Raw genomic sequence first — 72,089 nt, forward strand, 5'->3', positions numbered from 1 at the left:
TACATTTGGGTGGCCCGTGAACCGGATTAATTGAGTGATCAAGCCGTTGGTTCGAACGATTACGATTCCAAGCCGACTCTGGTTCGAACCTAGCTCCGGGGCATTTGGTTCTAGATAATAGGACAAAAACTAAAAAGGATATTTTTATTTTTTATTAATTTAAAAAAAATGCATCCTGTTCTATTTTTTATTTAAAAATATTATTATTATTGTAATAATTTTATCTCAAATTAATATAAATATATAGAGTATTTTTGGCTAAAATTATAGCAATTTTGCTAAAGCTGCTGTAATATAGAATGTAGAATGTGTACTTAATATTGTTCAAGTACTTTTGATTAAATTATTTCAACATTAGCTACAATTTTTCTAATACTAAATAGTTTTGATCAAACTGTTAAAATATGAAGAAACTTGGGTCAAAATTGTTCGAGATAATTTTAAATAATTGTCCTAAGTTGTAATAATTTTTAATTAAAATTACTATAATAATATTTAATAAATTTTAATTGAATTAGAATCATTTTAATAAATTAAAATAATTTTAATCAATATTTATGCAGATTGAATAATAGTAAAAGTGTTTTAACTGAAATTAAATAAATTATTTTCAAATATATGACTTATTATAACAATACTAGAATAAGAATATAAGAAAATAAAATAATATTAGAATAAAAATAAAATGAGACACTCTAAATTAGTATATTCTTTGATGATAACAAAGATAAAGAATTTTTTTAAAAATATTTTATCTTAAATTATAAAATTGTGGCCACAATCTTAAATTATAAAATGCTATTATATTTGGACGAGGCATAACTTTTGGTCTCTGAAATTTCACGTGTTTGGAATTAGCACGAAGAGAACCGGGTGAGGCGGCGCCGACCAGTCAAAGGCGGGCCCCACCTGTATATTCAAAAGAGAATTTTGGTTTTTGTAATGCCACGCCGTCAATCCATCAGTGGATTGACGGAATATATCCATCAGAAACGTGCGTTTTAAGGTGTATTTTGAAACGTGGTGGCAGGTTTGAGGAATAGAGTGCCACTGCGTGAGCTGCGGTCAATGAAAGGCAAAGGAAAGGGGTGGGTCAATGAAAGAGTTTGGATGCCACCTACTTACCGACAGTAAATCTTGCATTAATATTTGACTTCTGTTCCAATTACCAGACCATGGTGAAGAAATAAAGTTTTCCTTAGGGTTATTTTGTGACTGCAAAATTAACGATTTACACTTCTATTATGACTTAAGATAATTTGTAAATTCTCATCTTTAAGGCTACAATAGAAGACAGTTCATATGTAAATATTATTATTGCCTTTTATGTTTTCTTTTCCAGGCTATTTCATATATATTCAGAGCTACATAAATTATCAGAAACTAGTATGCTTTCTTTTCTGCTCGGAAGAGTGAGTCGGGTGTGCCTTCCCTGGCTGGTGTAGGTTGGGGGAAGGTGTGGCAATTGGAGACATCCGTTTCGGAGGAAATTGTGGTGGTATAGTATGGATGAGTTAGCGCCTTTTGCATCTCACCTTCTGTAGCTGACACTTCGCTTGTATTACTCGTCCTATTGTTGGACGCTTTTTTAGAGGATCGGTCGGTTGATGCTCCCGCTCGGTCAAAAGGAGTTGTTCTTATCGATTCAACTAATCTCCTCTAACTAAAGATATTCGAAAGCTAGACCTAAGAGAAAGGTGTCCATTGTATAAAGGAAAAGAGACCTTAGTTAGTGATAACACGGATGTTAAGTTACTAATCCTTACCAAAGGAAGAGGGAAGCGTCATTCTGATTGAGCTCAACCCAAACAAGTAGAGGAGGCTCTTATGCAGCAGTTGGATACTATTGAATTGTAGGTCATTCATCCTCTCCAAAGCAAAAACAAAAACGAGATCATATTTGTAATCTCCTAGATCGGGAATAAGAGGAAGGTCCGACTCAGTTAGCCAAGATACAAGATTAGACATTTGAATGTAAAAAAGAAATGAAATTTTTATCCCTTATTAGAAAATGTAGTTTCTTAAAGGAAACTATGTCGGGGCGTAATTAAAACAAAAAGATTCCGGATTCGATTTCTTAGAGTAAGAGAAATAATGAAAGTTGCGTGGGGGTTAGGAGGATGCTATATAAGTGAAACAGAATGGTCATTCTGTGCACATGAAGTGTAATGACAATAATAGAAAATAATCTCGAATTGATTTTAATCAATTAAGATTTATTATATTTGACATTATAGTCAAAATCAACATCACAATCAAAATTGACACGAATCAAATAGCAAAAATAATATATCTAAATCTATTATATTTATTACTATGCTTATAATTGTATGTCATATTTAATTTTTTCATTATTGTTTGGATAATTTGTATAAATAAATCTATTGGCTTTAGTACATTACAGATCAAAGAATTATTCTCTATTCTATTTCTTTCCTCTATCTATTAGTGTCTACATGGTATCAGAGTCATCTTCTCTACCTTCCAATTTTTCTCTTCCAAATTTTTGTTACAACAACTACGAGAGTTTCTACATGCTGGTTTGATATCATTGTTTACAGTGCGGCAATCTTGGCAACATCGACGATGGCAACAGCAGCTTCAGCGGTAGCAAATTTTCTTCTCCTTTCATCAACAACTCTTTTCCGTCGACAACATCAACTTCGACAACGTCAATCATAGCAAGACAGAGTTGCTATTTATTCGTTTTATTCATCTCTTCATTTTTTTTCTCTTCTTTGTTTTTTTTCATCTCCGTACTGCTTTCCTTCTCCATACTGTTAAAAAAAAGTCAGAGAGAAAAAAAAAAGGGAAAAAAACTAGAGAGAAAAAAAAACAGAGAAGGAAGAAAAAACAAGTAAAAACAAAATAGAGGGAAAAAACAGAGTGCAAATAAAAAATATCTTCTTTAGATTCCTCTGAGATCCTTGTGCCATCACAAAATATCTCTTTCCGTTTTCATATAGTTCGTTAAACTTTACCATCATAACTATTTATTATGAAAATTATAATTTCTTCCATTACTTTATGTTCATGACTTACTTGGTCATATTGATGGTACTTCATCTCCACTTCAAAAAGATGATGCTATTTGGTTTAAGAAGGATCAATTAGTCTTGACTTGGTTAATTTCATCAATTACTGAGCCTATACTTCCCATGCTCATTGACCTCAACACTTCTCATCAGGTTTAGGGAGCTCTTGATCATTCTTTTGCATCCCATCTCAAGCACGAGTTCTCCAAATTTATCTATAATTACAGTCTGTGCAATGAAGAGATGTCTCTATCAATGACTATATGTAATCAATCAAGACCATTGTCAATAACCTAGCTGCAATTGGACATCCGGTCTTTGATCCAAAATTATTAATGCATATTCTTGCAAGTTTGGGTTCTCAATATGATAGCTTTGTTCCCAGTGTGACAACTCACATAGATCAAGTGACACTCGAAACTCTTCATGGTATGCTATCTTCTCATGAAAGACTTCTATAAATACAATCTCAAAGGATATCAGATTTTCTGTCTTTATTGACACACATGATTAATAAAGCTTCACAACCTGATCAACATAATCAACCTCCTCCCCAATATGGTCATCAAAATCAGATTGGAGATTTCAGAGGTCGAGGTCGAGGTTGAGGTTGAGGTTAAGGTTGAGGTCGAGGTCGAGGTTGAGGTCGAAAACGCTGTCAGATTTTCTTCAACTATAGTCATTATGCTCAAAATTGTTATAAAAGTTATTATTCAAATTTTTGAGGAGGACCTGTATTATCAAATCAACCCCCTCTCTCATCTTGACAATCTAATACTCAATCATCTCATTCTAGAGCATTCTCACTCTTCATCCCTCCTAATGTAACGTCATCGATTCCTAAAACCCTAAGATGACATCCGGATTCTGGAGCGACTCATCATGTTACATCAGAGTATGATATTCTTACAGAAGTTTCTCCTTATCATAGACTTGACATGGTACAAATAGGCAATGACTCAGGTTTGTAAATTGTTCACATTGGAAACACATCCTTTCATTCATGTGGTCGTACTTTTTGCATGCACAACATTCTTCATGTTCCTTATATTATTAAAAATTTACTTTTTGTACGTCAATTTGCTCTTGATAATAATATATTTTTTGAATGTCATCCTCATCTTTGTCTTATGAAGGATTCCACGATTGGAACTATTCTACTCCAAGGGGACACTAAAAATGGTCTTTATCATCTTCAACCCACCTCTCTCAAAAACTTTATTGGAGAATGCATGGATAAATTTTCTTAGCATGCACGTCTTGGTCATCTGTCTCTACATCTTGTTCAAGATATTATTAATCATTTTGTATTATTAACTTTTTTAGTGTCATCATCTCATTTATATAAAGTTTGTATGAAAGTAAAATCTCATAAACTACTTTTTGCATCCTCTACTCGCAACTCTAGTTTTTCTTTGAAAATTATTCACTTTGATGTATGAGGTCCTGCTCCTATTCTTTCTAATCAGGATTTTCTTTACTATGTTATTTTTATTGACAACTTTAGCAAGTTCACTTGGATTTTTTCTATTAAAAGAAAATATGATATCTTTAATATTTTTTATCATTTTCAAAAGCATGTTGAGCATTATTTTGATCATAAAATACTCTCCCTTCATTTTGATTGGGGTGAAGAGTATCAAGCGCTTCATCATCATCTTACTTCCTCTGGCATCCTCCATCGAGTCACTTGTCCCCACACTCCTGAGCAAAATGGATCTGTCGAGAGAAAACATCGTCATGTAGTTGAAACTGCCTTAGCTCTTCTTAATCATACCTCAGTTCCACTTAAATTTGGGATGAAGTTGTCCAAATCGCAATCTACCTTATCAATTGTTTATCCACTGCACTACTTCAAAAAAAGTGTCCCTTGGAGAGACTTTATAATCGTCCTCCATATTACTCTTTCTTCTAAATTTTTGGTTGCACATGTTATCCTTGACTACGACTTTACTCTAAACACAAGTTAAACTCTCGCTCTCAACAATGTATTTTCCTTGGTTATAGTAATTTGCATCATGGGTATCGTTATCTTCATATTTCGACCGGATGAATACATATTTCTTGACATGTTACTTTTAATGAATCTCTTTTCCCATTTGCAGTTGCTACTTCGGATCTTCCTTTAGATAATCAAGGAACCTGTCTAATATCACTGAGTAATATACTAGAATTCTCATAGATTGCTTCATCAAGATATATTGAAAGTACAAGGGGGATGATATCTTGAATCCTACTCTATCTCCATAAATTCTAGTAGATTCAGCAGCTAGTGGTGATCCACTCTCTAGTTTTGATTCCAATATGTCTGATCACTCATCTCCGAGTAGCTCTGATGATGATACTCCTTAGCGAATACTTCCTTTAAGTGATATTTATGCACATGGCAACCAGTTTCCACTCGTTATCCTCTTCCACGTGCTCTTATTACTTTTTCAAATTTTACTGAACCTTCTAGCTTTACACAAGTAGTCAAAGATCTAAATTGGCATGTTGCGATGACTACAAAGTTTGATGTTCTTCTTCGCAATGCAACCTGTAGCTTAGTTCCTCATACTCCATCTATGAATATTGTAGGCTTTAAATGAGTTTATCGAATTAAGTATGGTGCAGATGGATCTATTAAACGTTACAAAGTTTATCTTATTGCTAAAGACTTTAATCAACAATCAGGTATTGACTTTAATGATACTTTTAGTCTACTCATCAAAATTACAACTATCAGATTGCTACTATCTATAGTTGTTAGCTCTAATTGGCTGATACGACAATTAAATGTTTCCAATGCTTTCCTTAATGGACACCTTGAAGAAAATATTTTTATGGAGCAATCATTTGAATTCATCCACCCGCAACTTTCAACACATGTGTGTTAACTTCATAAATCTATATACGGTATTCGGCAAACACCTCGTTCATAGTTTCATCATTTATCTACCTCGTTTTATACTCAGAGATTTTATAACGCAAAGACCGACTCTTCCCTATTCTACAAATGTAATGAGAAATTTTTAATATTTGTTCTGATTTATGTGGATGATATCTTAATAACTAGTAGTGATCAAAACGATATTACTACTTTACTCCATCTTCTTCGTCAAGAGTTTCCTATTCGAGATCTTGGCAATGCTCATTTTTTCCTTGGCATAGAGTTTTTTTTCACATGATAGTTATCTTCTCTCTAGAGCAAATATATTACTGGACTTCTACAATGAGCTAAAATCGATGGTGCATTACTTCGGATATCAAACTTCTGACATATGTTTTTCCAAGAAAGATAAAGTTGAACGTAACATTAATAGGCGGTTAGAAGCATGGCTAACTAGTCGGACCAGTTGATCAGGTGATCAGGTGGAAATAAAACTTGGGTCTAGTCAGTTGGCCACAAACCTCCTTAGACTAGATTCGAAGGGGAAGCTAGTGATACAATATGTTGTGAGTGGACCCGTAAGTAACGTGAAATCAATGGTCAAAATGATGTGACAGTCAAAGTCAAGGTGGGGCGGAGGTTAATTTCATGGTGATGATTTAGAGTATATGCAACTGAATGAGTTACTCTCATTAAGACGCAACTCCTCACTTCGTAGTGCTAAGACATTCAGTATGAAGCCGGTTGGCCCTAGAGTTGACCGGACTTAAGGGCCATAACACTTCATTGCTCAATATCAAGGCGCTCAGAATATAGTCGGCTGGGTCAAAAGTCGATCAAATTTATGGGGTTTAGCCCTCTCATTCTTCAAGCACAAGTCTCTCAGCATACGGTCGATCGGCCTCAGAGCCGGTTAGATTTAAGAGACTAAAGTCCCCATTCTTACAATACAACTCTTAGTATATAGCTGGTCGACCCAAGAGTCGGTCGAACTTCCTGGACGTGGTTCTCCATTTCTTAGCGCCAAGACACTCTGTATACGGTCGGTCGGCCATGGAGCTGGTCGGGCCTTTAGGGCTTAGTTCCCTGACCCATTGCTCATGTACAAGCCTCCTAATATATAGTTGGTTGGCTACTAGGCTGGTCGGACTGCCTCTAGGAGACAACATTATCAGGGGGTCACAACAATCTGTCAGAGAATAACATCTACTCGTCAAGGAATATTCTACCACCAAGGCATATACAGGAGACGAAACCTTTCTCTAAGGATAGTCCTACAATTTTCATTGTCTAGTGTTACTTGACATAGTCTAGCATCAAACATTCTTAGTTGCCTCATTAATACTAGAGTTACAAAAGATGGTTTATGTGCATTAAGTGGAATCTTCCTTGAAGGATGTTTGTACATATTCCATTACTCGCTATATTCTGACACCATACATTCTCTAACACCTCATAATTACGGAGGTTCTGAGGGTCAGTATAAAAAGCGGGTTCTCTCAATTGATCATGTACGTTTTTACATGTTCTACTACACGTTGAAAAACATGCGTGTATCCACTCTATTGTTCATCTTCTTCTCCACTTTTCGCTCAGCTACTGTATTAACTTGAGCTTCGGAGTGCCTATGTCAGAGACCCTTCTCTGGTTCTCGCTCTAATGCTTCTCTTTGCTCTCTTTGCCGTGTACGTAGGAAGGAGTGCAAAGAAGAAGTGTCAGATGTCATCTCTTCTCCATCTCAAAGTCTCCTCCCAGTCAACGACAGAGTTATCTGCCCAGTGCATCATCTCCACCGATTTCCGACAGAATCACTAATATTTAGCTTTCATGAATATAGAATCACCACTTACATTGCACTTCTACTACCATCTTTACCATTTCAGCTGGTGTTCTAGTCTCCTATATATGACAAATTAGCTAGTCTTGAAATAAATACTATGAGAATATATCCATCAAAAAGTTTGTCAATCTCTCCACATATATACATACAAAACTTGCTCTTCTTACTCCCTAATGCAAGGTTTTACAATTGAAGGCAAATTCCTTAATGGGGCGACAATGGTGCCTGATAGAGGGCTTTGGCTAAGCCATCCTAGGTATGTACATTGCCGAGGAACAAGGGAGGAACCTGTCCAGAATAGTCGAGAAGAAGTCGTCGAAGGTATCATCCATAGGCATGCCAACCACTGAAACCGTATGTACGTTTATTACAACTGACAGGTACTGCATGCCTACATATACTAATGGGTCAGACGTTGACGAGTTGTTGGCGGGTTGATGGTGGATTATTGGTGAAAGTAGATCCAAATGGCGTATGAATGGCTTGTTGGTCCAGTGAAGGTAGGAATTGAATGGCTTGGTGGGCTCCATGAATTGATGGTGAGTAGCAGCTGCTGGGAGCCATTAAGGGAAAGCCCAGACGCAGAAGAGAAATGAAAAGAGAAGGCGGCTAGCTATGCAGTTGATGATAAAGTACCCCTAGAGTTTATAGGCTGCCTTTGGAGGAAGCCAATCATGTTCTTTTACACCTACAGATCATGGATAACTCTACTTGTATTTCCCCTGAAACAAGATATCAAAGCCTTAGGTTTCTCAGTTTTACCATTGAGGTTATGTGGTAATGCAACTAATAATCTCCTACTCCTAGACCCTCTTCTTCTACTTACTCCATGGAGAACTGTACACCCACCACCATTGTTCCACCCTGTTGATTTAGCCATAACGGTATGCACATCATAGTTGCACACCACATAACAATATTCAGAGTCTCGCAGTAGAAGAACACTTGCAATGGTTCTACTTAGTCGAAGTGTTGGCTCCCTACCTCTCCATCAAAGGGTTTAAGTTATTAGATAGGAGTGTTAAGTGTGCAAGTTGCACAGGTTGATTGAAAGATTAAGATATAATTCATGTTGATTAGAAACTTAGAAGAATAATTCATTTGATCAAATGGATAATTGGTTCGATGGCTTGAAGGCCCAGAGTGAGAGCAACTCAAGAGCATGATATATAACTTGAAGTTGAGGTTTTTTTAACCTGGAGTTTATTATACTAGAGACCATGATATATAAATTAAACTCTAAACTTTCTTTAACTATTGTTTGCTTAATCATTAATTAAGAAAAATTAACACATCTATTTTTTTTATTTAAAAAAGATGCCATGAGTGATAAGTAAAGGCCTTTTTGATGGAATTAGATTGAACAAGTGACTTATAAAGCTAAAAATATAATTTTTAAGTTTACTAAATTAACAAAAGAAGGCCATATATTCAAACGTGTGGTTTCCTAACTTTCAAGAGCTTGGAGATCTTTCAATCACAAAGTAATATATGATATATATGAGGAACTCTCCATCAGCTTTTGGTGGATCAATAATCATTGTTTGGCTGCAAATAATATGCTTAGTGATTCAAGTCATCCACATTCTTGAAATGGGCAATGAACCTTCCTCTTTTGGCTTCCACGCCAATTCATGCTCCACTTTCTGTCATTGTTAAGAAACACAATTGTACTCTGAATTCTTTTCTTGTCAAAACCCAGTAATTATGAAGTACTTTTTGCCACTCTTGGTTAGGTTACAGAAATCTATGAGCAAAGTACCATGGTACTGATGCTTATCTAGAGCAAATTGAGAAGATAAAAGCAGGCCACTTAATAATCAATCAGTTTGCTCAAAATCCTGGTTTCTCATTTTCTGAATTTAGTAATAACCATGAAAAACACACTTGAATGAAATTGTATGTGGTCATTTAACTAACCCCTACGACACTGCTTTTTTTCCTTTCTTTTCTGTAAATAATAATAACATTACTTTCATTGCTAGCAGCAGAAGAATAAAAAAAAAAGAAACAAAAAGAGAGCTCAAAGGGACACAGTTTGTTTCTCATGACCAAAGCTTTCTCTCCAATTTTTATGCTATACCATCTTTAATTTTACTACTCCAAGACATTCTGATTCAAAGATCGACATGAATTAACTCCTGTTAGTTTTGAAGCAAATAAATATTTATCTATAAATAACATGTTCACTTGGACATTAATTATCTAATCTGAAGAAAACACTTTTTGTTTACTAAGTTTTGATTATTATTATCCTTAGCAACACTGGGGAATATGACAGTAAGCACAATTACATCGATCTTTAATTAGTTCTTCGGCTTTAAAATTATTGTACAGTTTCACTTTCTAACTAGCACAATATCAATATGAGTCCTCAGAAATGAATTCTGAATTAATAATAAAGTAGCTGTGATCTATGGTTTAGGTAACTTGTGATGGACAACATGGATTGATCAAAAGCAAGCTAGGGCATTGAAGAAGGGAAGTGTGAAACCTGGAAATCTCTGACATCAAAGTCTTTGGGTACCCTAAACAAGAAAGGTGCTCAAGTAAAGGCATTACACATACCATGTGCATGCAGCACCAATATTTAAGAAGAATTGCAACTCTCTGTCTGTTCCTATCTGGGTTGAGGTTTCAGCTGTCCATTCCACATTTTGCCTCTTGAGGCAAAACCCTAATTTCCTAGGCATCATGTGTTTACAAAAAATGGAAACAATGGCAGAACAAGGAAGGGCCACCAGGTCAGAGGCAGTTAACAGTCCACAACAAGGTCCACTTAATAACAACTTACATAAACTATATGCAAAAGAAATCAATTAGTTTTACTTAGAATCAGGATTTTACTTAGTTAATTGCTGTGCATATACATAAAGGCCAAAGCTCATAACATGGCGGATTAGAGTTAACATAAGAAAGAAAACATATGAATTGTTAGCTTAGTTTGATGAACAAAACTAGTAAAGTCATGTAGAAATTAAAGACTTAGCTATATATATTTAGTGCCTTTCCTTCCCTACCGCTCGTCTCATTCTTCAACAAGTCTGAGTTGCAGGTAGGCTCAAAAAGCCAGCTCTCTTCTTCTTTCTTTCTTTATACTACATCCTCCTCGATTCTTGTTCTATATATCAACTTTATTTCAAGAGAAAGTTGTCTTGTGATGCTTCTAACAAATTTTCTACTTCTGCTGGCAGTAATTACAGCAAGTAATCTTCTACAAATATAAGGCCGGATCCTTGATCGGCTTGTTTTTCTAGGTCATTACTTTTTTCTCCCTCTATTTGATCGATATCTTTTAGTCATAATCAGCTTCTATGATCTCAAACTTGGAACTTTATACTATAAAAAAAAGGTGGACTGGCTGACTTTAAATGGGTTGATTTTTTCTTCTTCTTCCTTTTCCTTCAGAGAATTGGATCAATCAACATGGGTCGTGGGAAGATAGAAATCAAGAGGATCGAGAACCCGACCAACCGCCAAGTTACCTTCTCGAAGAGGCGAGGAGGGCTGCTAAAGAAGGCCAATGAGCTCGCGATACTATGCGATGCACATGTAGGACTTGTGATCTTCTCCAACACAGGCAAGATGTTTGAGTACTGCAGCCCACACTTGAGGTATTGACATATGACTATCTTGTTCTTGGATTATATATGAAACGATTTCTTCGTTATCTTGGTGAAAAATCCCAAATTCTTTTCATAATTAATTGCAGTCTTTATCTACAATATCTTTCAATTTATGTAAGATGGTGATTTGATATGCAATGATTACTTTTTTATCTGCCTTTGCCATTGATGGCCACCAACTAGCTAAAGGTGAATTTGGCATGATTAGGGGTTTCTTGATCTGATCTCTTACATGAGCAGATGTTTGTCTTTCTATACAGACCTTCATTCAATAGTCATGTTTGGAAAAAAAATAATCTGTAAACTAATGTTAAAGGTTTTTTTTTTCAATAATTTTCTTAGTTCTCCCTTGAGTTAACCAAAAATTAATGTTGCCATCAGTTGGCCTGTAATTAAATCCTCCTGCTCATTTGGAGCTGAGTTAATTGATCATGTCTAAATTTCAGTCTTTTCTTAACGAAATGCTATGAGAATTTAAGTTGTTATATATCATCATTACCAAGAACATGTTTGATCAAGACTAACATTCCTCTTACTTTTCTTTTTTTCTTCTTTAATTTAATGTGATCTAGAAGAGCTTAAGAAGTCAATAAGTGTTATATATTAATCTAAAGACTTTTTTCACCATAAACAGAATACTTAACAAATTAAAATCAGTGATTTGTAGAGAATGAAATTTGACACAACTATATATAAAGATATTGACTCAACGTAAGTCATAATATATCAGCAGAAGAGATTAAAGACGAGTTTACATCAACCTTAAATTTTTACAAATTAAAACACAAAATTGATTAATGAACTAAATCATATGACAATTTACTCTTAATCAGGAGCCATTGAAATAGGCAAGTGCATATATGGTTTGCTTAGTACTCTAATTCATACATAATAATATTCATTTTTTTTCTTTTGCAGCATGAGGCAACTCATAGATAGGTATCAAAGAACCACTAACACTGGTTTTGAGGAGACCAACAACCAACAGGTATTATCTTGATTTCTTAAAATATCACTTAGTTTTATTGTAGGTTGTGAAAAATACCAAATTAATTGTTTATAATTTTCACTGTATTAGCATATGATTTTTGAGATATCCCGGATGAGAGATGAAAACCGCAAGCTTCAGGACAGCATGAGGCAGTTCATTGGGGAAGACTTGGCTTCCATGACTTTGAATGAGCTGAATCAACTGGAAGAGCAGCTTGAGTTCTCTGCCAACAAAGTTCGAGCAAGAAAGGTAGCATTAACAGATTAATGTTCATTAGCATAATAAACATACTTAGACTACTATATATATATAGAAAATGTTTTGAAATTTTAGATACAAGAACTAAAGCAAGTACAACTAAATGTAACTTGCAAAGATATATAAGTATGTAAGTGTGTATAGTTCATGGAAACTGGTACTCTCTCTATTTGCAGCATCATTTGCTGGATCAACAACTGGAAAATCTGCGCCGAAAGGTACGATAATTCAATCAAGCTAGCAATACTCGACTTCTTCTTCTAATATTGATCAACTACTGCATGTGTGTTTGCTGCAATAGGAACACATTTTAGAAGATGAGCATCAACACCTTTGCCGCATGGTAACTTATAATCGATCGATGCATATAATTCTCTGATTTAGTTATTTTGTTGCTGACTTAATTAATAATGTATATATATAAATATATTCAGATAGCAGAGCATCAGATGGCCATAGAACAGCAAGCACAGCAGGTGGAGGTGATGGAGCACAAGGTGGGGGATGTGCCGATGCTCGAACACTTCGGCCACTTCTACGCCGAGGAGACATCGAGGAACTTGCTGCAGCTCTCGCCGCAGCTTCATGAGTTCCGGCTGCAGCCGACCCAACCCAACCTGCAGGATGCCGCCTTCCAAGCCGGCCACGGCCTCCAGCTTTGGTACATGATCTATCTATAAACTAGCTAATTAATTAGGGTTCTATATATGTACTGTGTGGAGTTTGATGATTAGAATATTGCACTTGGTTTCTAGGTTTTGACATCTTGCATCGGCTTATTGAACAGATGGATCGATCCTGGGGAGATGCCGAGGAGGGGAGTGATGAATGATCGATATATGGTGGGTAATTAAGTACTTAATTATAGTTTGTCATAAAATTTAGTTTCTGTGCGTGGTTAATTAGTTTGGTGAGATTAAGTGTGTGAACATATGTATTGTTTAAGTTAGAACGTGTATGGATCAACTTTGGGACATGTACGCTGCACTGTGTGTTCTGGCCTTTCTCTCCAGTAGGAGCCAGTGGTTTTAAGTTTAATAATTAAATCTTAGAGCCAATTTAATTTAATTTTATATATTCAATTTCGCATGCATGATTATATATGATTTATTATCTTTTGTGCACTTAATTATAATTAAATTAAGATTTTTTGTCAATTAAGATACATAACCTCAAAGAATATTTTTACTAAAGATATATAATTCCCAATTCATTTGGAGTTTCACAAGTAGGTATAGCTTTAGTCTTTAGAGAAGCTTCCAATCTGTGGGGCCACCGTTGATATTAATTTATTATTATCCATGTAGGATTCACACAAAATTCTGCATTAGCAAATAATTATGAAATATTTTTCATATATATCTCCTAAAAGAGATGTGGTGTGAAAAATTCAATGGTAAAAAAGTGGATGATAATTTTTTTTGTATTTTCACCTTATATATATATATATAATAATAATAATAATAATAATTAAAACCTATTTTTAAAATGGAAAATAAAATTTCTATATTGATAGATTCTCTAAAACCCCCATATATGTAATTTATTTTATACAAAACAACAAATATATATATTTAAATTGCTAAAGAAATCTAAAAAATAATGATAAATCATTACAATAAAATCTTGCCTTCAGCACTTCTCCTCGTGTTGGACCATTCATAGAAAACAGAGATTATTTATCATTGAGGATTTAGTTATGACTCCCTCTCTTATCTCAATATATATTATGTTGGAAGGTAATTTATTCAAAAGTAATTAATGTTTTCTTTTAAAATACACGAATGTATCTATCTTAACTTGACCCCTATTCTTATAGTAATAGAAAAAGAATAAATCCATTAAGTTTTGTGACAACTTATCCTCGAGAAAGTTTAAACTATTTTCATGATCAAACTCCCAAAATAAGTTCTATAGATCCAATATTAGAGTTCACTTCTCGTTCAGTCCCATAATCTCTAATATATGCTAATGTACGCTAATACAATAGTTGTTAAATATGCTAAAACTGAATCAAAAATTGAACATATCATAAATAAAAGAGAAAAATTACAAACGTCAATCGTCAACTTAATATCCGATTACTCCCTAAATTAGAATTCAGGAGAGACTACTCTATCATGATGGAAAAATAAATCATTGACATCAAAGAAAATATTCTACAATGAAAAATTAAAAATAAAAAATGTAGAAAGAATTCAGTTGTAAATGTCATCGACGTCTCTAGATGATCTCTAAGTGATCTTTGGTAGTTGAAATCTCTAGACTTCTTAGATCTCTTTTAGGGTCTCATGTCTCGAGAAACCGTTCATGCCTATAAATGACACCCTTTGGTTGCTTTTATGTAGACATAAAAAATATAAGGGGTGGCACCGCAAGTGAAACCCTAATGATTCACGATTGTCCACAGGTAAACTGTGAATCATGCTGGAAGGCTTCCTGGCCAAACTTAGAATGAATCACGGTAGTGGCAGGTTCCCTAGTCTAGCCATGGTTCTTGTTGAATGTTCCAAGCGACACTGATGACAAATCTGACTCCTAGATGATCCATGACCGTGCTAGGTGCCACAAAGCATGCTGTGGATCCTCCTGCAATACTGCTCCATTAGTTTTTTTTGTCTCCAAATACATTCCAATGTCAAAATCTTCCTGTCGGCATAAATCACAAAGAATAGTAATCTGAACTAAAAAAGATAGATGTAAAAACTAAAATTTTACTTAAATTATGCTTATGTAATGCAGTAATATGCTAAATAAGAATGATAAGATATGCATGATTTACACATAGAAGTCTAATAAACAATTAACAAGATGAAAAGATGAAATAGATTAAGCCAATAGTGATGGATTATTATTATTATTGAAGGCCTCAATTTTAAAAAATATCTTAATTTTTGAATGTGTTAAACCACCTTCATCTTCTTCTTCTTTTTATTTTATGTATTTGGAAATGTAATTATTTTATCGGTAAGATTTATGTATGTGGATCCTTGTCCGTTCAGCAAAACCCGATCCGTGGCATGCCTGTTTTGGATCCTCATTTGCTACTTCTAATCCGATTAACATGGGTCGGGCTGTCGATATCGGAAAAAATCCGCGCCGCTTCCACCCCTGCCCTCTTCGACGGGTCGGAGATGGTGAACGACACGGGCAGCGAGGAGAAGTCGCGTAGGCTGCATCGGAGGCGCTCGCTGTCTCCATCTCCTTTGCCTTCTGATTCGCGAGGTCGGCACCAGAGAAATCTATGAACTTTTTTCTGTTGATTTCTTTCCTGTTACTATATTTTGGTTTGGTTGTTTGTTTTTTTTTTTTTTTCTGATCCAGATGGGGAAGAGCGGAGCAGAAAGCATCGGAAGAGAGACGGGCAGGAAAGGAAGATCCGGAAGGACGAGAGTAGTAGCAAGGAGAAGAAGCGTGATAAGTCCCATAAGCATTCCAGGAGCGGGGACGGGAAAGGTTAGGGTTTGAATTTCTATTGATATTGAGGTTCATATTCAAATTTCTCGAGGGTAAGTATTTCGATTTCCCATTATGACTGAGTAAATTTTCGTGTTTGGTGCTAGCAATTTGGTTATTTGAAGAGGCTGGACAATTTAGTGCCTTTTTTCTCTGTAGATAATCTTGTGTTGGAGTAAGCGTAAGTTAGTTTTTTTTTCTACTTTGCCTCTCTTTCTTTTGACAGGTAAGAAATCAAAGGAGAAGCATAAGAGAAGCAAAAAGGATTCAGATTCAGTGAGTTCCCTTTCTATTTAAATAGTTACGTTGCTTGCTTCGTTTATAGCAATGCAATTTTTCTCGCCATATGATCCAGTACACCTTTAATTTTGTAAGGTGTGGTTATAACTTGGGACATTCTGGAACTTCATCATAATGATCTGGGACTTGTTATCCATTTTTCCCCCGAAAGGTTACTTGTTATGTCATATTGTTTTATGGAATCCATATTTGAAATGCCTATGCAAGCTGCTGTTTCTAGGTGACAAATTCTTTGCATTTGATATTGTTTTTGGTTGATAGCTCCATCCGATTAAATTACTCCAATACATTTAATTTTTAATTATCTTTCATTCCTGTTAATGCCAACCTCACCTAGTGGGATAAGGCTTGGTTGTTGTTGTCTCATTCTTGTTAATGTGTCACTTCCCCAAAACAAAGAAATGCATGTTTGGACAGATGATACACGTGTTTGATTTAAGGTAATGTCACTTAAGGTGGGCATTTGATACACAAAATGATTGATCAAGAACTTATTTACATAGTTTATATACGGAATGATTATGATGATCTTCTTAGTTTATTCACTATCATCAAGCCATCAAGCTATGTTGTCGTAACCGTGCAAGACTATATCATTAAAACTATTTAAATTTAATTGCATTTATATTCACTAGATTATTGTTTTCTGAGATTAAGCATCCACTTCTTGCACTTTGCCTTTTTTTTAATAAGTCTGTCATATAGGACTTTCTTTCTTGCATATTGGTATACTTGTTTTCCTTAAGTCAGGATTAAGTCCCTCTAGTTATCAGTATAAACAAAAAAAAAACACTTTTTCATGGTATTTAGCACAAAAAGACTACATATTCAGTAGATGCCTATCTCCAAGGTAGAAAGCAGGATGTTTATAAATGAGCACATTGATCTTGATACTGCCAAGAATGTCCATTCGGTGGCAAAAGGTCATACGCTGACCCCGGGCTCCCCCACACGACTGGTCCACAGTTATTTGTAGAGAGATAAATCACGGGTGACTTCTTTTGCCTTTTGAACAGTGGTCATTGCATGAGGGAGGGCAGGGACCTGACAAGTATTTCGCTGTCAGAAATTGACCTCTAGACCTCTTGGTGGCAATGCCCCATGCAATGACCATCTGCCCGTCCCATAGGGACAAGAAGAATGTCCATTCGGGATGTTGCTTTACGATGTTCTGTTTTCTGAACATCTCCAGTTATATAAGGCTTCAATTTACTGCCAAATTATCTATTCAATGGTAACAATATCAAAATTTTACCATTAAATAATACATAGATCCTTGGCGGTAGTCAGAGATTTTCTGTTGCCGTGGTTAACAATCCAGTTATCACCAACTCTGTCACATAATTCAACTAGTTTGTAACCCCATACCCAATGAATGTATAGCAAGTTTTTTTATTTTTTGACTGGAGTGCTACCGATTACAATCATTTTCTATTGCTAGTGACTTGCCAACACGATGCTACCCCATATTCTTCTGATATGATTATGATTAGTCAAATCCCTTCTCTATCATAGTAATTTTACATCTTTTGTCTTCTATTTCATATTCTTTTGCTTTGTGCCTCAACTTTATCAGCTAGAAGCATATTGTCTCTGAAGTTCCTGAGGCTGAGTGGCAGAGAAGAATGTGTTGATTTACTGCATCACAATGTACCATTGATATGTTACTACTAGATGAATGATCATTTTTGGTAGATGATTAGGCCAAACAAGTTATTTGATTAGTTCTCTCATTCTAGGAGATTGTGACAATTGGTATTCCTAATCTTTGACATAGTGGAGTATTGAAAAGGGTTATATATCTGATGACAAAGCCATTGTTGGGCTTGACATGTGACAAGGATGCAAACCTTGAGTAGAAGAAATTGTGATAGTCCAATTTTGTCCTGTATGATGAGTTGTGGACTAATGAAGTTGGATAAATTTAGTTGGGTTAGCTACTATAACTTAGGCTTAAACATCATGGGCCAATGGTGGGTCTGACAAGCTAATAGATAGATCCTCTCATCTATGTGAGCCATAACATGATACAACAGGATCTTTAGCTAGATTATTTTACTATGTTGAACCTTCATTTTTGGTATAAAAATCATGTGATTTGGTTCGTGTATGACATATGGACTATGAAAGGTTTCTGTTCTTTCATGAAATTGATTATGAAATTCTTATCTGATGGAATCTTTAAACTAAAATGTGAATTCCATATGATTACATAAAAATATAATGTGGGCATTTATAAGCAGAACTGCTGATTGCTGATTACTTTTCCCCAGAATAATTATTTGGAATTATAATCTTACATGTCCTTAAATTCAAGGAACACTTCCTTCTCTTCTAAATAATTTATTTTCCCTTGTGCAAGTAAAGTTTGAAGAGCTCTCCAAGGATGACTACTTTTCAAAAAGCAACGAGTTTGCGACCTGGTTGAAGGAAAAGCGAGGGATCTATTTCTCTGACCTGACATCTGATAAAGCTAGAGAGATTTTCATTTCTTTCGTGAAGGAATGGAATAAGGGAAAGCTACAGCCACAATACTACAAAGGCATTTCTACTGGACCTCGAACAGCTCATAACTGGAAAATTAAACTTGATGAATAGGTCTAGGGAACCGAGTGTTTTGAAGGTTCAAATTGCCTACTACTGCTTTCTTAGCTAAATCAAGTTTGTTTAGTTTGTAACCAAGCACATCTATTTTAGCAGATGCATATTTTGTACTGAGGAGGTTTGTTCTCAAGATCATTGATATCGTAGATGTGTAAAATTCAAGTAGAACTTTCAACTTTCCATATATTTTAGAATAGATCATTGATATCGTAGATGCGTAAAATTCAAGTAGAACTTTCAACTTTCCATATGTTTTAGAATAGATCATTGATATAGTAGGATTGTCCCCAACACACAGGAGACAATCAACTTCTTGCAACACAAGTCAAACAAGAACTTCAATGTGCAGAAAAGGATGTAGAGAAGAGTTGTGTTCTCAGAAGCACATATCAAGAAGGCAGCAGCAGCAGAGTCCAGCACAGCTACAAACAGCAAGAAAAGAAGGCATAAGATGACACAATGGCTTAATCACAAGCATTTAGTAGCTGAAGAGAATCACTGGAGTTTCATTGATAGTTAACGATAATTAAGTCAAAAACTACCATCCTCTCCAGAAGCCATCCCCTCGGCTTTGCGTCTCTACTGGAGCATCACCCTTGGATGGATAACCTGGCTGAGGCTGAAGCTGAGGTGGTGCATACGGCTGAAGGTAAGCCTGCCCTGGCGGCGGCAGTGGTGGTGCTGCTGCTTGTGGCTGACCGTAGTGGCTCATTCTTGGAATCCAGATACGAACCAGAAAGAAAGCACAAGTGAGGACAGAAAAGAATGCTATGGATCTGTAATTTATAGACGAGGATTGCTTGGTGCCGAGGGAATTGAAACCGGTGACAGTGGTCAGTGGGTGAGAAAACTTAATGGAGCTCTGTCGCCTTGCCGGCGTCGGAAGCGCAGGAAACATGGCCGTAGCTTTGTAGCCGCTTAGCCTTCAACTGCTCCACTAAGTAGGTGAAAAATCTAGTTTCGGAGGTGGAGTTAAGTAATCGTTAGTTATATCTCAGTTTTGCCGATGTTGTATCTTAATTAACGTTATCCCATGGTGTAGTGCAGGCCGTGAATATATGATTTCTTAATTTGAGGAACTGATGATTTATATTATTATTGTGGTAAAAGGTGAATACTGAATACGCTCGCCCCTAGCGTCTCTGTCAGCCCGTCCCAAGACTAACACGGAGGAGGTAAATCACGGACGACTACTAACCTTTGAATGATTTATATCATCATGTACGTAACTCCTGTATATTTATATTTATCTCCTTTCATATTTATAGATTGACATTACTAAGACCGTTAAAATAATAGATCCATCTTTAATTAAGTAATGTTTAAAATGTTAACATAAGGACTAATTTTATAAATTTAAATAATTTAAATTTATTTAAGACATAGTCAGTCATAAGACTATTATACTACAGTCTTCATATTTTAAAACCAAGTCATCCTTCACAAATCATCTTTAAATAAAAAAAGTATCTCTCTAGGTTAAGGATGAAGTTCACATTGAAAATTACATAAATTAAATCATCAAAGAAGTCATTAAATTGTGTTGGATATTGTAGTACTAACCAATTTTAATTTTGACTTTTGTATGGGATCAATCTTTTTAAATATTGCATCCCAATTATTCTTCTTTTAATTATATTGATTAATATCAATGTTTTTTTTTAAGAATTACTATTCTATTTAGTTTCTCACCAACACTTCGCACATCTCTCATTCCGTTCGTCGGAGCTTTTCCTCCATAAATCAATTTTTTCAGCAAAAAATTTATAAATGGAGTGGAAGTTTCGTAAATTGAGGGTTTTTTTTAAAATGAAGTAAAAATTCTAAGACCATCGCCGTCTGTGGGAATCGAACCCACGACCACGTGGTTAAAAGCCACGCGCTCTACCAGCTGAGCTAAGACGGCTTACAACATTTTATCAACATAATATATATGTATTTATAAATAAAACTAACCGTTGTGGTCCACCCAATCTTACGTGAATAATTGACCTTAGTGCTCTCGATTCACCTAGTTTGACCAACCAGATATGTTAGATCAAACTATTTCGTCTAACTTGATTGACCTGACCCATAAGTTTGTTCGACCCAATCGGTCCACTCCTCCTAATCCATTTGCACAGTAGATAGTTCCCTCAACCTGACCAACTCGATCTAACTAACTAATCAACCTTATATCATCGATAAAAAAAACCTACGTAAATTAAATAGTTCTCCTGTCAATGAAACTCTCTTTTAGGTGATAATCTTCACTCGGGAGCTATTAGGTCATGTGATTTGAAAAAGAGATAAATCTTGGAGGCTTCGCGTGATGCCGGAGGATTTAAATAAATTTTATTATTATTTTAGAATTAATTTTATAAATGATATTTTAGGATTTTGAGACGGTTTGAGATATTTTAGATTCCTAGTATGCTTAGATTTTTTTTCTTGAATTTTTTAAATTTATGTTAAGATTTTTCTTTCCTGTGGGATTTTTTAAAATTTATTCTAAGATTTTTTTTCTTCTATTTATTTATTTTTCTTTTACATCTGAGTATTTTAGATCTATATAAAGATTTATTTAGTTGATATTTATGGAGAAGATTTTCGGTTTAATAATATTTTCGGTAGTGCCGTTATTTTTCTATTTCCTAGTATTCCTCTTCAAATCAATAAATTATAAAAATTATTATGATATTCGCATGCAAATTAATAACTTCAATTACCCGCGGGATAATTACTATCATGTTAGCGTCAATTGATATCAGAGCAGTTGCAACGCCCCATGCAATAATCATCTGCCCTTCTCGTGGGGACGGTATCAGAACTCTTTGGATCACATGGATGGTCATCGTAGTCATGATCGTGGTTGTGACATGTAACTTCCGGTTAAGGAAGCCTCACACCGTGGTCATAGCATCCAAGATAAGATTTAAGATCTATAGAAACAAGTTGCAAAGTTATCTCATCATATAGTAGCGCAAGATATTAAAGATCGTAAGTTCCGTTATCTTAAGTCTGATTCCATTCTCAAAAAATCCCTAATTTCCAATTGAGGAGAGAAGTCCAAGTGCAAGTTTGGTATCGAGGGATACGAGATCACTCCGCCACCTACAACTTAGAGAGAACATCGACCCCGCAATGTCTCTATGTCCCCCCTTCCTTCGCGGTGGCGGAGACAACCATGAGGATGCATACCTTGACAACATTGAGTATGACTAATCCTATTCTTCTAATCGTCCGATCACATGAGGTAGCAAAGACAACGACAAGATCGAAATATTTGGTGATCCAGCTTATGATGATGATGAGGTGGATGAAGTTGTCGATGAAGTTGATGATGGCGTGTTGTAGGTTTCTGATCCGGCAGTAAGAATAGGGGACCCACAGATAGGGTCCCGTCCGAGCGGAACCCGAGATTACCCAGCCAAAGGTTTGGGTTTCCGACGCCAAAGCAGGAGAACTGGAGCCGAGTGACCGAGCGGAAGTGTCCGCTCGGCCGAGGACAGAATGGCCGAGCGGAGGTGTCCGCTCGGCCGGAATCGTGGCAAGGGAACAGTGGTTAGCCGAGCGGCCTATTCGCTCGGCTCGGGATATGGTATGTTAGCAAAGGTATGATGATTAGACTGTACGCAAGATGTCACTATTAAAGGTCCCACCATCACGTCATGGAAAGGTTGATACAGTAGTGATATGGCCTTATGGATGCCCTTCTGACAGGCCCACACCTACGCATGGTCGAGAGCAGGTGATTGTATCAACAGTATGGTCTTATGGATGCCCTTCTGACAGGCCCACACCTGGGCATGGTCGAAAGCAGATGATTGCTTCGATTGGTGTGCCCAGGCTCCTTTGAAAGGTCTATATAAGGCCTCCACTTCTTCAACCGAAGGTACGCTAGTCTTCATCTTGCAGCCACTTTCTTCATCTATTCCCTCGCCTGACTTGATCGTCGGAGGGCCGTCGCCGGGACACCCCCCCCGGCTCGGTTTTGTTACAGGTTCGCCGGAGCACTCGAGGATCCAGCAGGGAGCGCCACATCCCCAGCGTTCGTTGACCCCTGGTTCGGACATGATTAATTTGGCGCCGTCTGTGGGAACGCTCCTGCATCCGAACGGGAACAATGGACGAGGCTGGACGATAACACACGGTGACACTTTCCACGGAAGAACTCGACGCTCTGGTCGATATAAGGGCCGCCAAACTTGTGGAGCAAAAACAGAAAGCAGCAGCCGAGCGGCCGGAGCAACAAGCAACGTCTGCGTCGGGTGGCCGAGCGGAAGCACCTCCAGCCACCGTCGCATTCCATCGAGCCTTATTTCGCACCCCTGAAGCCGTACCAGCTCGAAGAGATAGAGGATCTTCTTCAGACGAGATGCCTAGGTGAGATGACAGAAAGGGGAAAGCCCCCCGAGCGGACTCATCTCCCGAGCGGATCAATCGTCAATTTTCGGAGGCTATTCTACGAGACCCCCTACCCAAGCATTACGTGTCTCCGACGATCGGTGAGTACAATGGAACAACAGACCCGGATGATCATCTGGGTAAGTTTGATAACACAGCTACGCTCCATCAATACACAGATGGAGTAAAATGCCGAGTTTTTCTTACCACTCTCTCGGGATCGGCTCAACGGTGGTTTCGGAGGCTGCCGGACGGATCTATCACCAGCTTCAAAGACTTCCGAACGGCTTTCCTCCACCACTTTGCAAGCAGTCGGCGATATCAAAAAACTAGCGTTAGTCTGTTCGCTATCAAGCAAGAAGCCCGTGAATCGCTCCGAGCTTATATCCAGCGATTCAACCAAGTGGCGATGGATATTCCAACGGCCACATCGGAGACCATGATGAATGCCTTCACACAAGGCCTAGTGGATGGGGACTTCTTCCGGTCGCTCATCCGAAAGCCGCCCCGAGATTATGATCACATGCTACAATGAGCCAACGAATACATAAACGTGGAAGAAGCGCAAGCCGCCCGAAAAAAGGAAACTCCAACCGAGCGGGCACCTATTCATGCCGAACGGAAACAGCACGCCGCTCATCAGCCGCCCAGAGGACCGAGGGCCGAAGCAATCCGATCCCCCCACGCCAGATCACACGTACAAGAGGTGGCTGCCGCTCGGCCCAAGCCAAAGAAGAGATGGACCCCTATGTTCTGCTCCTTCCACCGGACGGATATGCACAACACGAGGGATTGTCGAAATCTTCCCTTCGTGGCTAATCCCGTTCCCAGGAATGCCGAACGACGGTCTCCTCCCATCGACAGGAGACAAAGGACCCATGAAGCCGACCGGACCCGCGCCGAGAGGCGACATCAACAGACGCCCGATCGGCACCGATCTCCGAGACAGGAGAATCGTCGGGCGTCCAGAGAACGGTCCCGACCGTCCACTCGGGAAGAGGAAAACAGGAGCAATACTTCCCGGGGCGAGATCAACGTTATTGCTGGTGGGCCGACCGGAGGAGACTCCAACCGAGCCAGAAAGGCGGGCGTCCGGCAGCTCCAGATCCACGCAGTCGGTTGCAGCCAAGAGCGGGCAAGTGGACCGGAAATCACTTTCGGGCCCGGGGACTTAGAAGGAGTTGAAGTGCCCCACGACGACGCTCTGCTCATTAAAGCGGTAATAGCAAATTACACTATTCACCGCATATTTGTTGACACAGGGAGTTCGGTCAACATCATATTCAAGAAGGCGTTTGACCAGCTGCAAATTGATCGAGCCGAGCTGCTTCCCATGACAACCCCGCTCTACGGGTTTACGGGTAACGAAGTTCAGCCGGTCGGACAGATCCGGCTGGCTACCTCGCTGGGAGAGGAGCCGCTCAGGAGGACCAGGACAATAAATTTCGTGGTGGTCGACTCTCCCTCGTCCTACAACGTCATTTTGGGACGACCGGCGCTCGGCGAATTCCGAGCGGTCGTCTCAACCTTCCACCAGAAGATGAAGTTCCCCGTCGAAGACAAGGTGGGAGAAGTACGGGGAGATCAGTTAGCAGCTCGGCGATGCTACATCGAGATGGTCCGAGCAGAATCCAACTCCGCTCGGAAGGCGCCTCGAATCGAGGTAAATGCCATCACCGAAAAGCCACCCTCTTTAATTTATGAAGAAAAAGAGGAAGTGCAGATTCACCCGACCCGATCGGAGGCCACGACTTTTGTTGCCTCTGATCTGGAGGAGAAGCAGAAGGAGGAGCTGATCCAATGCCTCCGACGAAATCATGATGTATTCGTCTGGTCGACACATGAGTTGCCCGGAATTTCGCCGAGCATAGCGCAACATGAGTTGCATGTCCGACCGGACGCTCGGCCGATAAAGCAGAGAAAAAGAGATTTCAGTGCCGAGCAGAACTCCATCATCCGGGCGGAGGTCGAGAAGCTTCTGGAAGCCGGCCATATACGAGAAGTACAGTTTCCGAGTTGGTTGGCTAACGTAGTATTAGTCTCCAAGCCGGGCGGCAAGTGGAGAGTCTGCATTGATTTTCGGGACTTGAACAAAGCATGCCCCAAGGACTTTTATCCTCTGCCCCGGATAGATCAGCTGGTGGACTCTACGGCCGGCTGCGAATTAATTTGTATGCTCGACGCCTACCAAGGCTATCATCAAGTGCCGCTCGCCCGGGAAGATCAAGAAAAAGTAAGCTTCGTAACGGCCGACGGCACATATTGCTATAATGTGATGCCGTTCGGATTGAAGAATGCCGGGGCCACCTATCAACGCTTGATGAACAAAGTGTTCAGGGAGCAGATCGGGCGGAATCTGGAAGTTTATGTGGACGACATTCTTATCAAATCCGCCCGAGCGGCCGATCTCTTCAAGGACATGGAAGAAACCTTCCGAACGCTACGCAAATATGGAGTCAAGCTAAATCCCCAGAAGTGCCTGTTCGGAGCAAAAGGAGGGCGTTTCTTGGGGTACATAGTGACCGAGCGGGGAATCGAAGCAAATCCCAGCAAGGTGAAAGCCCTACAAGACATGCCGCCCCCAAGGAATACAAGGGAAGTACAGCGTTTGACCGGTCAGATCACCGCTCTGTCCAGGTTCATCTCCAAGACCGCCGACCGGAGCCTTCCTTTTTTCAAGATCTTACGCAAAGCTACAAAATTTCACTGGGACGAAGAATGCGATCGGGCGTTCGAAGAATTGAAGACATATCTTAATTCTCTGCCTGTACTTGTCAAGCCGATCGGGGGTGAGTCACTTTATATTTATCTGTCTTCAACTGAGCATGCTGTAGGCTCGGCACTTGTAAGGTCCAGCGGCGAGGAACAGCCGGTGTATTTTCTGAGCCACATTTTAAAAGATGCCGAATCTCGTTACACTGGGCTCGAGAAGTTGGCCTTTGCTTTGGTTCTAGCCGCTCGGCGCCTTCGACCATATTTCTTGGCTCACACCATCATTGTCCGGACGAACAGTCCACTAGGAAGAGTACTGTTGAATCCAGAAGCGTCCGGACGGCTCATCAAGTGGACGACAGAACTAAGTGAATTTGACATCCAATACCAGCCCCGCTCGGCGATCAAAGCGCAATCCTTGGCTGATTTTGTGACCGAAGTGCAAAGGCCAGAGCCGGAAGCTATGTGGAAAATATATGTGGATGGGTCTTCCACTCGGCTCGGAAGTGGGATTGGAATATTGCTGCTATCACCCCAAGAAGAAAAGATGCACCTATCCGTCCGGCTGGACTACAAAGCCACCAACAATGAAGTAGAGTATGAGGCCCTCATAGCCGGATTGCAGGCAGCACGGCATGTGGGAGCCGGTCGGGTGACTCTCTATTCGGATTCACAGTTGGCCGCTCAACAACTTTCTGGCACCTTTGAGATCAACAGCGTTCGGCTTAAACTCTACGTTGAGGCCTTTGAAAAACTTAAAGCTACTTTCCGAGAGGTTCTTATTCAGAAGATTCCCCGAACGGAGAACCAGGCAGCCGATAAGTTGGCCAAACTAGCAAGTTCTATAACGTCGGTCGCCATTCAGCAACCAATTGAAAAAGTACTGCTGGTGGCGCACGTCGACCGGATGGAAAGCCTCACATTTCCAAGCGACTGGAGGGCACCCATAATAGAGTTCCTCCGCTCGGGAGCTACATCAGCCGATCGGAATGAAGCCCAGTTGCTGAGAAGAAGAGCCGGTCGGTTCACACTCATCGGCGATCAACTTTACAAAAAGGCTTTCTCTCGCCCGCTGTTGAAATGCGTGAGCTCGGAAGACTCAGCTTACATTCTCCAAGAAGTACATCAAGGATCGTGCGGAGGGCATCCGGGCGGACGATCACTAGCTAAGAAGATCCTGCTAGCTGGATACTTTTGGCCTACCTTACAAATAGACGCCGCTCGGTCAGTATCTACGTGCCTTTCGTGCCAGAAGTATCACAACTTCTCCCACCTACCGGCAGAGGAGATGAAGGCATCAACCGTTTCGTGTCCGTTCGATCAATGGGGAGTGGATATTGTGGGTCCATTTCCGATGGCGACCGGGCAGAGGAAATTTTTGCTGGTGGCGGTCGATTATTTTTCCAAGTGGGTGGAGGCCGAGCCACTAGCCAGGATCACCGAACAGATGGTCAAAAAATTCATCTGGCAACACATCATCTGTAGGTTCGGTATCCCTCGCCGATTGATTTCTGACAATGGGCGGCAATTCACAGGGAAGGTGCTAGAAGAGTGGTGCAAAAGCTACGGCATCGAGCAACACTTCACGTCCGTGGCTTACCCCCAAAGCAACGGTCAAGCCGAAGTAGCCAATCGGGAAATTCTCCGTATTCTGCGCGCTCGGCTCGACCACTTGGGAGGAAGTTGGCCAGATGAAGTGCCGGGCGTTTTATGGGCCATCCGAACGACTCCTAAGGAAGGAACGGGCGTCACACCTTTTCATCTAGTGTACGGCGGCGAAGCGGTCATTCCGGTTGAAGTCGGCGTCGAGTCCGTCCGGGTCCAATGTTACGATGAAGGCAACGCCGAGCGGAGGAACATGGAGTTGATGAGGAGCGGGCCAAGGCATCCGTTCGGCTGATGGCGTACCGTCAACGGATGAAGCAAAACTACAACCGACGCGTCATTCCCAGATCATTCCAGGTCGGCGATCTTGTCTGGAAGAAAGTCAAGCCGATCGGCGACGTCGGCAAGCTTGAAGCTCCGTGGGCAGGCCCCTTCAAAATCATCGAAAAGCTCCGCTCGGGCGCGTATTATTTGGAGGATGAGGACGGTCGGCAGCTATATAGGCCGTGGAGCGCGAACCACCTCCAGCCTTACCGGGCGCGGTGAAAGGTGTGCCAATGTAAATCATCCTGTGTACTTTTTTCGACTGAATACTTGAAATGCAGAAATGAAAAATCAAGAGAACAAATATAAGGCATCGTCAACGAAAAGACGAAGGCCCCCGAGCCGTTCGGCCGGGAGGTTTATATTCGAGCCATAGGCTCGAAAACGAAGGCCCCCGAGCCGTTCGGCCGAGAGGTTGATATACGAGCGAGGCTCGAAGACGAAGGCCCCCGAGCCGTTCGGCCGGGAGGTTTATATCCGAGCCATAGGCTCGAAGACGAAGGCCCCCGAGCCGTTCGGCCGGGAGGTTTATATCCGAGCCATAGGCTCGAAGACGAAGGCCCCCGAGCCGTTCAGCCGGGAGGTTGATATACGAGCGAGGCTCGAAGACGAAGGCCCCCGAGCCGATCGGCCGGGAGGTTTATATCCGAGCCATAGGCTCGAAAACGAAGGCCCCCGAGCCGATCGGCCTGGAGGGTTATATATTTAAACTCGTAAGCGAATGATCCGTGCTGTTCGGTCGGGCATAAATATTGTTCTAGCGCGGGATATGATATGAAGGCCAAGGTCGCTCGACCTGGTAAGGAGTTAGCCTTGAAAGGCCGATGAGTCCCGTCGTTAAAGATCGAGAGTCGCGCCGACCGACTATAAATATCCGCGCCGACGAGTCCCGTCGTTAAAGATCGAGAGCCGCGCCGACCGGCTATAAATATCCGCGCCGTCTAGCCCAGACGTTAAACCGTAGAGACGAGCCGGCGTCTATAAACTCTCCGAGTGGAAGACCGTCTAGCCCAGACGTTAAACCGTAGAGACGAGCCGGCGTCTATAAACTCTCCGAGCGGAAGACCGTCTAGCCCAGACGTTAAACCGTAGAGATGAGCCGGCGTCTATAAACTCTCCGAGCGGAAGACCATCTAGCCCAGACGTTAAACCGTAGAGACGAGTCGGCGTCTATAAACTCTCCGAGCGGAAGACCGTCTAGCCCAGACGTTAAACAGACGAGCAGGCGTCTATAAACTCTCCGGCGGAAGACCGTCTAGCCAGACGTTAAACCGTAGAGAAGCTGGCGTCTATAAACTCTCCGAGCGGAAGACCGTCTAGCCAGACGTTAAACCGTAGAGAGCAGGCGTCTATAAACTCTCCGAGCGGAAGACCGTCTAGCCCAGACGTTAAACCGTAGAGACGAGCCGGCGTCTATAAACCCTCGAGCCGAAGACCGTCTAGCCCAGGACGTTAAACCGTGAGACGAGCCAGCGTCTATAAACTCTCCGGCGGAAGACCGTCTAGCCAGACGTTAAACCGTAGAGACGAGCCGGCGTCTATAAACTCTCCGGCGGAAGACCGTCAAGCTCACCGAGAGACGAGCCGGCGTCTATAAACTCTCCGAGCGGAAGACCGTCTAGCCCAGACGTTAAACCGTAGAGACGAGTCGACGTCTATAAACTCTCCGAGCGGAAGACCGTCTAGCCCAGACGTTAAACCGTAGAGACGAGCCGGCGTCTATAAACTCTCCGAGCGGAAGACCGTCTAGCCCAGACGTTAAACCGTAGAGACGAGCCGGCGTCTATAAATCCCCGAGCAGAAGACCGACGGCCGACGAGATCCGTCGTTAAAGATCGAGAGCCGCGCCGACGAGCTCCGTCGTTAAAAATCGAGCGCCACGCCGACCGGCTATAAATATCCGCGCCGACGAGCTCCGTCGTTAAAGATCGAGAGCCGCGCCGATCGACTATAAATATCCACGCCGAACCCGCGACTGTGAACTTACTGGATGGAACTAAGGACGCCAAATAACGAGCGTTCGCAAGTACTAAATTAATTAAGTCCGATCGGCCATCGGTTTGCCAATACTTCGCATTCACTGAATGCAAACAGTATAGCCAATCGCTAAACGATTTCAAGGAAATCGAGTCAATTGATTGACCCGATCGGTCGTCTAGTGGGAAACACGTGGAGCTTCACTGACTCTACGAATAAGCACCAAACAGACAAGAGACGGCAATGAAGGGCAAACAAAAATAGTGGCAAAGGAAGACAATTACGCCGATCGACACATGCAAAAATTTTACATCAGCAGAGCGGATGAAATACAGAAAGTACTTGGAAGAACTCGCTTCACTTCGGGTCCTCAAAATTAAAAAAGGCGTCTGGGATATCGTCAATCATAGCCGCCAGATCTGAAGAGGGAATGCTCAGGTCAGCAGGAAGGTGCCCCTCCTTCTTCAAGTACGCCATGGTGACCTTGACCGCCTCAACGAAAGTTGAGGAGACGTTGCCGCCGAATTTCGCGCCGAACCGTTCTGAGCTGAGGTATTCTTGGCGCGCTGCGGCTAGGCGACTCGGCTCTCCCTCCTTATATTTTCTGAGCGCCGCCCGTGAGGCAATTAGCGAGTCCTGGAGAACTTTCTGGTCCACCTCCGCTTTAGTGCGTTCAGCGGAGCGCCCATCCCGTTCGGCAGCTAGTTGGGCTTCTAGCTTCTTAGATTGCTGATCTAGGGCTCGGACTTCAACTTTCATCTTGTCCAGATCAGCAATCACCCGCTTCTTCCGGCTACTGGCGCGCTTCACGTCTCCGTCGCGTTTCTTCACCAAGTCTTCAAGTCGGGCCACCTCTGTAGCCAGGTCGGCGGCCTTCTTCTGTTCGGCCTCGAGGGCTTGTTTCCCCCGCTCGGCCGATGGACCCCCCGAGACTTGGAGTTTTTCCATGAGATCCTCCAGCTCGGCTAGCCGATGGCTAGTGGCGATTTGCTCGGCCCAATGCTGTAAGGGAAATAATAAAATCAGGAACTAAACAGTAGCAGGGCACAAGAAGAAAAATGAACCTACCTGAGTGGCCTGCTGCATATGGTTATCGCCGAGCTGCTTGGGGGTCATGAGGGCCACCCGAATCTGGGCGTCCTCGAAAAGTTTAGCGAGCAGACCCATCAAGGTTATTTCATGAACGGGGCTTGATGGCCGATCGGCAGATAATAAATATTCCTCCGATGGGAATCGAAGGGTAGTCTTGATGGTCGGGTGGCCGGCCGGCACTTCCTCAGCCGCCGTCGCCTGGCCCGAGGACTCCCCTATGGTCGATGTTTCACCCAACCGTCGTAAGCGACGACGAGTCCGTGGAGGAGAGCCAGAAGGCTGTGCGGTGGGCGAGGCCACTGGGGTCCCGATCTGCGACGGCGTGCGATCCGGCGAAGCGACCTCGATCGGCGCCTGTGGTTCGCCCTCTTGGGTCGGCGGAAGGCTGGGGTCTCTTCGACGTTTCCGCCGAACTTCCAGTGGTGAATCCCCGGCCTGGGGGACTCCCAACTCGGCTGGAGCAGAGGAAATAGGATCCGCCTCAACCTCCGTTGAAGCGGATGGGGTAACTTCTGTTTCAGGGGCGGACTGCGCCCCCCCTCTCCTGCGTCTGCCGGGCGGCTGGGGATAAGACCCCGCTCGGCGAGTTCTTTTTTGGTAGCCGCCTCAATTTCCACGGCCTTCAATTTTAGGTGATCGGTAGCCTTGGAGCGCCACATGACTTCGGCTGCAGCGGAAGAAATTAAAATCAGTTAGACAAAAAAGGCGAAGGGAGTAAAGAATCCTTACCCATGCGGTAGGGGAGATTGGCCCGAACGGGAGATAATCCAAATATGTACAACACTCCCTTGAGAAGCAACTGGTCGATTTTGTACCGCTGACCGGACAACCAGTTTGCCGCATGAAGGTAGGCCGGATTGCTTCTGAATTTGCCAAGTTCCGGCTGGGTCGGCACAGCGGTCTGCCATTTGGTTCGGAATGCTGGCTGCTCGGGAAGTCGTATATAGAAGAAGAACTCCTTCCAGTGCTTGTTGGAGGTCGGCATGTTATCAAAAAATTTGAAACCTATTCTACTTTGGAAAATAAAAGTGCCCAACTCGGATTGTTTAGGGTAGAAGAAGTGGAATATTTTGGGGTCAAGTGGAATACTGTGCAGCCTAAAGAGGACGACCACCCCGCTCAGCAGCCTAAAGGAATTCGGCACAAGTTGGCCGAGCGGGATGCGGAAATAATTACAAACTTCCAAAATAAATGGATGGGTAGGAAATCTAAGGCCGCCCTGGAATTGGTCTAGAAAAAAACAAATGGTACCGATCGGAGGGTTATGGGGCCGATCGGTCGGGCCGGCTACAACTATTTCATGGTCGTTCGGGATCCAGTAGGTCCTAACAACGCGCCGGGCGTGCTCCTCATTGAACCTACTCTCCATACTCATATACCATGGACCGTGAACCTCGGTAGCGGGTGCAGAAGTGCTCGCCATGACTAAAGAGGGGAAGGAAGCCTAGCAATACTCGGAAACGAGGGGACGAGAGAAGAGAAGAAGCTTACTGAGGGAAGATCAAAGGAAAGAACTCCCAGGAACTCGAAAACCGCCGGAAAGCAAGCACTGGAGTCGCCGGAGTAAGCTAGCAGCAGGCGGCTTCGACAGAGGACGCACGATGGAACAGAGGGTGCGGCGTGAAGGCCAGCACTAGGGCTTTATACAAGCGAGACCGCTTAACCTCGTCCGTCGGATGCAGGGCACGAGAGACGAGGTCATCATCTAGCCGTCCATTTCAAAACAAAGGGCGTCCCATCGTACGGAGCGTCACCGCCACTAGAGACGAGCCACGTGGCGCTCTGTCACCAAGTGCAATTAATGCGCCCATACCGCGCATGCTTCGGCTTAATGAAAAAGACTTGCGCGATTTTCAAGAGGATTTAGACAAGCAAGCATCCACTTTGGGCGCCAAGGCACACAAAGCGAAGAGCCGAGCGGCTAAATTCAGCATGAGGGCTGAACGGCTCAAGGGATATCAGCAGCAGCGATAAGGCGACGACCGCCCGCTCGGGCACACAGTCCCGTCAGTCGGACTCACTGCCTCCTTCGACTAGACTTGAAGGAGAGGCAAGTGATCCGACAGTAAGAATGGGGGACCCACAGATAGGGTCCCGTCCGAGCGGAACCCGAGATTACCCAGCCAAAGGTTTGGGTTTCCGACGCCAAAGCAGGAGAACTGGAGCCGAGTGACCGAGCGGAAGTGTCCGCTTGGCCGAGGACAGAATGGCTGAGCGGAGGTGTCCGCTCGGCCGGAATCGTGGCAAGGGAACAGTGGTTAGCCGAGCGACCTATTCGCTCGGCTCGGGATATGGTATGTCAGCAAAGACATGATGATTAGACTGTACGCAAGATGTCACTATTAAAGGCCCCACCATCACGTCACGGAAAGGTTGATACAGTAGTGATATGGCCTTATGGATGCCCTTCTGACAGGCCCACAACTAGGCATGGTCGAGAGCAGGTGATTGTATCAACAGTATGGTCTTATGGATGCCCTTCTGACAGGCCCACACCTGGGCATGGTCGAAAGCAGGTGATTGCTTCGATTGGTGTGCCCAGGCTCCTTTGAAAGGTCTATATATGGCCTCCACTTCTTCAACCGAAGGTACGCTAGTCTTCATCCTGCAGCCACTTTCTTCATCTATTCCCTCGCCTGACTTGATCGTTGGAGGGCCGTCGCCGGGACACCCCCCCCCCCGGCTCGGTTTTGTTGCAGGTTCGCCGGAGCACTCGAGGATCCAGCAGGGAGCGCCACATCCCCAGCGTTCGTTGACCCCTGGTTCGGAAAGGATCAGTTTCAAACACTAAGAATTCCCTCGATGAAGTTGATGACAATGTCGCCTTGGTTGACTAGCTCTTGCTTTGCCACAACACCTCCTTGGAAGCGCAATAGACCTTGCCCTACTACTGTTGGTGTAATTTTTCCTTGGTCAAGGTTGGTCAGGTTGACTAAACTTGAGTTGGCTCAAGCTTAAGTTGTGATGTTTAAGTTTTGATGTTTGATAATATGAGAGGAAGAAGTCAAGTAGGTCAAGGTTAATCAGATACTTGACTAGGAAGTCTTAACTGAAGGTTAGGCAAGGGCAAATCCAACGGAAAGGTTGACAGAAGATGAAAATCCAAGTGGATCAGTATTGACCGAACACTTGGTGCGGAAAATCTTGATGAGTATAGTCAAGCAGTTTGGAAAATCTTAGTGAGTGAAGCTAGGTGATAAAAAGTCTTGGTGAGTGAAGTCAGACAGTTTGGAAGCCTTTAGTGAGCAAAACTAGACAGCAGGAAACCTTAATGAGTGAAGCAGGTGGAAAGCCCTAATGAGTGAAGTTAGGCAGAAGGAAATCCTAATGAGTGAAACCAGGTAGTCAAAAGTCCCGGTGAGTGAAGTTGTGCATGTAGAAATCTAGGTGGATTAAGGATGACCGGACACCATGGGTTTAGAAGTCCAAGTGGGTCATGGAGGACCGGACACTTGGCACGAGACGATAAATCCAAGTGGGTCAAGGTTGACCGGACACTTGGCTCATGGAGAAAAGTCTAAGTGGGTTATAGGATTGACCGGACACTTGGTGACAAAGTCCCATCAAATCAAGGTTGATCAGATACTAGGTAATGATGAGTTCCAACATGTCATAGTTAACCGAATGTTGGAAGTGGAACCCTAGACTTGTGTTTGGTGAAATAGGACTAGACAATCGATCAGTTGATCGTTGGCCCAAGTCCAATCAATCGGTCGATCGATTTAGAGGCTATCATAAAAATGAACAGTGGGTTCCCAATCGATCAACCGATCGATTGGGATACTCCAATCAATCAGTGGATTGATTGGGAAAGATTTTCTCGTAAAGGTGCGGGAAGCCGGAATCGATTGGTCAATCGATTTTGGAGAAATCTGTGAGAGTACAAAGGTGCTCTGAATCGATCAGTGGATTGATCAAAGTTTTCCTAATCGATTGGGATATGACCGTTACATAGGTTACGTACGAAGTTTGAATGGTTAGGATCGCGCGGATTTGACCTTGCAATCGATTAGAAGCAAGCCCAATCGATTGGAGCCCTAGAAGCGCAAATATAAAGGCGATGGCGAGTTCAAACGAAACATCGATTCTAATCTTCCTCACACGACACTCACCGTCAGTTCTTGGGAGCTTAGGGTTGAAGTACTGCTACATTTCTAAGCTACAAGAGGCTTCTACATCAACAAGAGATCAAGCAAAAAGAAGTTATTCTTTATATTCTTATATTTACTTCTTGTTTGAGTTGTAATCTTGTTATGTGAGTTTGTACGAAGTTTCTCCACCTTCGAATTGTTTCGAGAAGGAGTATTTTTCTTAGTGGAGTAAGTGCTCGGTGTGGATTCTTGGATTAGTCACCTCTTTTAAAGGTGAATACCAAGTAAATCCTAGTATTAGCGTTTTTTTTTTATTTTTATTCTGCTGCAAATCAACTCAACAAAGTGAACAGAGCTAATCACCCCCCTCTAGCTCTCAAAGTATCCCAATAAGCGGTATCAGAATGAGGCTGCTTTTCATCGAACTCATCGCCGAAGGGCAACGAGCTAGAGGTAGTAGAAGTTGAAGTAAAATTTCAACAAGTCGAAGACTTCATCAACAAGCTCAACTTCAAGATGAAATTTTGAGATGAACTCGGATATGACACAAGGGCACCTCCACCATTTATAGTGTCAAATTTCAATGCTTGGAAATTAAGGATCAAAAACTTCTTCATGGTAGATATAGAGTAATAGTTTGCTCTAATAGAAGGTTTTCAATCTCCGACAAAAAACAAGGGTAAAATTCTTAAAAAGAGCAAATGGAGCAACGAAAAAATTTAAAGATACGAGGCGAATGACAAAGTGACCAAGGTATTGGTCAATTTATTGTCAAGTAATATTTTGAGCTGAATTGGGGAATATCAAGACACCAAGGAGCTTTGAAGTAAATTGGCGAAGATCCATGAAGAACCCTCCACTACACCAAATCAAGAAGAATCCAAAGAAGACAACTAATTGGATCAAGAAAAAGAGAGCTCCAAAGTTGAGAGGTGGTCAACATCGGAAGAAGAAGAAGAAGAAGGTCCATCCTCTAGAGACCACAAAGATAAAAGGCAAATGAGTGTACTCCTTATTTCATGTGCGTGAGGATTCGGACGTTGAGAGATGCTCAACATTTGAGGATGAAGAGGAAGAGGCATCCACTTCAAGGATTGAGAGGGAGCTTGGATCATCATTGTCTGATTAAGAAAAAACCTCTACATCCAAATCAAAAGAAGAAAATGGCATCCCTACATGTAGAGGTATAAAGAATTCAATTTGTAAAAATAAAGATAATATCATTTATGTTGAGTGTAGAGAGAAAGAGTACTATAAGAGCAAGTGTCTAAAATTGACTAAGAAGAAGGGTCAAATGACACCCAAGGCTAAGGAGAAGCCTAAGGAGGTCAGTCTCATGGTACGAAAAGGCAAGGAACATATTGTGTGTTTCTCTTACAATCAAAATGGATATTATCGGAGCCAATGTCTAATGGGAAAGGATCTGACCAAAGTCAAAAGAGAAAGCTCAAATCGAGAGGGAGCTTCTAAGGAGAAATCCGAGGTATCATTCATTGAACCAATTCCTTTAATCCATGATAAAAAGCATGCTAGGTTTAGTTTATATCATTTTAATATAATTTATCAAGAAAATAGGAAACATGATAGAGTTAAAAAAAAAAAATGTAGCATATCATACTAAGATTACTTCACCTAAGGTTAGGAAGGTAGATAATAATTTAAGCAATAATTTTAAAGATCTTAAATATAGACATATAAATAGAAATGCCAAAGGAAATCTAGAAAAATCCACATCCAAGGATTTAATAATGGAAAATCAAGCCTTGAGGTCAAGTCTTGATAAATTGAAAAAGGCCTTTAAAAGAATGGAAAATATCTTTAAAGGGCAAAATGAGCAAAACCTAGGAATAGATAAGAAAGAGTCATTCAATGACTATAGAGGTTTGGGATACAAACCTAAAGCTAAGAAGAATGAACTTCCATACCATAGAACTCTATATAGTTATAAAACTAACCCTAGGTCCAGGGGTCAAGTCAAGATTATAAGGGAGGTCATCCCTAAAATTAACCTTGAAAAGACCAATGTGACTAAGGCTTCTAAGAAGTCTAAGAAAGTTATTAAGAATGTTACAAGGGAAGCTATCCTTAGAGTTGCTCTAGAAGAGTCCAACATGACCAAGGCTTATAAGAAACCTAAGAAGGTCAATAGGAAGGTATCAAGGGAAGTTATCCCTAGTGAATACCTAGAACATCTAAGGAGCACCAATCAATTTTGGGTTCCTAGGAGTGTGCTCTCTACACCCTAGATGGGTCTAGAGAGTGTTAACTTTACTTGAAAGAGTAGTTAACTTAACCTTGAAGAAGTTGACACTTGAAGGGCATTTTTCAAGATAGTTGTACTCCTTGAAAATGAGAAGGTCTAATTTGTTACTCTTGTTGAAAGAGTAAAATGTACCAAACTTTTGAAAATTTAGGCATGCTCTCAAGAGCAAAATTTAAAGATGTGTTCCAAGGCTTCCCCAAGCTACCCCTGGAAGCTATTAATGTCCACATGTCAGCCTTCCCTCCACAGCCTTCTTCGGCCAACGACCCCCACCTTTTAGACAATGCTACGGATCCACCCTGCCCTGAGCGTGTTGGTTTCATATGAGCACCACTTATTGGTTAGCAATGATTTATTTAGACTCTCTCAAGTGAAGTTGGAGTTGTGTAAAAGGCTTTTAAGGGATCATCAGGTGCAAGCGAGGGCTTTGGACACTACTCGAGGTAATCTTGAAGACACATTTAGGAAGTTGAATTACAGTACATGGAATTCGTTAGGTGCTTTGCCTAGCCGCACAAGCACCACTCTGAGCTCCTCGCTAACTTTGAGAGGGATGTTGACATTGCTAAAAAACTCGTGGATGATTCAGACCTCCCGCTTTCTTCCTCACTTCTCTCGCATACTGTTGTGTTAGTTCTTGGCCAAATTTATGATGTGCATGAAAGCAATCACCTTCCAAATATGCAGAATTGTGATCATGTCGTGTCAAAGTTGCTTGATAAGTGCAAGTCAAAAAAAACAACATGAATTTGTTGGTTTATCTCAGTATATAGAAGGTCAAGTCCATTCAGTTGGGCATCAAAGACATGATCTATGAACTTCATGTGTTTCGAGAGGTAATGGATCATCAAAACAATGAGTTTAAAAATGTAAAATTTGGCAATGGTGTAGGACAGGCTTATCAAGCATGTCTTACCAAGTCGTAAGAAGGAAATCTTCCTTGAAGTTGTATGATATGGGGAGTATGTTAGGGAGAGACTTGTGTTATGGGGAGTATGAAAAGCTACCATGAATGCAAATGAGGGTCAATTAAATGTTGAGTTAGGTTAAAGTCAAGGAGGACCAACGGGACAACCTCTTCTCGACTGAGATGACTCGATAGGGTCAACCTGCCAGAGCTGACTAGCTAGGGTCGACCCACCAAAGCCAACTATTAGTATACTAAGGTCGAACACCATTCTTCAAGGTTGACTCTCCAACCTTCTAATACTGACCTACTAGAGATGACCTGCCAGTCTTTCAAGGCTGACTTTCTAGTCTTCCAAGGCCGACCTACTAGCGCTAACCTGCTAATCTTTCAAGGTCGATCCGCCAGTCATTCCGGATGACTAAGAAACACATGAGCCCCATGTGGATTGTCATAATATGTGGGTTGTTAGAACACGTGAAGTGATATGGGTGACATAGCATGATCCCCATGAGATCTTCACAGTACAAGGCATGGGCGACAAAACTCACATTTGTGACATGATATATTCTTTATTATAGACGTGACATCTAATTAATGTGGAAATTACAAAGTATTATAAAAAGTCTCTCCCTCGTAGGTGTAGATACTCTGAAAAAAATCACAGCCTACATTCATATACACTGTTCATCTTCGACATTTTCCTTTACTACACTAACTTGAGCATCAAAGTGGTTGCATCTACTTACTGATGTCCTTTTTGTTGGTGCAATCGACCTAGGATTGATTGGTACAATTATGGTTTTGATGTGTATGTCAAAAAATTTAAGTTAGACTTTCATATTGGTTTGATATATGTGATTGAGTCATGCAGGACTTGGTGAAACACACATAAGGAGCTTAGCGTGGTCAAGCTTGGGAAGCTCATCCTAGGGCTCGGGCCCTTGAGACGGTGAAGGATGATGTGAAAAGCATCCGAGGGGCCACGAACGAGGAGCAACGGAGTAGAGTCAAGGGAAGCAAACTTTAAGGCAACACAAAGGATGTATGGAGAGGAGTCGTGGACTTGTGTGCATCTAAGGGTCGAAGGCCAAGGAAGAAGGGCTTCAAAGGGCGACTTCGGAGAGGATAAGTGTGAGTGTGTAACCGGAACCAATCGACTAGTACATGGACTGGTCGATTGGTCTAACGAACAGAAGCTCTTTGTTCACTCAGCCAACAACGACCAGTCGACTGGTACAATGTCTTTGGCGACCATTGGCAGAATCTCAGATTCTGCAAAGAGTCGTTAGCTGTATACAATGGCTACACCAGTCAACTGGTGCTGAGATGAGTTGACTTTACGTTCAACTCTCTTCTCTTATTTAAGGGGAGCTTTGGGGCATAAAGGAGGTTATAGTGATATTCATTAAATAACTCCTAAGTTTTTGCCTAAAGCTTCCAAGCCTTTCTCTTCCTCCTAAACCTAAGTTCCATCTTGTAAGAGGAAGAGAGCTTTGTGAGAGGTTGTACTCCATCGATAAGGAGTAAGCTCTAGCCGAAGATTGTCGGAGGCTAATCCATTGAAAGATTAAGGGTTCGCTCACCTCAAGGACAAGCCGTGGAGTAGGAGCAAGCAATCTTCGAACCACTTAAAAGGAATTTTGTTAGCGTTTATACTCTATTTTCTTTCATTGTTTAGTATTTGTATTTCTGCTACGCACTAATTATTTTGTAGAAAGAAAATCAACTTGGGGTGACAAATCTATTTCCCCCTTCTAGCTGACCACCGATATCTAACAAGTAGTATCAGAGTGAAGAAGCCCTTCAACGGACTAATCGCCAAGAAGAGCAACATCATTAAATGGTCGACTCACGCATTCAACCACCAAAATTCGAAGGATATTTTTCTTGGTGGAAGAAAAGAATGAAGGTATTCTTTGAAACCAACTTTGATATAATGCTACTCACAGAAAATAATTTTGAGATGCCTAGGGATCAAAACAATGAGTTAATTGAGAAAGTAAGATGGAGCAAGAAGCAAAGGGAAGAGCATGTAGCGAACTCAAGAGCAATGCATCACCTCCTAAGTGTTTTTCCCCAACAAGAGATGACTAAAATTGAAAACTATACAAGCGCTAAGGGCTTGTGGGAAAAGCTAGTGAAGCTTTATGAAGAGACATCGAAGGCAAAGTTAACAAAAAGAGACCTTCTCTGATCTCAACTCAACAACATCAAACTTGAGAAAGGAGAAAAGGTATCAATTTTACATTATAGAATTAAGAAAATTATTAATGGATTAATAAGTGTAGGTGAGATACTTTCAAATCAAGACATGATGATGAAAGCCCTAAATGTCTTCCCAAGAACGACAACTTGGATGTCAATAGTGGACTCGTTCAACATTTCAAAGGATCTAGAGAAGTGTACTCTAGATGAATTCTTTTCAGTAATGGAGCTCCATGAAACTAGAGTTGAAGGGTTGGATGGAGAAATACATAGATCAAGAGGAGTAGTTCTTGTAGCAAACAAGGGAAAGGGCAAGAAGAAGAAGTCTTCATCCCCATTATCATTTAACTCCGAAGAACAAGCGCCTCAATGGATAGTGATCAAGAGACGTATATGGTAAGAAAAATGAAAAGAGCATTTAAAAATTTTTCAACTAACAAATCTCATGCTAGGAGAAGTTCAAGGGACAAAAGTAGGACAAGGAGGATCATTTGCTATAATTACCAAGAAGAATGACATATGAGAGATACATGTCCTCTCCTAAATAAGAAAGAAGAAAAGAAGAAGGAAGAGAAGAAGAAGACAAAAGAAAAGGGGAAGAAGGTCAAAAATCTTAAGGCAACACGGGATGATCTATCATCATCGGAGGAAGAAGAACATCATGTTTTCCATTTTGCTCTAATGGGAATTGATGATATTGCCTCCACCTCACCCGAAAATGAAGAAGGAAACTAGGAAAGAGCTCAAGTGAAGAAGAAGGGAGCTCAAGTGAAGGGGGAGGGCAAACATTGGATTCAGACTTCTCGGTAAGTGAGGTATACAATCTGTTGGAACTCCAAGGTTGTTTTGGTGTGATCAACAAGTTAAGTTAGGTCTTGTGTGTTTTTAACCTTGTGTCTAAGTGTGCAGGAACTTAGGAGCACAGGTAGTCGAGCGGAAGACGCAGCTAGTGAGAAGGACGGCACGCGGTGCGTCCGAGGGACGAGGCGCTGCGGAAGAGTACACTGGCGGATGAAAAGGAAGCGTGCGGTGGTTCCGAGGGACGAGAAACCGGAGCGGAAGATTGCTCGAGGAGCAAGAGACGCAGCTAGCGAGAAGGTCAGCACGGGGTGCGACCGAGGGATGAAGACTGCGGATGAGTACGCTGGCGGACGAGAAGGAAGCACGCGGTGATTCTGAGGGACGAGAAGCCGGAGCGGAAGCCTGCTCGAGAAGACCAGAAGTTGGGTTCGGGTGAGCCCTATTCCGGATGATAGAGATCACCCAAGCGAGCGGAAGACTCAGTCTGAGGCGAACAGAGCCGGAGCAGAAAACCCGGGATAGAAAAAGTCAACGGGGTTGACTTTTCCCTCCGGGGCGTCCCGGACAGCACCCAAGCGAGCGGAAGACTCGGTCTGAGGCGAACGGAGCCAAAGCAGAAGACCCTTGATAGAAAAAGTCAACGGGGTTGACTTTTCCCTCCGGGGCGCCCGGAATAGTTCGGGGCACCAGAGTTGACTTTTTGACCGGATCGAGTTTTGACTCGATCTGAATGTTGGGGGATAAAGTTTATCCCCCTAGGGCGCCCGGAACCCTCAGGACGCCCCGAACCCTCAGGGCGCCCCGACCAAGGCTATAAATATAGCCTTGGTCTAGAATCTTTTTCAATAACTCAAGCAATTCATTCTTTCTACACTTGTACACTTTCTCTGTAGTTAAGCTTCTGTTTTCTGCGCTTCATCATTGTAAGAGGCTTCTCCACCTGAAGGAGTTTTTAGTACGATCATTCTCCTTGGATTAACAACCTCCCCGGTTGTAACCAAGTCAACTCCGGTGCCTCGTATTTTCTGTTTTAAGTTATTGCTCTTCAATTTTATGCAAGTGTTAGTTTAAGAGTTCGAGAAGGGTTTGCGTTTCATTTTCAAGCTATTCAACCCCCCTTCTAGTCGACCACTACGATCCAACAAGTGGTATCAGAGTAAAGGCACTTCAGGAGGACTAACCAGCAATCGAAGCAAAGATAATGGTCAGACGAAGCATCTACCCGCCGAAATTCGAAGGGGATTTTGCTACCTGGAAAAAGCGAATGCAGGTATTCTTTACAATTGATTTTGAATTAATTTTAATAATGGAATTTGGCTTTGTAGCTCCAGAGGGCAAAGAAAAATATCAATGGACGAAAAAGGAACAGACCGACTACGCGGCGAACGGCAAAGCAGAATACCATCTGCTAAGCGTTCTTCCGCCACAAGAAGTCAACCGGATTGGGAACTACGACTCGACAAAAGAACTTTGGAAGAAGTTCCTTGAGCTGCACGAAGGAACGTCCGAAACCAAACTCACTAGACAGGATCTACTTCGCAATCAGCTTACCAGCCTGCGACTTGGGGAAGACGAGACAGTTGCACATCTGCACTTGAGAATCAAAGAGATCATCACTGGACTATCGAATCTCGGAGAAAAGGTAAGTAACCGAGATTCGCTAAGGTACGCTTTAAATTCTTTTCCGAGAAATTCAAAATGGCATCACTAGTAGATGTCTTTTACATTTTGAAAGATTTAGAAAAAATTACACTAGAAGAATTTTTCTTGACATTTGAAGTGCACGAATCAGGATGTACATGTACGAAGGAGCCCAAGAACAACGCCACCCTCAAAGCATCGAGAGACGAACCTAAGTTGAAATCTTCTCTCGACGACGAGGAAATGGTAATGATGGTAAGACGGTTTAAAAAGCTTTATAAATCTAGAACTACTAACCATCCGCAGGGCAGAAAGAAAAGGATCATCCGCTGCTTCCACTGCGACGAAGAAGGGCACGTCAAGGACAATTGCCCCTAGCTGAGGAACAAAGACAAGGATAAAGGTAAGAAGCCTGTCCAAATGCGCAAGGTCCTAAAGGCGACGTGGGACGATACGTCGTCCGAATCAGAAGTCGAGGCATTCCCCGGACTCGCATTAATGGCGAGTCATTAAGACGACGACTGCGATTCAAGCTCTTCCGAGATCAACATCGAGAGCATCGATGAAGGGGGAGCTACGTCGGAAGAAAGCAGCAGTTCAGGGGGAGACACGGACAACGAGATCGACAAGGTAAGTGAGGTATGATCTTTTCCTCCCAATAAACTTTTTAAGTTTGTTAAGTTTTAACTAAAGACTGTTGGTGCAATCATGCCCTGGAAGTTTCAATGTATTGATAATTATTTAAGTTTAGGTTAATACGTTGGATCTAACATACAATGTGAGTTTGTAGGAGAAGTTCTTGCATGTCGGAAGACCGGATGCAAGGCAAGAGAAGTCCAAGAAGGTCGAGGACCGGATTCTTGGCAAAAGAATCCTTGTAGGTCAAAAGACTGGATGCAAGGTAAGAGAAGTCCAAGAAGGTCGAGGATCGGATTCTTGGCAAAAGAAGCTCCTGCAGGTCATAAAGCTGGATGCATGATCCCTCACGTATCAGAAATCGATAGGAAAATCGATTTAGACACGGCTGTGAGGCAGAATGCCTCTGGATCGATCAGTCGATCGATTGGAAGGAAGCCAATCGATCGACCGATCGATTGCGAAGGTTCTGCGCGAAGCACAGAGTGCTTCTGGATCGATCAGCCGATCAATTGGGGAAATCCAATCGATCGATCCAGGAAGCTCCTGTGCGAAGCACAGAATGCTTCTGGATCGATCAACCGATCGATTGGGGCAATCCAATCGATCGAGCGATCGATCCAGGAAGGTTCTGTGTGAAGCACAGAATGCTTCTAGATCGATCAACCGATCGATTGGGGCAATCCAATCGATCGAGCGATCGATCCATGAAGCCTCTGTGCGAAGCACAGATTTCCCTTGGATCGATCAGCCGATCGATTGAGGTTACTCAATCGATCGGGCGATCGATCCACAGAGCTGCGATTTCACGAGCAGTGGTCTGAATCGATTCAAGAATTGCACCGATCGATTCAAACTCAAATGAAGCAATCTAAGCCGTTGATCGTGACGCGATGGTTTCCAACGGATACTTATGAATCGATCCAAATATGACTCTGATCGATTCACGGCAACGGCTACGTGAGAAACGACTAGTTTTCTCAACGTTTAAAGGCATGGAAGAAAAAGAAAAGATAGAAGAAAACAAAGAGATACTGTTCCATTGCTCTCCAAGGTCTCAACTCTCTCAAGTGCTCAAGATCTTCAAAAGGTGCTCAAGTTTAGAATCTCCCGCTCGCTACTTTCTCAAATCTCACTCAGCGAAGAAGAAGCCTTTCTAAATCCTGTAATCTTTCTTTTCTTTTTCATTGTGGTGAGTGTGATCCTTTACTTTGGAGAGGGAGAGTTGTAATCGTGTAAGGTTTCTCCACCTTTGGTGTGATTCCGAGAAGGAGGGTTTTGATAGTGGAAGAGTGTGAGTGGTGTGGATCCTTGGACTAGTCACCTCCTTGGGGAGGTGGATACCAAGTAAATATCCAAGTTAGCATTGCCTTCGAGTTTCCGCTGCGCAAAATCAAGTTGATCAAGAAAATGAAGTGAGCCATTCACCCCCCCCCCCCCCCCCCTCTAGCTCAACCGATTCTAACAAGTGATATCAGAGCATTGGTTTGCTTTTGAGGATTCATCGCCAAGAAAGCACAAGTTAAAGAGCTACAAGATGTTTTTGAAGGAGGGACATAGTACTTCACGACCACCATTCTATGAATGCAGTAATTTCACGTATTGGAAGAGCTGCATGGAACACTATCTTATGACCGAGATTGACATGTGGTTCTCAATCATGGAGGGATTCACGACGCCAACCGAAAATGGAAGAATGCTTGAATCATCAAGGTGGACTGTTGAACAAAAAATGAAGGCTCAAGCAAATGCAAAGGCGATTGTGACTCTTCAATGTGAATTAAGCTCGGAACAACTCAACAAGGTTGGACCTTTCAAGAGTGCCAAGGATTTATGGGACAAGCTCATTGAGCTAAATGAAGGCACCAAGGATTCAAGAATTGCAAAGAGAGATCTTTTGATAAACCAACTCCAAAATTTCACAATGAAGGAGGGAGAAATGGTAAGTTCACTACATGGGAGGTTCAAAGAACTCCTAAACGGTCTTCATTCAGTTGGAGAGAGTGTAGAGAACCGAGACCTCATAAGGTATGCTTTAAAATCCTTCCCAAGAAACTCATTATGGTCATCCATGGTGGATGCCTATAAGGTATCAAGGGATTTGTCAATAGTAATGTTGGATGAATTATTTTGTGAACTTGAATTACATGAGCAAGCTAGCACAAGCCACAAAGAGAAAGATATAACTTTGGTTGCAGGTGAAAAGAGCAAAAAGAAGTACAAGTAAAAGAAAAAGGAGAAGGAGTAATCTTCGGAATCTGAACAAAATAGTGATAGTGATAGTGATGAAGAGCTATCATCTAGTGAAATGACAAACTTTGTTCGAAGAATGATGAGACATTTAAGGAAGTTTGACAAAAAGGATGTCAAGAAGATTTTCAATGATGAAAAGAGAAAAGGTAAATCTCTTGTGGATTCTAAGACTAAGACTGATGTTATTTGCTATGAATGCAAGAAAAAGGGACACTACAAAACGGAGTGTCCAAAGTTGAAAAAGCAAGAGGAAAAGATCAAGAAAAAGAAGAAGGCTTTGAAAGCCACATGGGATGACTCATCGTCAAGCTCATCGGAAGAAGATGAAAGGAAGAGCTCTAAGCACATGACTCTCATGGCCTTAAGCCATGTTGAAGATAGTGAAGATGAAGATAGTCATGGAGAGGATGTGGAGTCTTCAAGTGAGTCATCATCTAGTGATGACGAGGTAATTTCTCCCTCTTATAATGTATACTAAAAGCCTAGCTTTTGGTATAAACATTTATCTAGAAATAAGAATCACATTGGTCAAATGTCTACATTTATGATAAATGTAGTTGTTCAATTAATTTATATTGTAGATAACATGGTGTGTGGTGTCATACACAGAAGATCATGTTATTAGTACCTTATAAATTATAAACAGTAGCTCACGACCAAGATGGAAAGGAACAAACCATTGGAAGGTCGTAGTGTAATTAGGTATTAGTTTATCTTAACTATATAATTACACTAGTACACTTAGAGTGTATTGAGTAGGACCATTAGAGGTCGTTTCTTTTATACTGACTTTATAAAGGAACAAAGACCTCAGTTATTATGGAAGTGTGTGCTCTTAATCCTAATATAATAACAAGCACATATATTTGATATTTATTTCTTTAATTTATCAATGGGTGAGATTTAGTTCGATAAATCAATAAGCCCGATAAGTTGGGAAATGATATCACTTATAGTGTGTGTTGTTGATTATAGAAGGAAACTGTGTTCTAGAAGGAAACTGTGTCCTAGTAATCTAGGTTGAGAATGTCCCCAAGAGGAGCTCATAAAGATTGTCATGTTAAACCCTGTAGGTGGACTTAGTCCGACATGACGATGAAGTTGAGTGGTACTACTCTTGGAGCTAGATATTAATTAAGTGAGTTGTCAGTAACTTACTTAATTAGTGAACATTTGTTATCTTAAACACAGGGAGACTAACACACTCATAATAAGAAGGAGCCCAAAATGTAATTTGGGATTGGTGCGATAGTTCAATAATAGTTCTCTAGTGAAATGAATTATTATTGATAAAATTAAGTTGTGTGTTCGGGGCGAACACGGGATGCTTAATTTTATGGGGAGACCAAAACCAATTCCTCCTCTCGGTCCCTATCGTAGCCTCTTAATTATAGAGTATTATACCCACCTATACCCACCTTCTTACCCATCCCATAGGGGCCGGCCAAGCTAGCTTGGAGACCAAGCTAAGGCCGGCCAAAGTTTGGTTCATGGGTGCTTCAAGGTGGCCGGCCCTAGCTTGGGTTCAAGCTTGGTGTGACCGGCCTAAATTAAAATAAAAGGATTTTTATTTTTTAAAATTTTTCTTATGTGGATAACATGATTTAAAAGAGAGTTTAAAAATTTAAATCTTTTCTTTTATAAGATTCTACAAAAGATTAAGAGAAGAGCTAAATCTCTTTCCTTATTTGTAGATTAAAAGGTTGATTTTAATTTTGGTCAAAACTTTCCTTTTAACCATGTTCATGATTTAAAAGAAAGTTTAAAAAAATTAATAATTCTCTTTTATTAGTTTTTACAAAAGATTAAGAAAAGATTTGATATCTTTCCTTATTTGTAGATTGAAAGGAGATTTTAATTTTTAGAGATAACTTTCCGGAAATTATCCACATGTTTAAAGAAAGATTTAATTTATAAAATTTCCTTTTAACCAATTATGAAGGGATAAAAATTATTGGAGAAATTTTTTATAAATTTCCGGAAGCAAATAAGGAAGTTTTAATTTGTGTTTAAAATTTTATTTGCTTGGAAATTTTATGGTGTGGCCGGCCATTGTAAATTGAAAAGAAAAATTGTTTTTAATTAAATAAATTTTCCTTTTCAATGGCAAAAGAATTAAGGAAGTTTTTATTAAATTTTCCTTATTTGCCAAGACCAAGGATTATAAAAGAGGGGGTAGAGAAGGCTTCATGGCGAATAACTCTATTCTATTTTCTCCCTCTTTTTCTTCCTTGGTGTGGCCGGCCATCCTCTCCTCCTCTCTTCTCTTTGATGGCCGAACCTCATCCTTCTTGTGGAGATTCATATGGTGGTCGGATCAAGTTTAGAGAAGAAGAAGAAGAAGGAGAGAAAGAAAGTTTTGTTTCTAGCATCCCTTGGAGCATGGTGGTGGTGGCCGAACCTCTTCATCCTAGGAGAAGTTTTGATGGCCGAAACTTGTAAGGAAGAAGAAGGTGCTTGGTGGTTCTCATCTCGGAAGATCGTTGCCCACACAACGTCCGAGGTTAGAAGAGGAATACGGTAGAGAATCAAGAGGTCTTTCTAAAAGGTACAACTAGTATTTTTCCTTTCCGCATCATACTAGTTATTTTTGGAAATAATACCAAATACAAGAGGCATGCGATTCTAGTATTTCGAATTTGTTTTCGATGTTGTGTTTTTTTTTGTTTTTCTTTTCCTTGTGATTTGATTGTTCTTTTCGGTTGACCTAAAGTTATTTAAGGAAATTAAATATTAGTTTTCCTTAAAAGGCTTTGTCTAGTCGGTGGTGGTTGCTCCCATATCCAAGAAGGCCATGTGCCTCGCCACGTCAGTACTGGAAGCCAATTTTGGAAACTAATATTTAATGAAATTAATAACTTAGGTGATTTGGATCGAACGTGTTAAGTTCCGCAGGAGATCCGAGTCTAAACCTAAAAGAACAAATAGATTAAACTTTGGATCAAACGTGTTAAGTTCCGCAGGCGATCCAAGTTTAATTTAAAAGAACACATGGTAGCTAGGAAAAAGTTCAGACTTTTGTACAAAATTTTTGTACAATGGAGCCATTAGGTTTTCCGAGTAGCAACCAACACTCCCAAGCTTGATAAGATGTATGCCACCATTGCATGCTTAACCAACGCACTAGCTAAATCAAAAGGGAAGGTTAAGAAATTGCAAAATGACTTGAAATCACTTAAAAATGAAATTGTGTCATGTGAAACTTGCATGCTTCATGAAAATGACAAAAATGATTTTGATGATCTTAAAAAGGAAAATGTATCGTTGAAATTACAAGTTGATGATCTTAGATGTGCTCTAGAAAAATTTACTTCAAGCTCAAAGTATTTAGACATGATTCTAGGAGCTCAAAGGGGTGTGTACAACAAAGTGGGACTAGGTTTTAAATCACAAGATAAGGAAGTCAAATTCATGTCTCTAATTAGTAGAAATCATGCTTCAAGAGTTAAGTTTGTTCAAGCTTGGGTACCCAAGCAATTTGTTATTGATGCTACCGGACCCAAGGTTTGGGTACCGAAACATTTGGTTTATCGTGTTTAAACAGGCATGCGCCGAGGGGGAGCATCCAACAACATGGTTCGTAGATAGTGGATGTTCTAAGCATATGACGGGGGACTCATCAAAATTTTCATCATTTAGACACAAAAGTAAAGGTACCGTTTCTTTTGGTAATAGTGGTGAATTAAAAGTTATAGGAATAGGAGATATTAGAATTTCGAAAAAATTTATAATAAAAATATGCTATTAGTGAAAGGCATGGTCTTTAATCTTTTAAGTGTTAGTCAACTATGTGATTCGGGTTATGGAGTTGAGTTCAACTCATCTCAATGCCTAATCAAGCATAGTGAACTAAACACCAATATTCTCATAGGCCATAGAAGAGAGAATATTTATCAAGTTGAACTATTTGGTGCTACTAATGTGTTTGCTAAGTGTCTCATGTCCAAAGAAGAGGAGACGTGGCTTTGGCACCGGAGACTCGCTCACACCAACATGAAGAATATCAAAAACCTTTCAAAGAAGGAGTTGGTGCAAGGATTGCCAAAGTTAAAGTTTCAAAAAGACAAAATATGTGATGCATGTCAAATGGGTAAGCAAACCAAAGCTACTCATAAAGGTAAAAATGTTGTAAGTACCTCAAATGCTTTGGAGCTCATTCACATGGATTTATTTGATAGTAGTAAATATATTTCTTTAAATGGTAGTAGATATTGCTTTGTGATTGTGGATGATTACACTAGATATACATGGGTGTTTTTCTTGAAACATAAGGATCAAACTCTAGATACCTTGATTGTTTTTTGTAATAGAGTAGAAAATGAAAAGGCTCATAAGATAAACAAGATAAGAAGTGATCATGGAGGTGAGTTTGAAAATGATAGATTCACAAATTTTTGTATAGAAAAAGGATATAAACATGAATTTTCCACCCCTAGGACTCCTCAACAAAACGGAATTGTTGAGAGGAAAAATAGGGTTTTGCAAGAGGCTGCTCGGAGCATGTTAGATGAATATTCACTTCATAGTTTCGTATGGGCCGAAGCAATTAATACGGCATGTTATGTGCAAAATCGAACATTAATACATAGGTTTCTAGGAAAAACACCTCATGAGTTGTGGTTTGATAAACCACCTATAATTAAGCATCTTAGAGTGTTTGGGTGTAAGGTCTATATTCTAAACACCAAAGACCACTTGGGAAAGTTTTCCGCTAAGGCGGATGAGGGGATTCTTGTAGGTTACTCAAGTCATAGTAAGGCGTACCGAATTTACAACAAAAGATCAAAATTAGTTGAAGAATCACTAAATGTTGTCTTTGAAGAAAATCCTTCTTTGAACTCTATAAGAACAAACGATGAAGAAATATGTTTTGAGTTAGAGAAGTTAACATTGGATAGAGTAGATCATCAAGGTCAAGAAAGTGATGGTGAGAAGAATGAATCTTTGCCACTTGAACCCGAAATTATAATAAATAAAGAATCAAGACCTTCTAGGATTCATGTAAATCATTCCTTAGATCAAGTAGTAGGAGACATCACTCAAGGAGTGAGAACTTGATCTTACTTTAGAAATGAAGGAAGCCAAGTCGCCTTGATATCTCAAATAGAACCAAAAACCATTGATGATGCCTTGTTTGATCCCGATTGGATTTTAGCAATGCAAGATGAACTATCTCAATTTGAGAGAAGTCAAGTTTGGGATTTAGTTCCTAGGCCTACAAACAAATCGATTATTGATACAAAATGGGTTTTTAGAAACAAACTTGATGATAAGGGGATAGTTGTGAGAAACAAAGCTAGATTGGTTGCTAGGGGTTTCAATCAAGTATAAGGGTTACACTATGATGAAACTTATGCACTCGTAGCAAGATTGGAGTCAATTAGGATGATGTTGGCATTTGCCGCCCACAAGGGGTTCAAATTGTACCAAATGGATGTAAAATCAATATTTTTGAATGGTGTTATAAAAGAAGAGGTATATGTTGAGCAACCACCGGGGTTTGAAAATTTGGAGTGTCCAAATCATGTATATAAACTTAAAAAGGCCTTATATGGGCTAAAACAAGATCCCCGGGCTTGGTATGAACGATTGTCAACATTTCTAATATCAAAAGATTTTCATAGAGGAAAAATTGATCCCACTTTATTCTTGAAAAATAGTGGTAATGATACGTTTGTGGCCCAAGTATATGTAGATGACATTATTTGTGGTTCTACAAATAAAGATTATTTAAATGAATTCATTAATCACATGGAGAGTGAATTTGAAATGAGTTTGGTTGGTGAATTGACATTTTTCCTAGGGTTACAAATTAAGCAAACAAGAGAAGGCATTCATATTCATCAATCTAAATATGTTAAAGAGCTATTTAAGAAATTTGGAATGGAAAATGCAAAGGAAATATCTACTCCCATGGCCACTAGTACTAAATTGGATAAAGACGTTGAGGGGAAAGAAGTTGACTCCAAGATGTATCGTAGTTCTATAGGGAGTCTTCTCTATCTTACAGCTAGTAGACCCGACATACTTTTTGCCGTCGGTATATGTGCACGGTATCAATCTTGTGCCAAGGAGTCACATTTGAGTGTCGTTAAGCGAATTCTTCGTTATCTCAAGGGGACTCAAAATGTTGGTCTTTGGTATCCTAGAACCGAAACTTTTGACCTAGTAGGCTATACCGATTCCGATTATGTCGGATGCAAATTGGATCGGAAAAGTACTAGTGGTAGTTGTCAATTTCTAGGATCTTCTTTAGTAAGTTGGTCAAGTAGAAAACAACATTGTGTAGCTCTATCCACAACCGAAGCGGAATATATTGCCATGGGAGAGTGTGTATCATAATTATTGTGGATGACTCATACTCTAGAGGACTATAAACTTACTTATACCGATGTTCAAGTTCTTTGTGATAATGTGAATACAATTAACTTGACCAAAAATCCCGTTCATCATTCAAGAACGAAACACATAGAAGTTAAACATCATTTTATTCATGATCATGTAACTCGAGGTGATATCACCTTAAACTATGTTGGATCAAAATCAAACTTAGCCGATATCTTCACTAAACCACTTCCCGAAGTTGAATTTAGCTTTCTTAGAAGGGAATTGAGAATGTGTTGTATTGATTAACTCACATCCTCCATGATCACTTTATAGGTAAAGCTATTTAAGTTCTATTCACCTTAAAATTGCCTCTCACAAGAACATAGGTTTGTCCTCTTACTATGATTTAGATGGGGTGAGAGGTTAGGGACATTTATCTTGGTCATGATGCTTGTTATGATGTATCATTTTGGTCAAGAAAAGTGGTTTTCATATGAAACATTCATTTGTCCAATCATAGGGAAAGCAGGTGCACAAATCATGTGCACTTTGCCCTACGATTATGATTGGAAATTTCAAATTTACATATGTATAAAACTTTTGTTTGACACCTTGATTGAAGGTTGGTGTTGAATGAGAGTTATCATTGCACAATTGGATACATACTTACTCAAAGTATTAAAGTTTTTGACACTTTTCGATTTTGTGTAAGTTTTCGCTAAGAAGAATCAATTTATGTCAAAATTTATTTTTCCTTGATAATATGAGACATATATAGTGACTACACAAAATCTCATGATTTTTAGAGGCGTGTACAATTATTTGTGCATTTCTAATCCTTGGATTTGAAAGTTTTCAGAAATGCAGAAATATCAGTTTTCTCAATCGATCAGTTAATCGATTGGGCGGCTTGCTTTTCATCACAGAGAGCGTTTAAATCGATCGATGGATCGATTCAGCGCGTTTCGACCGATCAATGGATCGATTGAAACGCAGTTTCGACTTTCCAGAAAGCATCTGGATCGATCAACGGATCGATTCGATGCATTTGAATCGATCAATGGATCAATTGGGACACCCTTTTCGATTTTCACAGAAGGCTTTTTAATCGATCAACGGATCGATTCAGTGCATTTGAATCGATCAATGGATCGATTGGGACGCCCCTTTCGATTTTCACAGAAGGCTTTTTAATCGATCAATGGATCGATTCAATGCATTTGAATCAATCAATGGATCGATTGGGACGCCCTTTTCGATTTTCACATAAGGCTTTTTAATCGATCAACGGATCGATTCAGTGCATTTGAATCGATCAATGGATTGATTGGGACGCCCTTTTCGATTTTCACAGAAGGCTTTTTAATCGATCAATGGATCGATTCATCCCAGTTGAATCGATCGTTGGATCGATTGAGACGCATCTCCAAATTTCACAGAAGCTTCGTGAATCGATCGACCGATCGATTCACCTGCTCTTAATCAATCGGTAGATCGATTGAGAACTTAAAACCCATCTTAAACCCCTAAATCCATTGGTTCTCGAATCGATTCACTTATTCTCATCTCTCCCTTTTCTCTCTCTCGACCCTGTCTTGCCCTAGGCGATTCTCCAGGTGACTCTCTTGTCTGCCTCGCTCGTTCACTCCGACGTGCTTCTTCGGCGAAGGGGAGCTCTTTCACTTCTCTTCCGGTTCTGCTCCTTCTCTCTCGACGTACTGGGCAGCCTTTCTTCCTTGTCTCCGCGTCCTCACTCAACATGTGGTCTCAAAACCCTAACCCTAAGTAAATTTCTTTGCCCTCTTCTTTTTTTTTTTTTTGGGTTTTTGCTCCTATATTTGACCTAATCTATGTATCTTGTGTGTCTTTCTGCATTATCCCTCATGCATTGCATTATCTGCACTGCCCTTGCATTTTTGTATATTTTTTCCCTGCATTTTTCTGTTGCACTGCAAAACCGTGTGCCACCTTTTGTGTTTTGTTTTTTCATTTCCTATCCCACAGAAAGAAACAAAAGGTTCGTGAATCGGGCGAAGGATCGTTCGTACCTCCATCACGTCCTCAGCCTCCTATTGATCCGAGATTCCCAAATGCTGCAATGCAGCAAGCCTTTAGCAAAAACATCTTCAAACTTATAACCCCTAGATCAGTTGATTTGCAATACTATATGACATCTTGTTTTGATACCTATAACCGGTTCAAGCACTATAAACTTGACTCCTTGTTAACCTGTGAGAGGGATATCAATGTAGGTCTTGTCTCCGAATTTTATAATAATTTGCACACTTCTGATGGTGTAAATTATCGCACTCGTGTTGCAAAACAGAGCTTGGACTTCTCCTATGAGATCCTTCAATCTTTTCTTGACTGTCTACCATCCACAAATGATTTTGTCTTTTATCCCAATCTTCCCGATGAGTTGCCTCCACCTTTTGAGCATATCAGCATTGCGTCCATGCATCAGTTCCTTTTTGGTCGTCCTCGTCCGGATGGGCCAAATGCTCATATCACTAAGTTTTCTTCACTTGAGTTATCGGCTGAGAACGCCGCCTTATTTAAAGTGATCATCAACTGCCTTTTCCCTATTGTTTCTCGCGCCTTAGCCGCTCTGCGACCTCCTCACATGTTTGCCCTCTATGCCATTCGTCATTCCCTTGACATCAACATCGCTCTGAACATCTTTCATTGCATCATTCATTTTACCCAGCCCGTGTAGCAGACGGTCCATATGCCTTTCGGGCATCTCATCACAGATTGGTTGGAGTCCCAGAAGATAGATGTCTCTCGGGGATGGCTGGAGCACATGACTGTGGCTTATTCTCGGATTTCTTCCCGCTCCTTCACGAAGACGGGCTTAGTTGGTGGTCCAGCAGGAGTTCGATGGCGCGATGGACGTGCTTTTGGTGAGGGGCCCAGGGCTCGCCGCAGGGGGGATGCACAGGCATTGGTTCCTGCGGCAGATGATTCTGAGGAGGATATCCCCGAGCCAGCTTCTCCAACATTCGAGGAGACTGTCGACACTCGCCTGGAGGAGCTGACTGTTGGTTGCTACTCGGAAAACCTAGAGGTTCCACTGTACAAAAATTTTGTACAAAGGTCTGAACCTTTTCCTAGCTACCATGTGTTCTTTTAAATTAAATATTTGGATCGCCTGCGGAACTTAACACGTTTGATCCAAAACTTAATCTATTTGTTCTTTTAGGTTTTGACTTGGATCTCCTACGGAACTTAACACGTTTGATCCAAATCACCTAAGTTATTAATTCATTAAATATTAATTTCCAAAATTGGTTCTCAGTACTGACGTGGCGAGGCACATGACCTTCTTGGATATGGGAGCAACCACCACCGACTAGACAAAACCTTTTAAGGAAAGCTAATATTTAATTTCCTAAAATAACTTTAGGTCAACCGAAAAGAACAATCAAATCACAAGGAAAAGAAAAACAAAAGAACACTATATCGAAAACAAATTTGAAACACTAGAATCGTATACCTCTTGTATTTAGTATTATTTCCAAAAATAACTAGTATGATGCGGAAAGAAAAATTACTAGTTATACCTTTTAGAAAGACCTCTTGATCTTCTACCGTATTCCTCTTCTAACCTCAGACGTTGTGTGGGCAACGATCTTCCGAGATGAGAACCACCTAGGCACCTTCTTCCTTCTTCCTTCAAGTTTCGGCCAAGCACAAGAACTTCCAAAGGATGAAGAATTTTCCACCAACCAAGCTCCAAGGGATGCATGCTTTCTCTCCTTCTCCTTCCTTGATCCGACCACATCCTCCAAGCTCCAAGAGATGATAGATTTCGGCCACAACAAGAGGAGAGAAGAGAAAGGGAAGGGTCGGCCACCACACCAAGGAAAAGAGGGAGAAAAATAGAATAGAGTCCTTCGCCTTGAAGCCTCCTCTACCCCCTCTTTTATAATCCTTGGTCTTGGCAAATAAAGAAAATTTAATAAAAACTTCCTTAATTCTTTTGCCATTGAAAAGGAAAATTTATTTAATTAAAAATAATTTTTCTTTTCAATTTGTAATGGTCGGCCACCACATAAATTCTCCAAGCAAATAAAATTTTAAACAAAAATTAAAACTTCCTTATTTGCTTCCGGAAATTTATAAAAAATTTGTCCAATAATTTTTCCCTTCATGATTGGTTTATAAAAAGGAAATTTAATAAATTAAAATATTTCTTTTAAACATGTGGATAAAAAGAAAGTTATCTCTAAAAATTAAAATCTCTTTTAATCTACAAATAAGGAAAGATATCAAATCTTTTCTTAATCTTTTGTAGAAACTTATAAAAGAGAATATTTAATTTTAAACTCTCTTTTAAATCATGAACATGGTTAAAAAGGAAAGTTTTCTTAAAATTTAAAATCCTCCTTTAATCAACAAATAAGGAAAGATTTCAAATTTTAAACTCTCTTTTAAACATGTAAATGATTTTCAAATAAGGAAAGTTTTTACCAAAAATTAAAACCATCCTTTTAAACTACAAATAAGGAAAGAGATTAATCTCTTCTCTTAATCTTTTGTAGAAAGCTATAAAAGGAAATTTTAATTTTTAAACTCTCTTTAAAATCATGATATCCATATAAGAAATAATTTTAATAAAAACCTTTTTAATATTCTAGTGGTCGGCCACCCAAGCTTGGGACCCAAGCTTTGGCCACCCACCAACTGGCTCATCCACTTGGCTTGGCCCTAGCTTGGGTTCCAAGCTACCTTGGCCGGCCCCATTGATGGGTAAGAAGGTGGGTATGTGGGTATAAATCTCTATATACTAGAGGCTACGATAGGACCGAGAGGAGGAATTGGTTTTGGTCTCCCGATAAAATTAAGCATCCCGTGTCGCCCTTAACACACAACTTAATTTTATCAATAATAATTCATTCCACTAGAGAACTATTATTGAACTACCGCACCAATCCCAAATTACATTTGGGCTCCTTCTTATCATGAGTGTGTCAGTCTCCCTTTAAGATAACAAATGTCCACTAATTAAGTAAGTTACTGACAACTCACTTAATTAATATCTAGCTCCAAGAGTAGTACCACTCAACTTCATCGTCATGTCGGACTAAGTCCACCTGCAGGGTTTAACATGACAATCCTTATGAGCTCCTCTTGGGGACATTCTCAACCTAGATTTCTAGGACACAGTTTCCTTCTATAATCAACAACACACACTATAAATGATATCATTTCCCAACTTATCGGGCTTATTGATTTATCGAACTAAATCTCACCCATTGATAAATTAAAGAAATAAATATCAAATATATGTGCTTGTTATTATATTAGGATTAAGAGCACACACTTCCATAATAACTGAAGTCTTTGTTTCTTTATAAAGTCAGTATAAAAGAAACGACCTCTAATGGTCCTACTCAATACACTCTTAGTGTACTAGTGTAATTATATAGTTAAGATAAACTAACACCTAATTACACTACGACCTTCCAATGGTTTGTTCCTTTCCATCATGGTCGTGAGCTACTATTTATAATTTATAAGATACTGATAGCATGATCTTCTGTGTGTGACACCACACACCATGTTATCTACAATATAAATTAATTGAACAACTACATTTATCACAAATGTAGACATTTGACCAATGTAGATAAATGTTTTATACCAGTATACATCCTAACAATCTCCCACTTATACTAAAAGACTAAGCTGCCATATCTGCTGCCATACATCTGATTGCCATGCCTTTCAAAAAGCTCTTGCCTTAAGGACCTTAGGTTATCATCTGATGCAATCTAGGCGGCAACAACTTCTCCTCGTTATACAATTTCTCGTATTGGGTAGTACTTGCGCTCTATTGTGTTTACTTGCCTTATAGACTCATGGTTTCTTCGAGTTTGCTACTGCACCATTATTATTACAATAAATTGTAATAATCTTTGGACAAACTAGAAATCATATCTAAGTCTATCTTGAGGTTATTAAGTCATTCAGCTTTTATGGCTACCTCAGAGGCTTGCCATATACTCAGCTTCTATGGTGGAGTCCAGAAAAACACCTATGCTTATCACTCTTCCATAGTTATGACTTTTCCTCCTAAAGTAAACACAAAACCCCAAGGTCGACTTATTATTGTCCCTATCCGATTGGAAGTCAAAATCCGTGCAACCTACAGGAACCAAATTAACTGCCTTGTAAGCTAGCATATAATCTCTAGTGCCTCTAAGGTACTTTTAATATATGCTTTACTGCAGTCCAATGTCCTTGTCTAGGGTTACTTTGATATCTGCTAACTATGCCCTTGGCAAAACAGATTTCTGATCTCGTGCATAGCATACATTAGGTTGTCTAACTGCCGAAGCATAAAGAACTGCCTACATGTCCTCAATCTCCTTTGATGTCATCGGAGACATCTCTTTAGATAAAGACACTCCATGCTTAAAAGGTAAGAAACCTTTCTAGGAGTTTTGCATGCTAAAAACGAGCAAGGATTTTTCCGATGTATTAAGCTTGGGATAAGTAATATATATATATTTTTTCTTGCGATCCCTTATTACTTTGATCTCAAAAATATATACATTCTCCCAAGTCCTTTATATCGAATTATTTGGACAACCATACCCTTACTTCTGACAACATTTTGATATTGTTTCCAACTACCAAAAATGTTATCTACGTATAGTACAAGAAACACCACCACGTTTCCATCACACCTTTTGTATACACAAGACTTATTCGTTTACTCAATAAATCCATAGGTCTGGATTACTTTGACAAACCGGATGTTCCAAGACCTTGAAGTTTTGCCTCAGTCCATAGACTGATTGAGCTTACACACAAGATGCTCTTAACCCTTTGTAATGAACCCTTCTGGTTGCTTTATATGGATGCTTTCTTTAAGACTTCCATTAAGGAATGCTGTCTTGACATCCACTTGCCAAATAGATAAAAGAATCCTGATAGACTTAAGCATGGCTGCTAGTGAAAAAGTTTCCTTTTTCATCAAGCCTTGCTTTGAAAGTTTCTACCTTCCTGTCTATCCCTCTTTTCCTATTATAGACCTTTTTACATCCAAAGTCTTTTACACCATTTGGTGGTTCTACAAGCTTCCAGATTTTATTAGAATACATATATTCTAATTCTTTTTATTCATTACTCTTTGCTAAGATGCTGCATCATTATCTTGGAGTGCTTCGTCATATGTCCGGAGATCAGGTTCATGTCCTCCAGGGATCGAGTCCAAAAACTCTCCCAAAACATGAATCTTTTTAGGTTGCCTAACAACCCTCCCACTACGACGAGGCACTTTCTGCAATTGTGTATCATTTGTGATACGTGTTGCAGTTTCCTTGTGGTATCTCATCTTGTACAGTTGGTACTAGATTAGACATGTCTTTTATTATTTCCTTAAGAACAAATTTTCTTATGGGCACGAGGTTTATTACATAGTCCTTTTCTAAAAATCGATCATTGATGCTAACAATGACCTTCTGATTTTAAAGACTATAAACCTACTTTCATTTCTCTAGGATAACCTACAAACAAGTGAATTCCTATCCAACTTATCATTGTCTCTCTTCAGCATATGTGCTGGACTACCCGAATCCGAATATGCTTCAAAATAGGCTTACGTCTATTCAGCAATTCTATATGAGTAGAGAGTTCTGACTTTGGAAGGTACTATATTCACTTCCGTTTCCAGAGTATATCCTTAAAATGATTTTGGTAATATTCTAAATAACTCATCAATCTACTTATTTCCATAAGAGTCCTATACCTTCCTTTTTCTACACCATTCTGTTGGGGTGTACCAGGTGCAGTTAGTTAGGATTGAATCCCTACTTCTGATAAGTGACTCCTAAATTCTCCCAAGAGGTACTTGCCACTACGATCTTACCATAGTGACTTTTACTTTAACATTTCTCCGCATCAGCCTTGTACTCTTTGAACTAATCAAAGTACTTAGTCTTGCGGTACATTAAGTAAATTTATTTGTATCTTGAATAGTTGTCTATAAAATAGACGAAATATTCAATACTACCTCTTGTCTGGATAGTCATAGGATCACACAAATCAGAATGAACCAATTTCAACATATCTTTGACTCCATACCCCTTAGACTTAAAAGCTTCTTGGTTATTTTTCCTTCCAAGTAAGACTCGCGGGTTGGAAAGATTTCCACTACTAATGAACCCAAAAGTTCATTAGCTACCAATGAATCCTACTCAAGTTAATATAACCTAGCCTTAGATGCCAAAGATATAATTGGTTCATTTCCGAAGGTTACTTTCTCTTAAAGTTAGAAGATGTGTTACTAATTTCCATTTGTTGCATCATGAGAGTTATTGGATTTATAAATTGCCAACCAACGTACTAGAATAGATAACTTCCCTCTTTTTCTTAATAACAACTTTGTTATTAAAAGAGACAGAATATTAAGTTCTTTTAATAGTTTAGAAACTGAAAACTAGTTCTTTCTAAACTTTATGCGTAAAGACAATTACTCAAAATCCATGTTTTATTCTTATCAAAAGATAAACATCTCCCACTGCAACAGCTACCATTTTTACAGTAGTGCCCATGTGGACGGTGTTTTAATTTTCATTTAGTTGCCGGGTTTCCTGGAACCCTGCAATGAATTGCGGACATGATTAATGGCATCTGTATCTACACTCCAGGTTCTGGTAGATAACACCACTAAACATGTTTCAACTAATGAATTAAATACACCTATATTGTTCTTAATTCTAAGAAGACAATCTACCTTAATGTCCAAGTCCTATTTCCAATCATTACAATTGGGACTACTAAGTCTTTTCTATAGTATGACTACTAGGGGATTGACAAACATTTTAAATCCTAAGAATCACAAAAATATTTGGTCAAGATCAACTCCTTAAAATCCCAATGAATTTTGTATGTCACGATAGTGTGAACGTATACAAAATCGAAGAGGGGATTTTATTCACTAATTTTATTATCTCGTCAACTTTACTTTATGACGAATAAAATTAATAATTGATCTGTCTTTGATCAAATATTTGATCAAAACTTTTTGAATTTAAAATAGCATTGATTCCTCAAACAATATTATTTAAATTCACCAATACCTCAAACACCGTAAATTTTACATGCCACGATAGTGTGGACGTATACAAAATTAAACATTTGTAAGAGGAGGGGTTTACCCATTAATTACTTTGTCAATAAATCTTTATGACAAATAAAATTACCTCAAACACCGTGAATTTTGTATGCCACGATAGTGTGGACGTATACAAAATCAAACATTCGTAAGAGGGATTTTTAATTTTATTATCTTGTCAACCTATTTATTTGACAAATTAATAGTTGGTTTTCTTCGGTCACACAAATAATAGCAGTGACTCCGATGGGAAGGATACTATTAGACGTGCCTAAGTGTATACCATTACTTGACACTAAGTCCATTAATAAGATTATGCCCCTTCCGATGGGGAAGATCACACGCTCTTAATTAACTTCCTATAGTCATCCAAAATGGAAGTTTAATCTAGTGATCTGCAAACAAGCTCATCCGATATGGAGGAAGGCACTCAGAGCCAACGCGTAAACTTGTTACATCACTTATAAACCAGTAATGGAGACCGTGGAATTTATTAAAATAAATCCCTCTCCCACTTAGTGATTTAAAGTGAGGAATTTTGACTATGCTAGTCTGTAACGCCCGAAAATTCTCAAAACTATTTTAGAAATATTCTATGATTTTTCTGGAATTTTAAAATATTTTTATGGAATTTTTAGAGTAGCGGATGTAGCAAAAACAAATAGAAAACGAAAGTAGCTTAAGCGGGAATTGAACCCGAGACCTATGGGTCCTACGACTTATGGTGAACCATGGTAACCAAGTGAACCCAGCAGGGTCGTGCTGAAAGGAAAGGGAATCAATTTTATTTAAGTTGGAGTTAGGCCGGAATTATCACTTAATATAAATAGAAAATAATTAAGTGAGGGTGATATTTTTGGTTTCCACCGTGAACTTCTTCTCCTTACCCTAGCCTCACGCCGCCCCTCTCCTTTCCTCCTCCTTCTCTCGGCGCACCAAGCCAAGGGCCCTAGGAGCACCTCCCAGCAACATCAAAGGCACGAGGACGCTCCCCTCCGCGAGAGGAACACATAGACGCGAGAAGATCGTTGAAGAGATCTCTCCTCCGTGAAACCTAGCGATTATAATCATAAGAAATTACGAACAGGAGGTAAGAAACCCCTCACCTGCAGTATAAGTAGCTTCCGTGTGAATTCCATGTCTTAGTTTAGTAATATGTAGACTATCGACACAAAGGATGCGAATTAGCGCATACTAAGTGTTCGATTAAATTATTTAGCACAGAAAAATGCAACTTATGCATTTTAATAGCTCAATAAATGCAATAGAAGCATTTAAATAGTTTAGTTAGCCTTGCCATAGCATATATGGGACTACGGTCCAATGGGTGGGCACCCACAGTCGCCTCTAGGTTCAGATAACCTAGTAGAAGCAAGGTAAATTAACTAGCTATGATTCAGTATTTTATTTTCAGTAGTGGCACTGTACAGGATTAGATATCCATTGGGCTGGGCTCCCATAGTCGGTCCCTAGGTTTAGATAACCTAGTAAACCTTGCTAAATTCGGGATTTGCAACCCCGGGTTTAGTTGAGGATGCGCGCATAGCATGTACAGTTGCCGGGCCCATTAGCAGTATGATTATATATCTTAATCTATTATATTATAGTTTTTCAAAACTCACAAAGATCAGTTATGTTAGTTGAGTTTGAATTCAGTTCCAGACTAGTTTAATTCATGTTCAGCTCAGTTTTCCTTGTTGTTACACATGATAGTTATGGTTAGCTTTGTATGCCATGCTTTGGTGTTCATGTTCAGCTTTTATTTCACATGTTTAGATGATAGTATGCCATGACTAGCTTTGATTTCTATGTATGATAACATGCCATGTTTCAGTCTAATCAGTGCACTTTCAAACAGCATGTTTTAAAAGCATATTGCATCGAATGCATGTTTTAGTGAGGTAGATGGTTTCTTACTAAGCGAAAGCTTATAGATACTTTCTTTTCCTTATACTGCATATAAAGGTAAAGGAAAGATGGAGTAGCGAAGGCTGGAGGACAATGCTACGAAGATGTGTGTGGGCAGGAACTTGGGATAAAGATCTAAGGAATTTTAGCAAGCTTGTTTAAGCATTGGAACTTTTCAGTATTTGATTATTTTGCACTTTAGTTGTTAATCACTATGAATTAGTAAATCATGCACCCTATCATGTTTAGAACATTATTTTGGTGATGTTAGAATGTTTTGCATTTAGTTTAGAATTGTTATATGTAGTTTTGGCACGAACAAGTGCTGAAATCAGGGGTTCTGATTCGAAATTAGAAACCCAGATCGATCTATTGATCGATCAGAATTGGGTTGTGCCACTGGATCGGTCAACTGACCGATCCAGTCGCGAACAGAGAGTTAGCGTCTGTTATGGATCGGTCAGCCGGCCGATCCAGATGCAAGGAGTATAGAGCTCACCGATCGGTCACCGCCCGATCGGTGAGTTAATCGATCGGTCCACCGACCGATCGTACTCGGATCACCGGCAGACCGATCCACCGCATACGTACAAGATATTGTGGATCGGTCACCGACCGATCCAGAGTTTTTCTCCGTGCTAGTATCAAGCTGGATCGATCACTGGATCGATCCGACATCCCAATCGATTCATGGATCGATTGAAATGCCTGATTACAGCTAGCAGGACATCCGAGAGGCATAGATTATCTTCCTTAGCATGTGTACAACTCCTAGGTACACCTAGAATATTAAGTTCAGATTCTCCAGTAATCAGTTTAGTAAAATTTTAATCAATCCAGATTTCCGCAATAGTAATTTAGCACAGCATAATGTAGCGATCGGCCTCACAGCCTAGTCAGTAGAAGGCGGGTCGTTACAGAGTGGTATCAGAGCAGTTTCCATACTTCCTACACACACATCAGCATTGTACCTGTAGCTTCCAAGTAAGAATACCTCTTACTTTGTATGTTTATTGCTTTTCTGTTATAGATAACTAAAGCATGCTTGTTATGATAGTAGTTAACATGATAACAATAGTTTCTCTATTATGCTTGTGTTAGTCATGTATGTCCTGCATGTCTTTAGAAATGGCACGAGGACGCCCAGCTAGAAGGGCACCAGCCACTGAGCCCCAGCATGAGGCAGGCAGTTCAGTGCCTCCCCCAGACCTTACAGCACTAGTGGCTCAGTTACAGCAGCAGCTAGCTGAACAGCAACAGGAAATAGCCACCTTAAAGGCTAGTGAGCAGAACACTCCCACTGTCACCCCGGAGCCTAACTTAGCGACACCAGTGGTCTTAGAGGTTCCACCAGTCCAGCCTAGGGCACCAGTAGCCCCAGCAGCAGGAACGCAGAGAGAAGCCTATCTAATCCAGTGGCAGAGAGTCAAGCCCGAGAACTTCTCAGGCACCAGTGAACCATGGGATGCACAAGCCTGGTTCAAAACACTGGAAAGTACGATGGAGCTTCTGGACTGGCCAGAACACGAGAAGGTGAAGTGCGCCTCCTTCTGCTTGACAGGAGATGCACGTATGTGGTGGGAGAGAATCAGAGCGAAGCGCCCAGTAAATCAGATGACATGGGCAGACTTCGAGAAAGAATTCTTTGAGGAATTCTTTCACACGCGGGTCACAAACCGCCACTACGACGAGTTCACCGAGTTTCGCCAGGGCAACCTCTCAGTGGAGGAAGCCGTGAAGAAATTCAACAGATTGGCTCGTCTATGCCCCAAATTAGTCAGCACAGAAAGAGAATGAGTCCAGTTGATGCTCAAGATGCTGAGGTCGGAAATAGCGATGAACGTGGCTGGTGGCATTCATAGGCCACAAACCACAGAAGAGTTAGTGAGCAGTGCTCTAATCACTGAGCATTACCAGAATAGCATCAAGCAACAGAAGCAAGTCCTCTCAGAAGCTAAAGGTCAAGGAGGCTCAGGCACTCAGAAACAGCAGGGTCACAGCTCTCATGGCTCTAACTGGAAAGGGAACTCTAACAACAAGCGCAAACCAGGGAGTTACCCAAAAGGAGGGCCAGTCAGCAAGCAGCCCAGTTATCCAAAGTGTGCTACTTGTGGGAAATTCCATCCTGGAGTTTGTCGTAAGGGCACACGAGGATGCTTTGAATGCGGACAGGAAGGGCATATGGCCAAGCAGTGTCCAAACAAGACCATTCTTCCTCAGCCACAGCCGATTCAGTATGGAGGCCAGCCAGCTCAGTTACATCAGATGCAGGCCGCTTTAGATGGTCCACATATCAGCCAGGGCAGATTAGAAGCCCCTCCAGCTACGACCAATGCGAGGATCTACTCACTCACCAGAGAGGATGCAGCAAATGCCTCGACAGTTGTTACAGGTCAGATTAGTATTTTACAGCAAAGTACAACTGTCTTATTCGATACTGGGGCAACCCATTCATACATATCCAGGGCATTTGCTGAGAAGTTAGCAGTACCTCCAGAGGTACTCAGTAGTCAGTTCCTTACGACGTTACCCTCGGGAGAAATCATGGCGTCCACGCACTGGCTCAAAGGCCGGTCACTATAGCGCAGAGAGCTCTTTTGCGATCTGATAGTGATTAATATGACCGACTACGACGTTATCTTCGGGATGAACTTCTTGATCAAATACGGTGCCTCCATCGAGTGCCGTAAACATAAAGTCATATTCCAACCTGAAGCGGAAGCACAGTTCGAATTCATCGGAGAACCCAGGAGAAAGGCCAAGAAGTTTCTCTCAGCTATGAAGGCACAGAGATTAATGGATTCAGGATGTACGGGGTTTATAGCACACGTAGTCAGTACCAGTCAGACAAGGACCAACAGCTAGCAGAGGTCCGAGTCGTATGTGACTACCCAGCAATCTTCCCTCAAGAGTTACCAGGCCTAGCACCAGACAGGGAGATCGAATTTGAGATAGAGCTCATTCCCGGTACAAATCCTATTTCCAAAGCGCCTACCGCATGGCTCCAGCAGAACTAAAAGAACTTCATGAGCAACTACAGAGCCGCTTGACAAAGGCTTCATACGCCCTAGCCACTCACCATGGGGAGCACCCGTATTGTTCGTGAAGAAGAAAGACGGAGCATGCTAGTGTATAGACTACCGGCACCGAACCAAGTCACAATCAAGAATATCCTCTTCCTGAAATTGATGACCTGTTCGATCGCCTAAAGGAGCAAGATGTTCTCAAGATAGACCTCCGATCAGGTTATCATCGGTGAAAGTTAAAGAAGGGGATATACCCAAGACAGCATTCAGGACTAGATATGGACATTACGAGTTCGTAGTCATGCCATTTGGTGTGACAAATGCTCCAGCTACGTTCATGGATCTCATGAACAGAGTATTTAGAGAATATTTAGATAAGTTCGTTATCGTGTTCATCGATGACATTCTTATATATTCAGGAACTTAGGAAGAACACGCGTAACACCGAAACAAGATTGCACCCTTCAAGCAGATCACCAGACGCCAAGTTCACAAAATGAATTTTGGCTAGATCAAGTGTCCTTCCGGGTCACATCATCTCAAAGGATGGTATCATGGTAGACCCCAAGAAGATAGAAGTCGTGAGCAACCGGAAAAGACCAAGAACGCCAGGAGATCGAAGCTCGGGATTAGCAAACACAGAAATTCAGAGGACTTCTCCAGATAGCCTCCCCACTGACAGCTCAAAAGAACAAAATTTCAAAGGATGAATGGAAGAGGAGAGCTAAAAAGAGATTGACCAGTGCACCTATTCTAGCTCTACCAGAGAACACATACAGCTTCGACATTTATAGTGATGCCTCTAAGTTGGGACTAGGAGCAGTGCTAATGCAAAACGACAAGGTGATCACCTATGCCTCCAGACAACTTAAGGATTATGAGAAGAACTATCCTACTCATGACCTTGAGCTTGCAGCAGTGGTGTTCGCTCTCAAGATTTGGAGACATTACTTGTATGGAGCTCAGTGCAGAGTGTATACAGATCATCAGAGTCCGAAGTACTTCTTCACTCGAAGGATCTATGCGACAGCGCAGATGGCTAGAACTGGTCAAAGATTACGACATAGACATCCTCTACCACCCAGGAAAAGCAAATAGGGTAGCAGACGCCCTCAGCAGAAAGTCCAGCGCTACCCTATTATCTCTAGCATCCATGTCACCACCCCTACAGAAGGAGATCTTAGATTTCGATCTCGAACTCATAGTCGGACAGCTCTCTACTATGACATTAGAGTCTACCTTGCTCGGTGACATCCAGATACAGGAGCAGGATCCTGAAATTCAGAGAATCAAGCAAGGTTTAGCGGAATCGAAGGTGGAGAGTTCAGAATATCCGATAGCGGGTGTTGTATTTTGGTGACAGCCTATGTGTTCCGGATCGGGAGGAACTACAGAGGAAAATCCTAGACGAGGCTCACAAGACTCCCTATGCGATGCATCCTGGCTCCACCAAAATGTACCTTGAAGAAACATTTTGGTGGCCTCGGATGAAGAGAGACATCGCCGATATGTCAAGACCGCCTAACCCGCCGAGGGTTAAGGCGAACATCGAGACCAGAGGAGTCTTGCAGCCCATCCGGATCCCAGAGTGGGAAGACATTTCTATGGATTTCATAGTGGGATTACCCGGAACCACGAATGGTTTTGATACCATCCGGGTAATAGTCGACAGATTGACTAAATCAGCCCACTTCTTAGCTATCGGGATATCCTACTCCATGGAACAACTAGCTCAGTTGTATCTCAAGGAGATCGTTAGATTACATGGAGTCCCACGAACCATTATTTCAGAGACAAGAAGTTCACGCCACACTTCCGGGAGTGTGTATGCATACTTTGGGCACGGTTAAAGTTCAAGATGCCCTTCCACCGCATGATGGATGCAGAGCGAGTAAATCAGTACTCGAGGATATGCTCCGAGCATGTGCCTTAGATTTCAAGGAAGTTGGTGCAAATATCTGAGTTTAGCAGAATTTGCATACAACAATATCTATCACTATCCGTATGGTACCTTACGAGGCTCTCTATGGGCGGAGGTGTAGATCTCCAATCTGCTGGTATGAGAGTGGTGAACAGAAAGAACTAGAACTTCAGACAGATCTAGTGGCAGATACCACAGCAGCTATACAGCAGATCCGCCAGAGGATGGAGACAGCTCAGAGCCGCCAGAAAAGCTATGCTGATACACGGCGCAGACCTTTAGAGTTTTCAGTTGGGGATTCAGTGTTCCTTAGAGTAGCTCCCATGAAGGGAGTAATGCGTTTTGGGAAGAAGGGCAAACTAAGTCTCAGATATGTGGGACCATACCTTATCAGCAGAAGAGTGGGCAAGGTAGCATATGAGCTAGAGCTACCTCAGGAAATGTCAGCTGTCCACAATGTATTTCATGTCTCTATGCTGAAGAAGCATACCCCAGATGCCACCCAGGTGATTGAGCCTCAGTTGGTACAGATCCGCGAAGACCTCAGCTATGACAGTCGGCCTATTCAGATAATAGACCGAGCAGTTAAGAAATTGTGGAACAAGGAAGTACCATTAGTCAAAGTTATTTGGCACAGTCACACAGCAGAAGAGGCAACATGGGAGACAGAAGTACCCAGAATTATTCTGAGTTTGAGGATGAACTTTTTATAAGGTATGGGGGATTGTAACGCCCGAAAATTCTCAAAACTATTTTAGAAATATTCTATGATTTTTCTGGAATTTTAGAATATTTTTATGGAATTTTTAGAGTAGCGGAAGTAGCAAAAACAAATAGAAAACGAAAGTAGCTTAAGCGGGAATTGAACCCGAGACCTATGGGTCCTACGACTTATGGTGAACCATGGTAACCAAGTGAACCCAGCAGGACCGTGCTGAAAGGAAAGGGAATCAATTTTATTTAAGTTGGAGTTAGGCCGGAATTATCACTTAATATAAATAGAAAATAATTAAGTGAGGGTGATATTTTTGGTTTCCACCGTTAACTTCTTCTCCTTACCCTAGCCTCACGCCGCCCCTCTCCTTTCCTCCTCCTTCTCTCGGCGCACCAAGCCAAGGGCCCTAGGAGCACCTCCCGGCAACATCAAAGGCACGAGGACGCTCCCCTTCGCGAGAGGAACACATAGACGCGAGAAGATCGTTGAAGAGATTTCTCCTCCGTGAAACCTAGAGATTATAATCGTAAGAAATTACGAACAGGAGGTAAGAAACCCCTCACCTGCAGTATAAGTAGCTTCCGTGTGAATTCCATGTCTTAGTTTAGTAATATGTAGACTATCGACACAAAGGATGCGAATTAGCGCATACTAAGTGTTCGATTAAATTATTTAGCACAGAAAAATGCAACTTAGGCATTTTAATAGCTCAGTAAATGCAATAGAAGCATTTAAATAGTTTAGTTAGCCTTGCCACAGCATATATGGGACTACGGTCCAATGAGTGGGCACCCACAGTCGCCTCTAAGTTCAGATAACCTAGTAGAAGCAAGGTAAATTAACTAGCTATGATTAAGTATTTTATTTTCAGTAGTGGAACTGTACAAGATTAGATATCCATTGGGCTGGGCTCCCATAGTCGGTCCCTAGGTTTAGATAACCTAGTAAACCTTGCTAAATTCGGGATTTGCAACCCCGGGTTTAGTTGAGGATGCGCGCATAGCATGTACAATTGCCGGGCCCATTAGCAGTATGATTATGTATATTAATCTATTATATTATAGTTTTTCAAAACTCACAAAGATCAGTTATGTTAGTTGAGTTTGAATTCAGTTCCAGATTAGTTTAATTCATGTTCAGCTCAGTTTTCCTTGTTGTTACACATGATAGTTATGGTTAGCTTTGTATGTCATGCTTTGGTGTTCATGTTCAGCTTTTATTTCACATGTTTAGATGATAGTATGCCATGACTAGCTTTGATTTCTATGTATGATAACATGCCATGTTTCAGTCTAATCAGTGCACTTTCAAACAGCATGTTTTAAAAGCATATTGCATCGAATGCATGTTTTAGTGAGGTAGATGGTTTCTTACTAAGCGAAAGCTTATAGATACTTTCTTTTCCTTATACTGCAGATAAAGGTAAGGAAAGATGGAGTAGCGGAGGCTGGAGGACAATGCTACGAAGATGTGTGTGGGCAGGAACTTGGGATAAAGATCTAAGGAATTTTAGCAAGCTTGTTTAAGCATTGGAACTTTTCAGTATTTGATTATTTTGCACTTTAGTTGTTAATCACTATGAATTAGTAAATCATGCACCCTATCATGTTTAGAACACTATTTTGGTAATGTTAGAATGTTTTGCATTTAGTTTAGAATTGTTATATGTAGTTTTGGCACGAACAAGTGCTGAAATCAGGGGTTCTGATTCGAAATCAGAAACCCAGATCGATCGACTGGGTGTGCACTGGATCGGTCACCGACCGATCCAACCGCTAACGCAGAGTTAGCGTTCGTTATGGATCGGTCACCTACCGATCCGGATGCTAACAGGAGTATGAAGCTCATCGATCGGTCACCGACCGATCGCTGAGCCATCGATCGGCCACCGACCGATCGCTGTACTCGGATCGGTCCACCGCATACGTAAGCAATAGCTTGTGGATCGGTCACCGACCGATCCAGTGCCTTAGAGCTTCGCGTTGGATCGATCACTGGATCAATCCGACATCCCAATCGATTCATGGATCGATTGAAATGCCTGATTACAGATAACAGGACATCCGAGAGGCATAGATTATCTTCCTTAGCATGTGTACAACTCCTAGGTACACATAGAATATTAAGTTCAGATTTTCCAGTAATCAGTTTAGTAAAATTTTAATCAATCCAGATTTCCGCAATAGTAATTTAGCACAGCATAATGTAGCGATCGGCCTCACAGCCTAGTCAGTAGAAGGCGGGTCGTTACATAGTCTACCTAACATGCATACTAACAAGCACACACAACACAGCATAAAAAGCAATAAATAGAAAAACTAATTTTCAACTATTATGACTTTTATCTATTGCTGTCCTCCGTGTGTCGCCAACCCTAGCTGCTGCCATCTTTGGCCACCGCCACCGGGTCTAGTTGTCGCATCCATCTTGCTCCTTGTTCCGCTGCGTCTCTGGTCCTCAAAAAGGTTCCACGCCTTGCAAGATTCGATCCGCGACATAAATAGAATTTTACATTTTTCGATCCTATATTCCTCGAAGGAATGTACATGTAAACTAGATCAAAAAATAAAATCCTAATAAAACTAAATACAGCTCCTGCTGTATTTTATAATACAATCATGCACACACAATAAATGCCCTTGACATGTCCAAGGGTCCAATCACACACATAATAACTATAAGCCATAATAGTTGGATCCTGCATCCACAAAGTTAGCACATCCTACTATTATCCTGCCTAAATTATGTATGACATGTGCATAATTAAACTAATACCAAAACACAGAGGCAAAACCCTAGCTCGATACCAATTGTTGGTTGCTACGGAAAACCTAGAGGTTCCACTGCATAAAAATTTTGTACAAACGTCTGAACTTTTCCTAGCTACCATGTGTTCTTTTAAATTAAATATTTGGATCGCCATGAACTTAACACGTTTGATCCAAAACTTAATCTATTTGTTCTTTTAGGTTTTGACTTAGATCTCCTGCGGAACTTAACACGTTTGATCCAAATCACCTAAGTTATTAATTCCATTAAATATTAATTTCCAAAATTGGTTCCCAGTACTGACGTGGCGAGGCACATGACCTTCTTGGATATGGGAGCAACCACCACCGACTAGACAAAACCTTTTAAGGAAAGCTAATATTTAATTTCCTAAAATAACTTTAGGTCAACCGAAAAGAAC

At 40.9% G+C, this 72,089-nt stretch overlaps 2 protein-coding genes and 1 non-coding gene across 3 annotated transcripts; 2 read left to right on the plus strand and 1 right to left on the minus strand.

Annotated features, from left to right (window-relative positions):
- The first annotated feature begins 11,170 nt into the window (after window positions 1-11,170).
- On the plus strand, window positions 11,171-13,299 carry LOC121980092 (MADS-box transcription factor 29-like). Its single transcript, XM_042532058.1, has 6 exons — window positions 11,171-11,358; window positions 12,289-12,358; window positions 12,449-12,610; window positions 12,796-12,837; window positions 12,921-12,962; window positions 13,054-13,299. The coding sequence occupies exons 1-6, from the start codon at window positions 11,171-11,173 to the stop codon at window positions 13,297-13,299; spliced, it is 750 nt and encodes a 249-aa protein (XP_042387992.1).
- A 2,340-nt stretch (window positions 13,300-15,639) lies between these two features.
- On the plus strand, window positions 15,640-19,109 carry LOC121980093 (style cell-cycle inhibitor 1-A-like). Its single transcript, XM_042532059.1, has 4 exons — window positions 15,640-15,844; window positions 15,944-16,075; window positions 16,302-16,351; window positions 18,743-19,109. Exons 1-4 carry the CDS (start codon window positions 15,640-15,642, stop codon window positions 18,971-18,973), a joined length of 618 nt encoding a protein of 205 aa, XP_042387993.1. The 3' UTR covers window positions 18,974-19,109.
- A 1,703-nt stretch (window positions 19,110-20,812) lies between these two features.
- TRNAK-UUU lies at window positions 20,813-20,885 on the minus strand. Its single transcript has one exon. It is a non-coding gene; the product is annotated as a tRNA-Lys (tRNA).
- Window positions 20,886-72,089: the final 51,204 nt, after the last annotated feature.

This window comes from Zingiber officinale, chromosome 5A, assembly GCF_018446385.1.
Source record: "Zingiber officinale cultivar Zhangliang chromosome 5A, Zo_v1.1, whole genome shotgun sequence".
NCBI lineage: Eukaryota > Viridiplantae > Streptophyta > Magnoliopsida > Zingiberales > Zingiberaceae > Zingiber > Zingiber officinale.

Excerpts from the sequence above, each read along its gene's own strand:
- LOC121980092 (XM_042532058.1), top strand. The coding sequence starts at position 11,171 with ATGGGTCGTGGGAAGATAGAAATCAAGAGGATCGAGAACCCGACCAAC. Across the intron at positions 11,359-12,288 it reads TACTGCAGCCCACACTTGAG|CATGAGGCAACTCATAGATA; the intron begins GTATTGACATAT and ends TTTCTTTTGCAG. Across the intron at positions 12,611-12,795 it reads ACAAAGTTCGAGCAAGAAAG|CATCATTTGCTGGATCAACA; the intron begins GTAGCATTAACA and ends CTCTATTTGCAG.
- LOC121980093 (XM_042532059.1), top strand. The coding sequence starts at position 15,640 with ATGCCTGTTTTGGATCCTCATTTGCTACTTCTAATCCGATTAACATGG. Across the intron at positions 15,845-15,943 it reads TTTGCCTTCTGATTCGCGAG|ATGGGGAAGAGCGGAGCAGA; the intron begins GTCGGCACCAGA and ends TTTCTGATCCAG. Across the intron at positions 16,352-18,742 it reads GCAAAAAGGATTCAGATTCA|TTTGAAGAGCTCTCCAAGGA; the intron begins GTGAGTTCCCTT and ends GTGCAAGTAAAG.